Source organism: Arvicola amphibius, chromosome 5, assembly GCF_903992535.2.
Source record: "Arvicola amphibius chromosome 5, mArvAmp1.2, whole genome shotgun sequence".
In the NCBI taxonomy this organism is placed as follows: domain Eukaryota; kingdom Metazoa; phylum Chordata; class Mammalia; order Rodentia; family Cricetidae; genus Arvicola; species Arvicola amphibius.
The window spans coordinates 24215961-24276908 of NC_052051.1; the positions used below are offsets into that span (position 1 = coordinate 24215961).

At 44.8% G+C, this 60948-nt stretch overlaps 1 protein-coding gene across 2 annotated transcripts; it reads left to right on the top strand.

The window, feature by feature from the left end:
* The first annotated feature begins 26828 nt into the window (after nt 1-26828).
* Nucleotides 26829-45082, top strand: Nsfl1c (NSFL1 cofactor). 2 transcript variants are annotated; one of them, XM_038330517.2, is made up of 10 exons: nt 26829-26990; nt 29119-29216; nt 35302-35376; nt 37281-37286; nt 37841-38006; nt 39271-39363; nt 40578-40687; nt 41538-41675; nt 43414-43578; nt 44685-45082. In XM_038330517.2, the coding sequence occupies exons 1-10, from the start codon at nt 26886-26888 to the stop codon at nt 44845-44847; spliced, it is 1119 nt and encodes a 372-aa protein (XP_038186445.1). In that variant the 5' UTR covers nt 26829-26885; the 3' UTR covers nt 44848-45082. The 2 variants fall into 2 exon arrangements, with proteins under 2 accessions (XP_038186445.1, XP_038186446.1); XM_038330518.2 differs by lacking the exon at nt 37281-37286 and having other exon boundaries at nt 26832-26990.
* Nucleotides 45083-60948: the final 15866 nt, after the last annotated feature.

Below are 60948 nucleotides of genomic sequence, written 5' to 3' on the forward strand. Positions count from 1 at the left end.
TGGTCATTTCCTTATCTTTATTTTTAAATTAAAAACTTTAAAATTATATTTTCCTTATCCAATGAGTCTATCCCAAATATCTGAGTTCTAGGTATTGTGGGAAACCATATCTCAAAAATTAATGTGGCAAAAGATTGAGACAGAGTCCTGATGTTTACCTCTGACCTCCACCTTCACATGTGAGTAGATATGTGAGTCTGTATCCACATGAATACACACATGCAACACACACACACACACAAGTGTATTGCATAGGACAATCTTTTGAAACAGATGGCCTGTTTTCACTAGAATACTTTAAAGACTGGGATTTTAGCCTCAATGAGTCTCTGCTTTTACAATTAGAAAACTGAGGGCAGAGGTCATGAAGTACCTGGGAATTAAGTGCTACTCGAAATGGCCATGTCACCACACCCTCAAATTCCAAGTGACATATACTCACATGTGCAAAGAGGAACACATCAGAAGACAATTCAGTTTGCAAGTCCATGATTCTCATGTCGTCAATTTGCAACATGCCCCAAACACACCAGTGCCCTCTGGTCATCCCTCCCTGCAGCCCTGCAACTCTGCCCATCGCCCTCCTGTCCTACCACATCCTGGTCACAAGTGTGAGCCCCTGCACTCTCAGGTGCCGTGGACTGAGCCAGGGAAACAACAGGCAGCAGAGACAGAACTTCAGCCCAGGACTGTGTGACTCTAAATTCCCATAAAGTCACTGCTTGGGACTAACGGGTTGTGGATTCCGGCTTCCTGTCCCTTGAAGGAACTTGGACTTTTACTTCTGGCTGAATGTGAAGAGGGAAAATGTTATTCTTAGAGAAAGGCTTTAGATTCCAAGATGCAGGTAGGTATGGGAACCTTGTCCGTAAAATTACAGACTTGTGAAAGCGGACACGTGAATTGTCCAAACTGGCCCTGTAGCCCTACCTCAGACTAACTCAAGCTCTAATGAGCTGTGCTTTAGAACTCCCTAGCTCTGTGGGCAAAGACAAGGTTTATCCATCCATCTTTGACTTTGAACTCACCTCCACAGAAGGGCAGTCCGATTTCTGAGAGCAAAGAAGCACCAACTTACTCCATAACAATTGGAGGTAAAAAGTGGTTTAATCTTCTGTAGTCCAGTGAGTTCATAGCTCCTAAAACAATATTCTTGGAAACATGTAAGTTTCCTCAAGTGAGTCCACATCCATTTCCAGGTTCTGAGGGACTTCTGTTAAACAGTCATCAATTACAGCCTGCACCACTAGGGAATGAACTCCCATCCTCCTGGTTTCAGAGAAGTCAATTCCTTGGACTGCTTCACTCAGTCTCGGTAACTGCTTACTAAGGGCAGGATTGCTGCCATCACCATTATAGAGAAGAGGAACCCATGACTCCTCACTTTAGGAGGTGAGTCTACACATCTGGGTCCATACACTGTTTCCAGGAAGAATTCCTACTAGTATTGATCACTTATCAACTAAACAATTGATCAATGGGCCGAGCTACTGAAGCCAATTGTGCATGCCTGTTTTCAGGGGTGACTTGAGGATTTGTCGCTCTTAATGAAATCCTTCTGCGAGTCTGAGAAACTTAGTCAAGCAATTGGGAGAATAAACTAATTGGAAAAAAATCTAGAACCAATTAAAAAACATAGTGGGAAATTGCTCTAACCGGGAAAGTGACAGCTTGGCATGAGGCCTAGAGTACAATAATCAACACTGGAGCAGGAGCACAGTGTGTCCTACCAGGAAAGCTCAGAGAGCACTGGGGAACGCACAGAATAAATGCCATGTGCCAGGCAGCAAGTGTGCAGTGTTAGGGAGGTTTATGTAGAAAACATCTCCACTGAGGAAAAAAGGAATTAGCTCAGAGATAGGCCCGACTTTGCCTTTGTTTGTAGGAATGCGGATTTGGGGATTTTTGGCTTAGAAAAGCAGTAGAGTGCGATAAGTGGCGCCCAATGGCCTATATTAGTAGGAACACGTAAGACAGTAATGCCGAGCCGGGCGGTGGTGGCACACGCCTTTAATCCCAGCACTCGGGAGGCAGAGGCAGGCGGATCTCTGTGAGTTCGAGACCAGCCTGGTCTACAAGAGCTAGTTCCAGGACAGGCTCCAAAGCCGCAGAGAAACCCTGTCTCGAAAAACCAAAAAAAAAAAAAAAAAAAAAAAAAAAAAAAAAAAAAAAGACAGTAATGCCGAGGGTGATTTAAATGTGGTGCCCTGGCTCAAGAAGTTTCAGAGGAGAAGAATTTTAGTATGTGTCCTAGAGACTATTATTGCGATATTTGGGCAAAGAATGTATCTGCTTTTTGTCCTTGTCCCGAAAATCTTCCTGGGGCTAAAGTGAAGAATTTTGGATTAATTCTGTTGGCAGAAGAAATCTCATAACAGCCTAGTATTGACTCTGTCTTGTGGTTATTGGGGTTCACTCTTTTGAAGATCTATAATGAAAAAGAGCAAACTCCGACAGAAAAAAATAAAATGTACACTTTGAGAAGGGAGGGCGCACCAGGAAGTGGGATGGAGCTAAGTCTGCTGTTCAAGGAGAAAAACAGATTAAAGATAAGCCTGATATTAAAAGGGAGTGGTGACCTCAGGGTCAGACCCCACCCAGCTAAGCTTCCACCTTGTGAAAATGAATTGAAGAATAAAAGTGAAAAGGGATTAATGAAAAGTTCAGGGCCAGCTGTGGTGGTGCACACGTTCCAGTCCCCACGTTCAGAAGGCAGATGTCTAACTTTGAGGAGAGCCTGGTCTCCAGAGCGAGTTCCAGGACATCCAAGCTTAGGCTGAAAGCTGCTGAAGATGGAATTGAATGAGTGGGGCATGTGCCAGCCCCAGCAAGCGGCAGACCTCGGCAGCTTTGACCACGTGGTTGTAGCTTTAGGGTCAAGGATAGAAGAAGAAAGTTGCGGAATCTCCCTCCATGACTAAGGAAAGTTGCTGAGATCAGGTGTTTGGCAGGGGTGTCACCCTTGTCCGCCTGTCAGATCCTGCCACCTCAGTAAAGCTTCCTGAAGACCCTGTGATGGCTGCGGGGCTCACTCGTCTGTGTCCATAGAACTTGGCACACTAGCGCTTACTACAACAAATGTTTCAATTGGTTTTTTTCCCTTACCAGGTTATGACTCTGAAAGTCATCCTGGCACTTGATGTAAATCAGCAGATAGCATATATCTTCTGTCTGGACATGTCCACATTCTGGTGGGCGAGTCTCAGTGAGCACTGAGACTGCAGTAAGTCACACAGGAATGGGGTTTATGAAGAAAACCACAGAAGACAATGGATGGTGTGCATGTGTTCATGTGTGTGCAGGTGCATTATGTGTGTGTGTTAATGTGTGTATAGGTGTGCACACGGAGACTGGATATCTGTGTTGGATGGTGGTATTTGGGTCCCATCCACCTTAATTTTGAGATAGATTCTCATTTGACCCAAGACTCACTAACTGGGCATGATTGGCTGGTCAGTTAGCCCCAGAGATCCTCTTTAATTTCACTCCCCAGCCCTGGATCCACAAGCGTATAGCACCATGCCTGACTTTTTGATGGAAGTTCTAGGACTCAGACTCAGGTCTTCACGCTTGCATGCCTAGAAATTTTCCGGCTAAGTCACGTCCCAAGCTCTGGTGCATCATTCCGAGGAGTTTCGAGTTGCAACATCTGAGAAGAGTCTAAGCTGCACAGAGAAGTCACAAATGAGTACATGACCCGTGAGATGAACAGAGCCAGCTCCTCCTAGAGAACCTCCCCTAACATCATGCTTGTAAAATGTCCCCTCTCTGTGAGGTCCCTCTATATGCCAGCCACCGCGTCTCCTTTCTTTGCTTAAACAAGGAAATCCATTCGTTCCTGCCTCACCCCCTTCTCATATTCTCACTCTCCACCTGTGCCCTAGCACAGCTCCGACTGTGCTGCCCTTTACGCCTCACCTGGAAGTTCTCATCCTCGAACTGCTTCTGTCTCTGTCAGCTTCTCAATTCCAATCCTCTTATTCTCATAGCCTCCTGCTCCGTCTTCCTAAAATATCAAACACTCTCTACAATGCCGTAGGCTTTGAATTTTTCTATTCATGATTAGTTAGATAGAACAGAACAAAATCCCTGGGACAGAGAGAGCCTTGTAGGTGCTCTTCCTTGTGGTGGGTGGTCTCAGAATCTCGAACAGTGGCTGGCCCCTTGCAGATGCTTAACTACAGCATCACAGAAGAGTGAAGGACGGAAGGACACACATAGCGATGCTAAAGAGGTCAGCGCTCTCTGTGTTCCCATGCCCAAGTTTATAACCACATTGACACATGAACCGCTCCTTCACTTTGACCCTTTTGTTTTGGTGGCTCGGCTCTTGCTCCTCTGCAGGGTTGTGTCTAGTATGCAAAAGGGACTTCTGTGATGGTGAAAGTTGAGAATAGTTTGAATGGATTAAACAGGGTTTCCACGGACCAACGGGAGGCTAGCAGTGATGAATATTGAGCCAAAGACTTAGAGCTGGAGCCCTGGGCCACGAAGTGCGAACTGGCCACTGGCTATCTCCAACCACTTCACTGACAGCTTTTCTTTACTTTTTCTGCTCTGCTGGGAGTTCAGAGCAGTCACATTCCTTAGAGCAGACCTGCTCACCAATCCCCAATGACATTTAGTGACCTGGCAGTGCATGGTTACAGTCTGCATCTGTGGTAGACAGATGTCGATTTTTTTTTTTTTGGCTCTGCCATCTTCTTTCTATACATGATAAATTTTTTCAATCCCCCTTCATCTGACCTTTATATACAGAATATGGAGTGTGTGATATCTCTTCTTGGTTGTCAAATTGACTACATCTGGAATTAGCTAGAGCCAAATTTGGTATAGGGCACACCTGTTAGTGATTTTTGTTGTTGTTGTTGTTGTTTAATTGGATCCTTTCAAGTGGGAAGATCCACTTCTAATCCAGATCATTGAGGTGGGATAACACACCTCTAATCTGAAGCACATACTCTTTTGAAAGCTTTATATAGGGCACAGAAGCTCTCTCTCTTCTTCCTTGCTCTCACCTAACCGTCAGGCCCATTCCTTCACTAGTGTTAAAGACTACTTGTTTAGGATTCTGCTGAATACTAAGACATCTTTGTGTTGAGAACTTGGCCTTGGTGTATCTTGTTCAGACGCTGGTGCTTTCAAGTAAAAAGTAAATTTTGTTAGTTAAAACAGCATGGTAGCATGAGTTTGTTTTTACATTTAAACCTGTTTTGTGAAGTTTTCTTTCTCAGCCTGAAACCTGTCAGGAAGGTAAACATGTCTAACTTTGCCTTTCTCAGCGGAAGAAGACTTAAGGGAAACCAGGTCTGATTTTTACATATGAAATAGACAGAGTAGGCGGCTGCTACCTTGAGGAGTGGAGCTGGCCATGGCTGTCCTGCTGTTTCTGAGTCTTATAAAGCTTAGCTTCTCCATCAAGCAATCACTGAGATCTGAGAAAGCTAAATTTAGGCGGGAAGTATAAGCCAAAAAGCCTCTGTATCAACTGAAATAATTAGAGACCTACCCACCACATAGACAGCCAGCCTGGGTTGCTTCATGGTGTTTTAGTGGTTTTGTTGGGGGAAGAGGCCATCAGCCTTTGGCTGTCATGCAGGATAACATGAAGCCTTTCATGGCTACACAGGGCAGCATCATTCCTTGAATGCCAGACCCAGAAGGTCTGAAGGATTTTCCTGTGGGGTAAGAACTTGGGAAAGTTCTTGACCTACCTTAGCAAGGGAAAGTTGAGTGGTCAAACAGTGTTCAAAGTTTGTGAGACATGGAGCAATTCTTTGCCCAGTGGTCAGCACTACCACACTTGAAGCAAGCTCCAGGCAGAGTCCGTTGCTGAACAATTCTTTGGAGACAGCCTCGGCTGCTGCAATGAGAAGCTGGTATTTCTGTCTATCATGGGAAACCTTTTTCATTAAACACATTAAATGCTGTATTCAGCATATCTCTCTGAGGGTTTGAGGGCTATCACCTAATCTACTAAGTATACCTGATTTGAAATAAACTTTACTTGTTTTTATTTACTTGCTTCAGGCTTAACCTGGACAACATATTCAGACGGCTTATTGTTTGAAGCTTATCTTTTGAAGATAATTACACACCGCATGACTACACATGCACTTCTGAGAACATTAAGGAATCTGATCATTTATAAGGTGATTGACTGTGTCTTAATTATCTTCACCAGTTTACAAGAGGTCAGTAGCTTTTATAGCACTTATAGTTTACAGTTGTGTTACTCTGTAAATTTCCATCTATCTCTAAATTAGATTTGAAGACTCCTTAGTATCAAAACAAAACATTAATCCCTAAATACAGTCCACAGAGAGACTGGGAGCCTTCTTTTCCTGATCCATCAATCTTGTACCTTTGCAGAATTTTAGAGATTTTGTGTGATCCAGTTTATCCAAATAGCTAAAGATTAACAATAACAGCAAAGACAAAGAGACTAGCCATACATTGTGAAGTCGGGTTTTTCTAGCCTTAATGAACCTTAGAAGTTCATAAGCCTTATTAACCAAACATGTTCCTTATCTAGAACTTGTACTTTTTTTTTGGAAGCCTGGTATTAAACACAGGAAAGACGTGCGTGGTTATACATATATTCCTATGTCAGTTTCTTTTAACCCTGAGTAGAGCTTTATATCTTTAGGAATTTATTAATATCAAGCATATGTTGTTTTAATGTCCTATTTTCTGTAAGCCTTGGTCATGATCTGTCCTCATCTGGTTTTTTCTCCCAGGGAACAATCATTATATACTTGTCCATCCTGTTCCAAAATGGATTGGAGGGCTGCTGCTAAAGCTTTAGACTAAAGAAATAGATACACGGTTGAGCAGAGTGCTCAGTAGGACCTAGAAGTTTTAATATTGTTGTTCTAGTTTGCTTGTACCATGTGGTCACCTTAACCGTGATGGCAGTGAAGTCACAGGCCATGTCCTCACTTTAACCTTAATAAAGATGGCTGCCAGCCACATAGCTGCTTCCATCCTGATGAAGTCCTCAGCCAAGATGGCAGCAAAATCACATGATGGTTGTTTACTCTGAGGTGAGCCCATCAGGTGCACCCTATTTTTCTTTTTAAAAACTTCTGTTTTCTTAACCAGGTCAAATCCAAGTTACCTACAAGTATGCTGTAGATTTTTAAATATCAACCCTTTCTGTTTCAAGTTTTAAGTTAATTTCCTTACAGATATTAAGGATATTTTTAAAACCATACCCAATGAACTTACAAATTCTGAGATACAGAAACTTTATTCACTGTTCTTACAAATATTGAGTTAAAGTTTATACTTTAACAAATGTTTTAGAGATAGAAGAGAGGAAAGTATATCGAGCCCATTAAAACCTTGAAAGGGAGTATAAGGTAAATTGCTATAATCCCTATTGGGAAATAGTTTACTTTTTAGCTCTTTTGAAACACATGATGTCTTTCCCTGTGCTGTTCTGGTTTGCACTTCTTCTCCTTGTCATGCAGCCAGGTCACCTCCCGTACCAAGGACAGACATTCGGAGGAAATTATAAACATGCATGCTTGAGTAAGAAGAAGGAGGACCATAACCGAACACTACTGCCAGATTTTTAAAATAAAGCAGTATAGCATGTGATGGTTTTTAATATTATATCTACCCAAAAGGCATTTGAGTCTTTATAGAAACTGAATTTAGTGATCAGAGGGAGAGACTAGAGCAAGGAGAGCGAAGGAGGTTAGAGATATTGAGAGTGGAGATCAGAGAAACTGGAGAGATAATACATTTTGGGATTGTTTGCTTTTGCCACAGCAGATATTGTTACAATCTATGAGAATTTGGAAATTAAGTGTGATATTTTTGGCAATCAAACTATAAGGCCAAGCAGTTTGTAGTAAGACAGTGAAGCGTTAATAAAATCTGAGCTCCAGGAGGGGAAGGGATTGAGAACCCGTGGAGCTAAGACTCCAGCAGGAAAGAAAGAAGGGTAGGAAAAGCTTCAGAGCGAGAGACAGGTGGGGAGGGAGCCAGGAGCAGAACAAGGAAGTGTGGGAATTTAGGAATGGGGCAGCAGGTGGAAAGGCAGAGGAGGACAGCAGAGAGAGGTTCAGGGCCCTGGTGACTTTCAGTCTGGGTCATCACCAAGTGAACCGAGAGACTTGTCAGATGTGCTTCAAATCACAAATGAGGGGCATCTCTGTCCACATCATGGACAGAGCAAGCAGTTCTGAGGTGGCACTCACAGCAGGTGAGGGCAGAAGCCACTCGAGAGGCGGGCGATAAACTTTGGAGTAGAATATGATTGGTATCAGAAGCCAGCAGAAACAATTGATCCAAACCCCAAGGATCCAAATCAGTGCCTTGGTTCGACTGGAAGAGTCTGAGCACCTTGGAAAGGCATCCACCTGGGCTCCTCCTGGGTCTCCCTCCGCACTGGATTTATGTGAGAGGGTGCAGTATCGCAACTGTCAACATGATTGCTCCATTAGGGGGAAGGTTTGTATTGTGCGCATCAAAGAGAGAACATCCAGAGGAGTCTGGAGGAGTCCAGAGTGGAGAGAAAAGCAGACAGGACAAGCCTAGGGCCAGGGAAGCAGGAGAGTAGTGGGAATAACGAGAGAAAGAACTGTGTGAGAGACGACGGATGTGAGCGAGCACAGGGCGGAACGCAGTGAGGATGCTAAGACGGTGAGCGAGTGCGAGGTATCTAGAAAGGGAGGAGTGGACAGATCGTGAGGCTCCTAAGGAGGAGCTGGCATTTGGGGGGCTTTGTACCCTACGCCAAGTTACAAGGAAGAGCCAATGTCTTAGCAGCTGATCCATTTGAATGGCACAGTGAACGTCTGCATGGTAGTCGATAGTCCTCATTGGCACAGCCACCTCTCTAAAATGGTAGCCCACTTTAAAAGTGAGGATGCTGACTGAGCTTTGTGGGGTAGCTTGAGTCCTCAGAGATTTTTCTTTACATTCTTTTTTATCTTCTCTGTTACGTGATTTTGTTTCTTCAAAGAAAATACGAATCTGAATCACATATTAGGTGCTGCATGGAGACAAGCCTTTCTGAACTGCCAGAAAAATCAGAGCTACTCTCTAGCGGGAGGTTTCTGCTAAAGAACAAAGGCACACATTGTCCCAGCTTTCAGAGTTCATTCAAAGGGGCCTGCCAATCTCTTCAACAGGAAACATTCTTCTGGAGAGTTGTTCTGTTCTAGAGACTTTAGGGAGCTAGGACAAAGTCTACTTCACCATGTAGGTCAGCACAATGGTCTCTCTGACCGTTGTCCACTCTCAGCCCTCAAGAGTATCTTCCTCCACAATGGTCCCTTCAGCCATTGCATTCTCTCTCACACCCTTGAGAGAGCCTCATCCTATTCTGAAAAAAATTCTGCCTGTCTTGACATTGTGCTCTGCATGCTTCATTATTTGACGCAGATGGTAGACCAGGGAGCCAAGACGACACCAGACGAGATCCTTCTTGCCTCATAGTGCAGACCATTTCCCAGGCGCTTACTTGGAAACTGTCTCCCAGTCATGATGGGGATAGCAAGAAACTTGGACTAGAGAAATTCCCAGGAACCCACAGGGATGACTGCAGCTGAGACCCTAAGCAGTTGTGGAGAGGGTGCCTGAACTGGTGCTGCCCTGTAGTCAGACTGACGACTCTCTTAAATGTCATCTCAGAACCTTCATCCAGCAACTGATGGAAGCAGACGCAGAGATCCACATTAGAGCAGTGGGCTGAGCTCCCAATCGAAGAGAGGGAGGAACAATAATATAAGCAAAGGGGTCAAGATCATGATGGGGATACCCACTGAAGCAGCTTACCTGAGCTAAATGGAGCTCACTAAATCTGGCCTGGACAACTGGGGAACCAGCATAGGACCAAACTAGGTCCTCTGAATGTGGATGACAGTTATATGGCTGGGGCAGATTGTGGGGCCACTGGCAGTGAGACCAGGATTTATACCTACTGCTTGTACTGGCTTTTTGAAACCCATTCTTATTGGAGGGATACCTTGCCAGCCTAGATATAGTGGGGAGAACCTTGGTCCTGCCTCAAAGCGATGTGCTAGATTTTGATGACTTTCCATGGGAAGCCTTACCCTCTCTGAGGAGTGGATTGGGATTGGGGGATGGGGAAGGATAGAGGTAGTGGGAGGAGGGGAGGGAATGGGAACTGGGATAGGTATGTAAAATGATAAAAGATTTTATAAAGTTAATTAATTAATTTAAAAAAGAAAAATTAATCTGTCTCCCGGTAAACTCATATGCTGCACCCTAGGACAGTCCCTTTACCCAGTAGGCTACCTGAATGTCAATATCAGTTCAGGCATAGTACCCAGGGCATCACAAAAATGCTACTCCAAAGGCAGACTCAGTAACGAAGGGGCTGCCAAATCAATACCCACAGGGAAGACTGTTGAACTAAGGGAACAAACCACACACTGATTTCAAGGAAAGCCCAGTACTCAGGAGACAATCCACAAGCTGCCCACAAGAGCAGGCCCTGTTCCTAAAGGGCAGACACAGTGCTGAGGGGACCACCCACATAGTTTCCACAAGGTCAACCCAGTATCCTTTGAGCTCACAGCCTTCTATTCTCCAACACTGGGTTGGCACTCAGGAAGTCAACTGCATGGCGGCCTCATGGCAAGAGCAGCATCCCAGATCCAACTTCAACCCTGATACCCATGCAGCACTGGAAAGAAATGAAACCCACAGTGTCCCAGGGTAGGCTTAGTGGCATCTACACACTCCACTCAGTACAGACCCAGTACTAGGAGGCTGTCCCTATGCTGACCTCAGAGAAGAAGCAATATCTCTTAGCCTCGTCACATTGAGCCCTGAGAGACTCAGTACCCATGGGAATGCTTACAGGCTAAATTCACTGCAGGCTCAGTGCTCAGGATTCCTAATGCAGGCTGACCCTGGGTAAGAACCTAGGGGACCAATGCATGCTGACATCAGCGAACACCCAGTACCCGTGTGACAACACTCAGGCTGCTCAGAGTGAAGGGCCAGTACCAGGCAATCTTCCACACGATGCCCCAGGTATCCAGTACACAGGATGCTGCCAGGAACTGTTTTCAAGGGCATTCCAGTGCCCACAACGCCACTCCTGTACTTCCACCAGAAGAAAATCTCCACGGGGCTGCCCGGATGCTGCCCTCCAGTGCAGGCCCAGTACCCAGAGGGTCTTCCCTGATGCCAGCATGTGGTTGACTCCTTTTGGCACACTCTTGCCCAGTGTCCCACAGTAGCCAGGAGGACACCGCATGCTGATCTGGATGCAGGAGCTGCCTCTTGGTAGGCGATAGGGGAAAATGGCTTCTGGGGAAACCAACAAGATGCTCACATCCAGTGCAGTGGGGCTGATGTTAAGAGAGAGATTACAGGGTAAAGCAGCAAAGCCTGGAACACTGGGGAAGGCGGAAATGGAGGCTAGTACATGTATGAGACAACCAGACTGGCCAGATAAGAGGAGGGACAGGGCTGTGGACCATAAAGGTAGGCCGGCTGTCCCCTCCCAAACCCCGGAGAAGCATACATAAGGCACTGCTGTCTTTTCCTTGCTTTTAACACTGCTAATCCTAACAGACTACGTAAGACAGATTCTACAAAAACCTCCACCCATTTTAAGACAGAGCGCCAGTCAGTGCCATAGATAGTAACTGAAACAGTCACCACTACCTTTTGGTGGACATGAAGCAAAGAGTGCTTACTATAAGGTTGGCCCAAGAGACATGACTAGAGCATGTGCGCCCTCTGCTGGCTTGGCTCACAATAGCATGGAAAACTAAACAATAAAGTAATTAGCACACTCAGTCTTGGTCCAGTTTCTGCTGTGCAGCATCTGCACATGCATGTGCGAACAGGCACGAACACACGTGTGCGCATGAACACACACACAAGAACACCCTAGAGAAGAAAGTTCAATAGCTTTTCCTCTCTCAGAAATCCCTCCCACTCTCTTGAGTTTCTCATTTTTCTGTAATTCCCCTTTAATAAAGCGTGCACCTTGCTTACTTCCTCCCACAAAGTAGCTGTCTTTATTCTTGACTAGCATGAGACATGATCCTGAAGCGCCTGTCACAGGACTTAACTTAAGGGTTCTTGGACCAAGCACAACTGGACTAAGAAAAGCCCCCTCACATTCAAACCGTCTGTCAGACTCAGAGATGGATCTGTCCACCACAGACCATGTGCAACTCTTGAGGCACGGGACTCAGAAGACCACCTGCACGTTGACCTAAGTGCAGCACTTGACCCAGAGAGGCCCGTTCTCAAAGCCTTCATAGCTGTTCCAGGACCTAGAAGACAACACACCCTATAAACCAGGGCAAGCCCAGTGTCCCAAGTGTCATGTCTATACCGCCATCATAGTAGGCTTAGCACTGAGGCCACACGCCATTCTGACCACATGTAGTCCTAGTATTCAAGGGCTAACTGAACTCTGCCCTCAGTGAATTCCTACTATCCAGGATGCAGCTGTAACATGGTCCCCATGACAAACCCAGTACTGAAGGAGACAGCCTCTTCCTGCCTAGAGGACAGACTCGGCTCTAATAGGGCAGTGTGCTGAAAACAAGGTAGGTCTAGGACTCATGGGGAAACCCACATATTGACTCAGTGTAGACCTGGAACCCAGGAGGTTGACTTCCAACTAATCTCAGGGAAGACCTAGCACCAAGGCGACTGTCTAAACCCCAGAGAGCATCCAGAAGATAACCCCACAGTTAGCCTGGGATGAGACCATAACTCAGAGGACCACTTGCACTCTGTAACTAATACAAACCCTGTAACTAAGGAGTCAAAATCATACTGCCCCTAAATCAGGCCCAGTACCCAGGGGCACCTTTATACTGACCAGAGAGTAAAATCAGATCCGAACAGGTGACCACATACAGGAAGCAGGCTGTATGCAGTGCTATAGGGATGCTCAAACACCAACTTCAGTGTAGACCCAGGACACAGATGATCCATCATGCTGTCCCTAATGTAGTTCTGGTTCACAGGCTCTTAAGTGTTCGGTGGCAGCATGGTTGCTGACCCCTACCCCAAGGCTCACCAATGAGACAGCCTGTCATATGTCCTCATTAACGTGAAACACCTAGGGTCTGCTGGAATGCTGACACTAGGGTGGACCCAGTTCCTGGGGAGCCAGCTGTACACTACTCTTTGTCCATGCCCTACACCCAAGGGAGTATCTCCATGCTGACACCATCGGTAGTACTAGTACCCTGTGGTCCAACCACTTGCTGATCTCAAAGCAGGTCCAGTATTGGGAGTACCTCCCACACTACAGGGAAAGCCCAGTTCCTAACACCAGACTACATGCAGTAGATGCCATAGGCCAAGTATTTAAAAGACCATCCCCCACAATGCCCTTAGGGCATCCCCAGGTCCTAGGGATACACAGAAAGTCTCCATTGCGCCCTCTGCACCTCTGCCGAGCTGGACCAGCAGATCATTCTTCAGTGACAAGTTTTGAGGGAGAGATTTGCTCAGGGTGGCTTTTTATGCTCTCATTCTTTCATACTGGCCATATCTGGGGCCAGCAAATCTTGCACAGGCCAGCCTTGATCAGGGGAACTGATCAGATGGATGATTTCTAAGCCACAACTACAGTGACAAGAAATGCAGCCCACCTCAGGTTATAGGATAACAGTGAAAGTCTAGTTACTGACAACAAGCATAGTGGCAGGGTCAGTAAGAGCTTCACTCAGGGTCCCGTGACCTCAGAGTCAGTGACCTCGACTACATCTGCCTGTACCCCTTTCCAGAGGCTTCACCTTCAAATTCCTTCTTTCATAGTCTAGACTCTCTGGGGTGCTCACTCCAGGTGTTTTATTCCATCCATGAAGCAGTGCTGTGTGATCTGGCGGGGTCTGGATTGATTGATAACCATGCCTGCTGTCAACTTCTGGGATTAAAGGCAGAATTACTCTTTCTCTCCCCTTAGAGGGACCTTCAGGTGAAACCCCATGTTAATCTTTTCATGCAACTCTGAAGCGCCATCTATGATTAAGGACAGTAGCAGTAGTCCCTCGGCCTGCTCAGGACCCTCTGCCTTCATTAACAAGGGAAAGAACAGTCAAGGACCTGGGCGCTGTTGTAATCAGCTCCTTAATAGGCAGTCTCTTCATGCAAAAGTAAAAGATGACTTGTGTCTCAGCTCCGGTACATGTTCATGAGCGCACAAAGAGCTTCTTACTTGGGGTTGAACAATAATATGAGACAATAAAATCCAGAGTTCTTCAGAACTCTGGGGACAATCATGACAATGATTTTTTTTCCTTTTTAAAAATAATTTTCCATTCATTTTACATACCAACCACTGTTCACCCTGTTTCTCCTCCTCTCTCTCACTCCTCTTCCCTTCCATTCACTCCTCAGAAAAGGTAAGGCCTTCCATGGAGAGTCAACAAAGCCTGGCATATTTAGTTGAGGCAAGACCAAGCCCCTCCTCCTGCATCAAGGCTGAGCAATATCAGGGTTATTTGGGGGTTAAGCCCCATTATACCCCTCAGGGTCCAGCTAAGATGCCTGATAACAGGCAAAAACCTGGCCAATTGGATCTGAGAGCAAATGAAATAAATCAACTCAGTACATTACCTATGTATGTTCTTTATTTCTTAGGTGAAGAAGCAGAGAGAAGGGGTGATCTCCACCAGGTTTTTAGTTTTTACAGACATAGTTAAAAATTCCACAGACAAAAGCAATGATATCAATATGCATGCTGTGGGAACTCCTTCAGCCAATAGCCTTTAAGATATTGGCACACTCTGGGCATGGCCACATATACTATATAAAAGCTGTAGAAATGTTTGCACCCTCTTGGTTGCTGGATTTGGTTCCTGATCCCCGCTTGAACAGAGGACTGTCTATCTGTGAGTCTACCCTAATAAAGAATCCTTTATTATACTCCATTCTTAGCTAGTGTGGGACTACTTTATTGTATTCTCCTACACTTGGAACCCACATGGATTCTGACTCCATGCATACTGAGACGGGCCCAAAAGGTGCTGTGGGCCCAGAAGTTCTCCCATCCCCATTTGTCTAGTTTGATTTCACCTACTAAGCTTTTTGTTGTTGTTGTTTTGGTTTGGTTTTGTTCAAAACCCACCACAGTGGAACTACTCCTTTGGTGGGCCCACCAGTGGCAACTTGGCTATTTCCCAGGCCTGTGCATGCATGGCAGGCCCACAAGGTGATGCGTGTACCTGCCTACTCTCCAGGAGCAGAGACTTCTCTGGCTTGTGTTCACGGCTCGTGACTGCCTGTATGCTTCAGGTTCCTTGATATTCTGGCCAACACAATCCTTCTCTATATATGAATGTGCTGCTCTTAATTAATTAACTAAATTTCTTAGTAAGTAAGTCCCAGGTAATTCAGGTACTTGCTGCTGCCGGTTGCCTGCGTCCGCAACCATGACACCTGCTGGCCAATAAATATTACTACAACAATTTACTGAAGTCTCATAACTAAAATAAGTTCATTTGATTAGTAAATAAATCATAAATTTGAAAGTCATATAATGTCAGACAATTTCACTACCCAGGAATTTAATAACCTTTTTGCTTATACTATGGATGGTATTCTGCAATGCTTATGTGGTTTTTCTGATACATCCATTTTTGTAATATTGGGACTTAGCTTTTATTATTCATTTTATATCCTTAAAAATTGGTTTGAAAGCAGAGTCAAGAATGAGGCCCTTTTAGAAATGAAACAGTCTTTACAGACTAATAATGAACAGTTAGCTGACAGGATTTATACCACTGAATATCAAAAGTTAGCTGAAAAAACTAATACCATTGAAAAGGATAACAACAGTTTGACAGCCAAAATCAATCCATGTCATTTGGTTATAAAACCTTACAAAAGCATGCTGAGAAATTATCTGAAAGAATTAATACTGTTGAAATTGACAATCAAAATCTGTTAAAAAGTTATAAGTTAGCAGATAGAGTATCTCTTGAGGAATTTGCACATCATCCAAATAATATCCAAGGATGAGAAGTTATCATAGATGAAAAAATTTCATACCTTGGAATCATATGTTTAGAATGAGGGCCAGAAGTTATCTGAGTTGATGAACTCATTAGAAATATCCACAGGTCAAGAGATTCGGGCTTTACAAGACAGAGGTAAAAAGATTTGAATCGATTGAGGAAGTTATAGAACTGAAAGCAAGGAGAGAAGGTACAAAGAAAGGATTTAGCTTTGCCAGTAGTTGTCAGAGTCAGAGATGACTTACCAAGAGTTTTAGCTACTTGCCTCATAATCACCTCTGACAAATGATCAAGTACTAAATACCCAAAAGGATTCAAAGAATGTAAATGGCAACCTACAGGTATGAATGATCTGAAGGAAATTAAGCAACCGGTAGCAGTAGTATCTTATGGCGTGCATTCACCATTTCTTAGGGAGATGGTAAAGACATGGGCTTTAAGCAATAAGGCCACCCCACATGATTGGCTTCAATTAGTGTCAGTGGTCCTTGAAGACAGACCACAATTACAATGGAAGTGCTACTACTGAGAATAGGCAAAAATGTTAGAACAACAGGGAAGAGCAAAAGGACATGAGGCTTCCCAAGATAAAATTCTTGGCGAGGGCATTTATGCTGATCCACAGGATCAAGCTCTTTATGATAAACTCACCTTGTCCCTATGCCATACAGCAGCCTTAAATGCTTAAAACAGGATTCAGAAACTAGCAAAAAGAATTGAATCATATATTAGGGCTAAACAAGGCCAAAGAGAACTCTTTAGTGACTTTTCACAAAGATTAACTAAGGCTGCACAAATAGGAGTAACAGACCCAGAATCTAGACAAGCACTTACTGAATCTCTGGCTTTTGAAAATGCCAACTTAGAATGCAAAAAGATACTTTGGCCTTTAAAGGTTAGATCAGCACCAATGGATGAATGGATCCTGCATCCAATAAATGTTGAGACAGTTGACTATAATACTGAGGCTTGGGTAGGAGAAGCAATTTCCAAAGGTATGAGGAGACATCAAAGTGCCACATGTTTTAATTGTGGTAGAATGGGACATCTGAGAAGGGATTGTAGACAAGGCATTCTTAGAAAATATGTTTCTTCTGGGAATGACAAAAATAGAAGGTCTCAATCTTCTGGATTATGTAGAAGATGTGACAAAGGCCAACATTGGACCAATGAGTGTAGATCAACAAAAGATAAACAAGACAACCCATTACCATCAGGAAACTCCTTGACGGGCCTCTCACAGGACAAACATGGTTCAGTCTTCCCAGTCACTGTGGAAGACATGTCTCACCAGGAACATTAAAACATCCATTGCCTGCTGTAAAAAACCATGCCATTCTGGATAAGGGAATAAACATAAATTTAAAAATTCAAACAGAAAATAGGAAACATATATTTTAGCAGACTTCAATAAACGATCAAAGACCAAAGCTGACAGTGTGCATAAATAACACTATGATTGAAGGATTATTGGATATGAGTATGGATGTAACTATCATTACTCCAGAATCTTGGCATCTACATTGGCCTCTTCAAGAGGCAGATATTCAATTCCTAGGAATTAATAAATTCCTCAAAGATACCCAAGAAAAAGCAATCAAACAGGTAAAGGAAACAATTCAAGACTTGAAGACCGAAATGGAGGTAATAAAGAAAACACAAACCAAGGGATGGCTGGATATGGAAAATCTGGGTAAACAAACAGGTACTACAGAGACAAGTATAACCAACAGAATACAAGAGATAGAAGAAAGAATCTCAGGTGCTGAAGATACTATAGAGGAAATAGACTCATTGATTAAAAAAGAAAAAAAACCACAGCAAATCCAACAAATTCTTAACACAAAACATCCAGGAAATCTGGGACACTATGAAAAGACCAAACCTAAGAATAATAAGGGTAGAAGAGGGAGAAGAATTCCAGCTCAAAGGCCCAGAAAATATATTCAACAAAATTATAAAAAACCCATGGAATGGGTTTCTGTCTGCCAGGAAGACCTATCAATTCCCTTATCTCCCCCTGCCTCAGCTAATGGGGCATCTAGGACCCCATGAGTAGCACATACCTGTAGCATCCCAAAGCACCATGCTGGATCCTGGTCTCTTCTGGCCCACAAACTCCCCCACCACTACTTTAACCCTCCAGGATCTTCTGGCCTGCACACCTCCCTCCCTGAAGCTACCCGTACCTCTTAAAGATACGCAAGGCTTTCCCCATCATTCTGCTATCCTCCCTGCCTCCCCAGGATTAGTCATGGCAGCTTTGGACCCCTCCAAATGCTTTTTGCTTCTCTCTGCTCCCAAGAGGTAGTCATGGCAGCTTTGACCTTCCCAAATAAACCTTCTTACACCCATGGAGTGGCCAGGTCCAGCGATTTTACTGCGCCTTCCCTTACACTTATACGTGTGTCTCAGTGGGTGTGTGTATGTGTATGAAGGAAACTATGGTGGACATATAGTAGAGCACAACACCTAGACTCCAGATGTCAATTGCAAGGCCATTGTAGCCTTGACCTTCAAACAGTTCTGGGGCACAATAAGGGAGGGTCCCACAGAAAGGGCCTAGCCCCTGTCTCATTGTAAGCTTGATGTATAAACCGAAATCAGTAAGTTTTATATTTCCTTGGTGATTGATCAGGATATTTTTGGTTGTTAAAGCTTTATGGGCAATCCCTTTAGTGTGACAGTATTTGAGGGCAGATACCATCTGTTTAAATAGCCTCCGGGACTCCTCCTCCAGTAGGTAGCCGAATTCCTCAATCCTGTCCTTTAGTTCTCCACCCGTGACGTGTTCCATAGCCAAGTAAATGTTATTTCTGGTGTCAATTTTTTGAAAAAGTTTAATAATGTTCAGGTGGTCAATTTGTTCCATAATTTCAATTTTCGATTTGATGAAGGTGTTCATTTTGTCTTTTGGAAGAATTATTACCTCTACCTTTGTCTGGGTGAGTCGATGCCTAGCGAATTTTATTGTCCCGAATCCTCCTTGGCCAAGTGTTGCTAGGGTTTCATAGTGCTCTGTTAGAGCCTTTTCTTCAAAGGGGCTGGACCTTAGGTCTCGAGTTGTTTGCAACCTGCTCATCTTTGTTGATGGCAGTATCAACACCAACTAGTGATGCAAGATAAAACTCAATTGAAAGTGGGTCTAGGAGAAACATTTATAGCTATAAATTCCTGCAGTAAAAGAAGATAGCTGTCCCAAATAACCTAATGATACATGTTAAGGTCATAGGAAAACAGGAGTAAGCCAAACTCAGAAGAAAAAGAAGAAACACTCAAGTTCAGAGTAGAAATTGATGAAATGGGACCAAAATAATACAAAGACCAATGCAACAAGGACTTGATTTTTGTAGGGATAAATATAACAGATACAATCTTAGCCAAAATCACTAATAGAAAAATTTAAGATACAAGTTAATAATATTCGAGACAAAATAAGGTGGTATTACCAGAGATACAACTGAAATCCAAATACTCACTAGGGAATGTCTTTCAAGTGTTCCAATGAGCCGGGTGGTGGTGGCGCACGCCTTTAATCCCAGCACTTGGGAGACAGAGGCATGCAGATCTCTGTGAGTTCGAGGTCAGCCTGGTCTACAGAGCAAGTTCCAGAATAGGCTCCAAAGCTACAAAGAAACTCTTGTCTCAAAAATCAACAACAACAACACTTTCCAGTGAACTAGGAAAACCTAGAATAGACAAACTTCTAGACACACATTAGCTACTAAAACTCAACTAAGAAGATACAAAACACCGAAACTGAAAGACAGTCAGAGCCAGATGCAGTGGATGACAACACAGAAACTTTTCCTGGGCCAAGCAGGGCCTTTCCCATCTGCCCTACAGCATTGTGACCTGCGTGAGCTCACTCCAGACAAAACTCTCAGCATGAGGAAGGAAGGTGGGGGAAGAAGTCACACTCCTGATGAGCTATTGATAAGTGATAGTTTCCTGGGGAGGGAGAACATCTCTTATTGGTGTGGCCACTGGTAAGGTGGACAGACCACTCTCCAGCAGAAGGCCATATATCCAAGAGTATACGGACAACAGAAACTGTACTTATGGCCCAAACCAAAAAGACACAAATATGGGTGGTAGGAAGGGGAGCATGGAGGATCTGGGAGGAGTTGCAGGAAGGGATAAATATGACCAAAATATATTGTATTAAATTCTCAAAGAACTATTTTAAAGTAGAAAAAAGAAACAAAATTGAAATAGTAATATAAAAAATAAAAGCCCAGGACCAGAGAAACCCTTTGGTGAGTTCTATCAGATCTTTAAATAACTGACAATGATGCTTCAAGACTATACCATAGGGCTGGAGACTTGGCTCAGAGGTTAAGAGCATTGCCTGCTCTACCAAAGGTCCTGAGTTCAATTCCCAGCAACCACATGGTGGCTCACAACCATCTGTAATGGGGTCTGGTGCCCTCTTCTGGCCTGCAGGCACACACACAGACAGAATATTGTATACATAATAAATAAATAAATATTTAAAAAAGACTATACCACAAAATAAAAAGGGGAAGAATACTTTCAGAATCATCCTATGAGCCTGCATTACCAGGTACCAAGACCAGGGGGTACAGGAACGAGAGAAAGGTATAACCCACATCCTTAGTGAACAAAGGTGCCACAGTCCTTAGTAAGAGCACTATTGCTTCACACAAAATTCATCACGCGAGGGCTGCAACCTACGCCAGCTGATTAACAGCCCTGTGCAGAGACAGAAGGGCCACAGTGACACGCTCAGCTGGAAAGAGTGAAACTGTCATTTCTCAGGGGAAAATGAATGGAACCGAAAATCATCGCGTATACAAGCCAGTCACACAAAGACATTTGCTTTCAAAGCTGGAATCACAGGTCAGGGAGGGGACCTGATAGTAAAATGATAATAGATCTGAGGGGGAAAGAGGAGGGGGAGAAGCATATTAGAGTAGGGAAATATTATCAAAGTACATCGTGTGCATATATAGAAATGTCACTGCAAACTTCTTTACTTTTTATAACTAATACTTATTAACAGAAACTTTGAAAAGTAAAAAACAAATAAAAGAACAAAAAAATGAGTGATTAGAGAAATGGAAGATACTTAACAAAGTCAATTTTAAATGTATAAAAATTAAAATCTAAAGCCAGAAACATAAATTACAAAAATAAACTGAAGAAACTAAAACCAAAACTCTGAGCGCACAAGCAGCAAAGTGAGAGGAGACTCACAGCGTCAGGCACAACAGGTCACCAGCATCCACGTCCCAAACTTCACCAATAGCCGAGTCCAAATCGTTCACCAGCGTCCAGGTCCCACAGATCACCACCAAACAGCTCTCTGCATAAGGACAAAAGTCAGCCCTAGGCAGTGCATTATATGCATGGGTGTCAGTCATTCCTCACACTGGCTCCTTGCGACATCAGAGCAAGACATGGACCAAGGAGGCATGGGCACACTCCTGTCCGAAAGGACTGTGTTAGCCACTCTGCAGTCACTGCTACCGAGTGCCCAACAGGGGGCAGCATAAGGAAGGGTTTATTTTGGCTCACACATTGAGGGAACAAGGAAAGCATAGAACAGGAGGGGTGGGTGTTAGCATGTGGCTGCTTACACTGGACTGGCGGTCACCCCACCTCTAACACCAGGCCAACAAACTGCTTCCTGGAGTTAGACCCCCACCTCCTAAAGCTAGACCCCAACTTCCCAAGACAGTGTCACCTACTGGGGACCACAAGTTCAAACCCAAGAGTCTACAGGGGACATTTCACATGCAAACCAAAGCAAGGACCAGCTCCGCTTTAAGAGTAACGACAACAGAAATGGTAACGACGACAACATAGGCCCCCAAAGCTCTATGCTTTCCTGGGTATAGACTCTGACATCCACCATAAGAAAGCAAACTCGGAGGATGTTCCAAAAGTGTGTGAAAGCAGGAACAAAAACACTTTGACAACATCCGGCTCTTACAGACCTCGATCACAGAGCCTGCTCTAACCAAGTCAGTCAGGCTGTCTGGAAGGGGGCGCTGAAGCTAAAGAAATGTGAGATTGAGAGAAGTTGAGGCAGAAAACACAGGATAGATTCGGGGGACTGCCAACTTACTCTGGACGGCAGCAAGTTTATTTCAGAGCCGGCTGATACACAAAAGTAGAGCAAAGCACAGCACAGCACAGCCGACATCTAACCACAAGACCATTCCTGTCCTTGAGCAAGCAGTTTCTTCTGTCTGGATGTGCCCTAAGGTTTGGCATCAGCAGCGTTCTTCCTAGTAGATAGTGTGTTCTTTTCTCATGGGCAAAATGCTCTTTCCCATGGGCTTAATGAGAACTTTCTCACAGCCCTCAGAGATACTGGAGCAGGCAAGGCAGGCAAGCTCGAACTCAAACGACTCAGAGCCAGAGTGAACTCCAGATGAAAACGGAGTCACTGTGAGCTGCCACATTTCAGCACATCTACATTCAGTGTTTTCTTTCCTCTCTTCAAAGCTGGATTGGTGTCAAAAGTATGGTAGCCCCTCGCTGGCACTGTGCTCCTATACCAAAATGTTCTGTTTCCCAAGACACCCCGGGACAAGTTACCAGTGTCTGTGGGACTGAGAGGAAGAGTTTGAGCACAGCTTCCCCCAAACAGAGAACAGAGCAGCACCAAGCCTGGAGCAGAGCTTTACTTTGATGGTTAAATAGTGTCAATCAAGCAGAGATTTAAGCTGGGAGGCAGAATGGTTGTCACACTTTTAAGTTGGCTCTGGTGGCTCAAGCCTTTCAGTACCTGCTGCCTGAGAAGCTGGCAAAGAAACATGGGATGTCCAAGGCTTTCCTAGTATCGCGTGAGTTTAATACAGCTTGGGTGTTGAGTGACTTTTCCTGGGGAACCATGAGGAGCAACAACAAAAGCCTTTTCACCCAATGTAGAACCCCAACTGCTAATGCTCTCGAATTGGTGGGACCTGGAAGAACGGAGCCGGTAGGAGGACGAGCGTCTTGTACAATAGCCAACTTTACTCAGAGCATCAGACAGTTCACACTCTGAGGGCTAAGAAGAGTCACCCAAGTAAAGCGTACGCCACAAGAACAAGCCGCCTGTGGAAGAAGCATGCTTTTCATACAGGCATATAAACAAATAACACAAGCTGGCCGCAGTGTGTCATCTAAAATGAACCCACTCCTGCCAACTACACGAAACACGAAAACACATTCCAAGAACAAGTCTGTGTTTTTTGAAGAAACTGAGGTCACACGAATCTTGTCTTGTTTCTTGGAGCTTTCTCACCAGCACTCAGAATTCTCACGTGACATCCAACCACTGAGCAAAGAAACGTCTCCACCCTGTGTATGGACACAGGAGCCCAAGCACATACAATAACAACAAATACTTTCAAATGTGTAGCCCAGGCTGGCCTTGAACTCGTGACCTTCCTGCCCCTGCCTCCTTCAGCAAATCCTACTGACATGCACCACCACAACTGGCCTCAATTTTTTTTTTTAATTTAAAAGCACAGCTCTTATTTCAAATGGCATAGGAGGCAATATATTCTGAGCTAGAGATGAGCGACCATGTCCCAGGAACAAGGTTTCAGATTGCCCACAATGACATGTTCCCCTATGGAAGAGGTCCATGTGAACTTCTGGGGTCATTTGACAGAAGAAAGTCAGACATAAATGCATTTAGCAAATATATTAGTGGGGATCCAGAAAAGTGGGTTACAGCACAGCAGGGAGGCATCTGCCTATGGAGTTCAGATGCTATCTGTGAACAGTCTTAAAGTTCATGCAGGCTAGTGGTCTGCTAAGTTAATACATCCCACAGTTTTGACATCTCAATCTTCATAAAGAGATGAGGGTTAGCTTTCCGTAGGCAGCAAGGCAGAGATCATAATGTGTCACGAGCTGGTAAAACCACATAAGCCTGTCACCCGCATCAGCTCACCCAGTGAGGCTGTTATGCCCATGTCACAGAACCCCCAAACAAGACCTCCGCACAGCCAGCATCCGATGAAAACAAGCTAGCTTGAACCTAACCCTACGGGCCCCTGCAGTGGGTGGGGGACAACAGCCCTGAGGCTTCAGGGGAAAAGGGTTTTAAAGGGGAAAACCCGCAAAGTGGGGCCGGGGTGGGGAGTGGGTGGCACAAGTCTTGGCGTTTTGGAATTGGGTAAAAGTATACAACTTTTGAGTTCCTTGGTTGGGGTATAGAAGAATTTCAAAATAGCAGTTAATCAGGTACCTACAAGAACGTTTGAAGCAAGCAGAAGCAAACAGATGTTGTTTGGACACCCTGGTGGAGTCACTTTGACCAGGGCTGGCACAGTTTCTTGGGAATGTTTATGACTTTGCTGAGCTGCGTTCGCTCCCTTAGTTAGGTCCTGTCTAAAATGGAGTTCTTTCTCAAAATGGAGTTTATTCTGCTCCTTCCAGGCATCCAAAACTGGCCAATCCCAATAAAGATGACCTCAGTCTCCATTCAGTTCCCACCCCAGATCCACAAAATATCACCTGGCAGGCAGCCCTGCAGGATTCCTCCCCTGAGACCCCGCCCCATTTGGGGAGTTCTCTCTTCTAGTTATCTGTGCTTTCTTGTTCATCTTGAGTGTGAAACAACGAACTGGAAAGCCACTGGCATTGGTGGCTTTGGTGACCATTGTCCGTCAAGCACCCGACCTCCCCAAGTCAAGACTTCCAAGAAACAAGGAAGGCTCCATGGCTCTCAAAAGAACCAAACCAAACCAAACAAACAAGAACAAAACAACAACAACAAACACATCAACAAGGATCTTAGGTCATATGCAGAAGTAGGTGGTGAGAGATATTAAGGAAAATAGAAATGGCCCGTGATCATTTTGGCTATCGATCTGCAGCCTTCCATCTCTATCCTCAGCCTGTAGACACTTCAGCACAGAAGTGGCTTTTTCAGGAAACTCCAGTCTATACCCCAATGAAACCACCAGGCAAGAAGCAACAACAGATGGAGCGTGGAAGGAAGCCTGGCTGGGACTGGATGGGGGAAGGGCTGGAGGTGGAGCTAGAGAGGGAAGGAGCTTAGAATGAGCAGGGGATAGGGGAGAAACAGGGGATAAAGTATACTGAATGGCAGAGTGAGGTATACCTCCCAATTTTCAAGAAAGATACCTACAGTGCTAATACAGTGCTAATAGAAAACTGGACTTTGTTTATTAATAATTTTAGTAAGAGGGTTGGAAGCCAGGCATGGTGGCACACACTTTAAATTCTAGAATTCAAAATGTGAGTTGGGAGACTAGGTGGAGTGGTACACACCTTTGCTTGTTTATTTATCTGTCTGTCTGTCTGCCTGTCTGCCTGTCTGTTTTGGTTCTTCAAGACTGGGCTCCAGAGACTAGGTGTGATGGTGCACATCATCTGTCAGTCTGTCTGTCTGTCTCTCTGTCTACTATCTATTATTCATTTTGGTCCTTTTTTTTTAAGTTTTTTTAAGACAGGGTTTTTCTGTAGCTTTGGAGCCTGTCCTGGAACTAGCTGTTGTAGACCAGGCTGACCTCGAACTCACAGAGATCCGCCTGCCTCTGCCTCCTGAGTGCTGGGATTAAAGGTGTGCGCCACCACCTCCTGGCTTCATTTTGGTCCTTTGAGACAGGCTTCCCCTGTGTAGCTGGGATTGAAGGACTGTGCCACCACTGCCCGGGTTGGAGTACACCTTTAATCACAGCAGCTTGGGAGGCAGAGGCAGGTAGATCTTTGAGTTCAAGGCCAGCCTGGGCTACACACTGAATTCTAGGGGACAGTCAGGACTACAAAGAGAGACCCTGTCTCAAAAACAGAAAAGCAAACACAAAAGGTAGGGTCAGGCCAGGTGGTGGTGGTGCACACCTTTGATCCCAGCATTTGGGAGGCAGAAACAGAAGGATCTCAGTGAGTTAGAGGCCAGCCTGGTCTACAAAGCAAGAAAGACCCTATCTCAAAAGGGAGCAGAATTTGAGCTGAGGAATTCCTCAAGGCCCCTTAGCAAATAAAACCTGAAAATGAGCAAGAGGTAACAAAGTAAAGCAGAAAGGAAAAACATCCCAGGCAGAGTAGAGATTAGAAATTAAGGACCTAAAAGGCAGAATGTGTTTGCGACAAAACCCTTGGAGCAGAAGTAAAGAGGAAGTGAGGAAGCACCAATGTCTACCTAGTCAATTTCAGGACCATCAAGGGTAAGGGGTCTGAAGCAGGAGAAGCTATGGTGGCGCACACCTTTAATCCCAGCACTCGGGAGGGCAGCGGCAGCTGGAGAGATGGCTCAGAGGTTAAGAGCACTGACTGTTCTTCCAGAGCTCCTGGGTTCAATTCCAAGCAAGCACATGATGGCTCACATACCAGATCTATAATGAGATCTGGTGCCCTCTTCTGGCCTGCAGCACAAATGCAGATGGAGTTCTGTATGTATGAATAATAAATAAATCTTTAAAAAAAAAAAAACTTAAAAAAAAAAACCTAGTTCCAGGACAGGCCTTGAAAGAACATCAAGCTATAGATAGCACTCAGGTAATGCTTCAGGAAGGAAATGAATGAACAAGTAAATAAGTTAACGAAGTAAAAGGATGAGACCATGAATAATTGCAGGATCTGACTTCTTCAAGTCAGATGTAGGTCTCTGACTTCTTCAAGAGACCTACATCCCTCAGGCCTGTGGGAAAACCAGCCCCTCCTTACACCCACCAACCTCCTACCTTCGCCCCTAGGGTCCCTAGGGTGCGGTTCGCATAGCCGCCACCAGAGGGCGGAAAGTGGTTGTGTTTCCCACACGGAGGGCTTTGCGTGAGGCGCCGCGAGGGGCGGAGCCTACGGGCAGGCGCGCAGCGGCCGGGCGGAGTAGAACGGAGGCCGGAACGCAGCAGTGGGGTTGGGTCTGTTGCAGTGTCGGCCGGAGCGCTTTGGGAAGTGCACCGGGCGAAGATGGCGGCGGAGCGGCAGGACGCGCTGAGAGAGTTCGTGGCGGTGACGGGCGCTGAGGAGGACCGGGCCCGTTTCTTCCTGGAGTCAGCCGGCTGGGACCTGCAGGTAGCGCCGCGAAGCGGGCCGCAACGGGCGGGCTGGGGAATGCGGAACGCGAAGTCCGCGCTCCGATGCCTACGCGGCCGAAGCGCACAGTCATCCCTGCGGGCCAGGGCCCTAGTCCAGGCCTCATGGTAACCTGGGCTCGCTCGCCACGCGTCGCCGGCTCAGCTTGGGAGTTGGGGAGCGCTGGTGAGCCCCGGCCTGCTTTGCAGGGCCTCGGTTATTACGCAGACTCGCAGTGTCGGCGAGACTTCGGGCGCTGCCGCAGTCCGCGTGGAGGAGTCGCCTGGGGGCGTGGCTGTCGCGGGCAGTGCCTGCGGGTGGCCGGGTGGGTTCGAGAGACCAGAGACCTGCGACCAGATGGAGCCCCATTTAGGTGCGGTGGTCGTCCAGTTCCGCGTCGGCAGCCGTGAGGGAGGAACCCTACCCCATAGTCGGCCCACGCCCCCCTCCTGCCTAATTGCTGGGAGAAACTACCTGTGGGATAGTGGCGCAAGTTGGGGATCTCTTGGGATTTAGGGCTTGTTCACTGACTTGGTAAATGGCCACTAAGTACTTGATTAATTTAGAAGAAAGGATAAGCCTCACCAGGCAGCTAGTGTTGTACTTCTGCTCCCTAGAGCAATGCCCATCTCTCGTGCTCAGAAACACTCAGTATCTAGTGTTAGAAAGAACAGGTTGCATAAAAATCCGCGGCCAGCTACGTCTTCGGTAGATGATGATGACTAATATTTCTTGACTCCCTGCTCCAAGCCAGATGTTGTTCAGCATTACACAGTGTCTCATTTACGTGTCTCACATTTTGCAGCTGAGACTTTGGAGGATAAGTAACTTGTTGAAGACCTCACTAACCACTAATTAAACAGGTAAAGACCAACCCTATTTTACGGATAAGGAATTGGACCCTCAAAGGGACAAAGAATGTGCTCAGTGTGTGAGCTGTGTGACTTGACCGTGTCTGCCGACTTCAGCATTGAAACTGCTTCCCAAGCAATAAAGATAAAGTCTCTCTTTGATGGCTGTGGCAGAACAATCCTTCGAGGCAGAAGGTCTCGAGTTCTAGGCCAGCCTGGTCTACATAGTGAGTTTCAGAATAGTCCCTGTTTCAAAAAACAAAACAAAACGAGAGAGCTCTCATGCTCTTACAGACATTCCTAAAACCTCTGTGCTGAACAGAAACACAAAGTGGACTAGCTTCTGCCCCCAATAGACCATCTAAACTGAGGCTCTTCCCTGTGGGGAACTTGGCTCCCAGTGGCAGGACTTAAATGCAGGTTCTCTGAATATCAGTTCAGGTCAAGTCCTAAGATGGCACACTCCTTCCCTGCAGACTGGTTCTATTACACGAAGACATCTTCAGACTGGCTGTCCCATGACAGCTTGTTTCCTCCTATATAACAGTTTGTCACCTTATGGGTTGTATCTGCCTCCTTCATCTATGTGGAACCTCATTGCTCTGTCTTGCCTCTTTATGTAGAGAATATGTCGTAAATGAATGCCTACTCATGAGCTGGTGGCAGTCACAAATGGCCAAAGGACTCGTGTAAAGCTAAGATGATGGTGCATTAATCTTAATGATTATCTCATGTAGTGTTACAGGGTTGGTGGGATGATATCCCCGTTTTACAAAATAGGAAATTGGGCTTCACAAAGAAAGGAAATACAGCATCTGTCCCTCCACTGCATCACGTCTATGAAAACATAAGAGTGAGCCTGAGCATATGCCTGGGGTTGAACTTGACCTCACTTCTTACCTCCAAAATTCTCTCATTTCTCAGTTCTTCTATACCAGCTATAAAATGAGATGATAATAATAATACTAACTATGGAGTTTTAAATGGATTAACACATATATAGTATACAGACAAACTGACACACAAATAATTAATAAATAGATGGTGGTCTTACTTTGTTTTCCATGCTAATCTTATTTGTTATCTTCTTCCCCTTTAGTGGGTAGATTTTTTTTCAGGCAATATGGATTGTCTATTGCTTTTCTGTCTAATTTTCTTTGGTTCCAGGTCTAGGACATCTTTTCTAAGAGTAAACTATGTCTACGTGTTTTTGTTCCATTGTCAGATATGTGTCAGGTGAAAGACTAGAGGGTCCCAAGGTACTCTCTCTGTTTCAGATTGCACTAGCAAGCTTTTATGAGGATGGAGGGGATGAAGACATTGTGACCATTTCACAGGCAACCCCAAGTTCAGTGTCCAGAGGCACAGCTCCCAGGTAAGGACCAACTTCAGTTGCTACCTGAGTGTTTACAGAAGAGGGACTTTCTGACTTGACAGAGGGTTCAGGGCTGGATGTGTGAAGGGGTTTGAGGATCTACTTAAGAGAACAGAGGGGTTCAAGGGTCTACGTAAATATTTTTTTGTTTTTAATGTTTGTGAGTATTCTGCCTACATGCATACATGTGCACTGTGGAGGCCAGAAGAGGCCATTGGGTTCCCTGGAGCTGGAGTTAATGGATGGTTGTGGGCTACTATGTGGTTGCTGGAACTTGAACTGGTGTCATCTAGTGTTGGAGAAGGAAGGCTGCTGTTCGTTCCCTGCTGCTCAGCACCAAAATAATCATACAGAAACTGTATTAATTAAATAACTGCTTGGCCTATTAGCTTCTTATTGGCTAACTCTTACATATTAATTTAACCCATTTCTGTTAATCTGTGAATTGCCATGTAGCAGTGGCTTACCAACAAATTTCCAGCATCTGTCTCCTGCAGGGCTACATGGCTTCTCTCTGACTCCACCTCCTTTCTCCCAGCATTCAGCTTAGTTTTCCCCACCTAGCTCTGTTCTCCTATAGGTCTGCTATAGGCCCAAAGCAGTTTCTTTATCAGTGGTAATCACAGCCTGCAGAGGGAAATCCCACATCAATCTAGGAGAACATTCAGTACTCCTAACCACCAGGCCTTTTCTATAGCTTCTGCTTAAGTCTTTAAGGACTTTGTGTTTATAACTGTCTCATCTCTGGAAGTTTTCATTCCTTTGTGCCTGCTGCGATATTGACGAGGTTAGATAACACCCTATTAAGATGATTGTGGAGAAAAACCTGTGTGGCCCACCTTTGCTGAAGTTGACTAGGGAAGATAAACTTAGCATTTTGTGTTGCGTCGCCTGCCCTAGACCTCTCACTCCAGTGGCCAATCACAGTTGTGATTTACACAGGAGGAAAACATTGATCTTCTCAGACGCAGTCGGGGATTCTCCCTGCAGAAGTGTCTGAACTCCCAGAACTCCAGGCTTTTAGTCTAATTTTAACTTTCTCTAACTGCAGAATGCAGAAAGAATGTCTGTCATGAAGTGGTGAATTCTGTCTTAGTGGGCCTCTGAGCTTTAAAGTACATTTCTTCCCTTTGAGAAACACTAACACCAAATCTCAGTGGTCCTTCAGACCGTTCCTGCCTTTGGTTTCCACAGAAGAGAGGTCATAGGAAAGTGCTAGGCTGTGGGGTGCTGATAACACATCATAATGTTAATGCGGCATGAGTATTGAAAGGGTCTGGGCTACAGGCAAAGGTAGCCAGTTTCTGGGGATCTAACTCTTTGATCCAACCCCACTGTTGGGTTCTTGATGTGTCAGAAGTACTGTGAAGGAGAAGTTGAAATGGAGCCTCTAATGCCAGTCATTTCCTCCTCCTTTCTTCTCCTGCAGTCCAAAAGTCTTAGTGTAGCAAGGGTTTATTAGAGTAGGGCCCAAAGAGACTCACTGCCAGGTTCAGAGCCCCAGCGCGGAGACTTGTGACTTTGAACTGGATATTTATCCCAGCCCTAAGTTTTCATCACTGCCAAATGGAAATGCTAATATTGTCTGCCTCTTGGCAGAGTCAGTGAATTACTGCTTACATAACAAGCCAGGCATGGTGGCACACACCTTCAGTCTTAGCATTTGGGAGGCAGATCTCTGTGAGTTCAAGACTAGCTTGGTCTATGTAGTGAGTTCCAGGACAGCCACAACTATGTAAAGAGACTTTAACACAAAAACAAAACGAAAACCCCTAAAAGCCAGACATGGTGGCATACTCCTTTAATTCCAGCACTTGAGGCAGAAACCCTTTTGCAAAATAAAAACAAACCCAGCAACTTTATGTAGCACATAATATGTAGAGCAATTATATTGAGCATAATATATTGCCTGCTATTACTGACACTGTGCCCTACTTCATTCCACAACAGGCAGACAGACACATGCATGTGGAAAAGTATATATGTGTGTGCTTTAAAAGTAAAACAACCAAGGAACTACAGCATAACTTAGCATTAAGCCTGAGAATGTAAGACTGGACAGGCCTATTGACTTTACCTTACTGTTTTGCTTAAGGCCTAAACTTGATAGTGGGCTTCAGTGACGCAGTGAAAAGGAAGGAAATGGGATGTGGTTATGTTATGTCATTGACTTTGTTTAGGAGGAAAATGCTGATGGAATTTTCTCAGGAGAAACTAAACTGTGATAGCACCCCAAAGGAATTTGATGTACAGGTCTGGGGGATGGGGGAGGTTCTGCTCTCCAGCCTTTGACCTAGCTGTTACAGGACACTTAGCCTGCTGCTGACTTACCCTGTTCACCTGTGAGATACCTTTTATGTTGTATCTGATGCCAAGGAAGAACAATCAGTCACTATGCTCCTCCTTTGACTCTAGAATGGGGCATTTAGTGTGGAACCCCGGTGGACTCTCGGAGTCTGTAGAAAGGGGCAGGAGAATGTCTTTAGATCGAAATCACTGTTTGTACAGGGCTAACCTGGCAAGGCAGTCGATTAGATTCTCAAGGCATAAGGTGTTTTGCATAACTGTTACTATGTGAGGAAATCTAAGCTTACTATAAATTGCTGTCGTTACTGAGCACTTAGTAAGTGCCAGCCCCTGAGTTAAGCCTTTATACATTATTTTTTAGTTGTCAACCACCTTGTGAGTGAGATTACTGCTGTCTCCCTTGTAGAGATGAGGGCACACAAGAGCTGAGCATCTCCCCCAGATCACACAAGCCAATCAAACGAAGATGAAAGATCAAAGTTTTTCTGCTTCCTGAACCTCAGCTCTCAGCCACAGCGTGCTACTTCTCATGGATGCTCAGAAGTCCTCCAGAGTTTTCCCTAATTCTGCCTTCCTTATTTTAACCTTTTTCCTTTCAGAAAAAGGTTCCAACCAAACTAAGTTTTTTGATGACCCATTCCTGTCATGGTTCTGTCTTTGTTGATGTCTCTAAATAGGCATGCTGGCTCCCTTGTGTCAATCTCGGTGCACTGCCAACCCCATGCTTGCCTCCATCCTTGTTCCTCTGCTGAGCAGCATACACAGCCCTGTTCCTCAGAGCTCTCATTGCAACTCTGACCCGCTCACTCTGGCCACACCCATATATTAAGTCGCATCTGTCCATGTTATCTGGAACCCTTGTTCTGACAACTGAAGTTTTACACCTGAAAAATTTATTTCTGAAAATTTTCTAATAAAATTAGGAGTAAGAGAGGGAGTATTTCGCTCACCATCTGTCTGGTGGTGCCAGATGGCCTCACCTGTGTTCTCGCCCACCTTTCTCCGGTCAGGATGGAGAGTTACAGCTGCTGCCCAGTGTACTCGGGCCAGATCCATCTAAATCCAAAGCTGTCACTTGCTGCCTTCCTGCCCAACACGTCCCACCCCTGTCACTGAATCTAACAGAAAACAACAGGCAGTTTATTTTTTAATCCCTCTTTGATCTAACAGAATCTGTACTTGTTAAAGTTTCAGGGCCTGCATTATCCCCTGTCCTAAGACTGCACTGTTTAATAGGCTACTGCTAGCCTCTTGTAGCTATTTAACTTAGTTAATTAGAGGTAAGTGAAGCAAATGTTCAGTTATTTGCACTCACTGCATTTTATCTTTCCAGACATGTAGCCCATGCTGGCTACATATAAAGTAGTTTGCTGTCCTCCTGCCTCAGCCTCCTAAATACTGAGATAGGTGTATACTACCATGCTTGGGCCTAACCACATTTCAGGTGCTGAATGGCCATAATCCTGTGTCTTCCTAGTTGGACATATAGATAGAGCATTTCCATATTCACAGAAAGAAGCTACCACAGAACTAAGATGCCCAGCTTTAAAACAGAGAGTATACTAAGGGCCTTGGACTTTGTACTACTTGAGAGTACCAGGGACCCTGGAAGGTAATTTAGTGCCTCCAAATAAAGATCACTGAATAGAGGATTCTGACGTTGATAATGTCCCCAGCACATTTGTGCCATAAGGTAATTCTCCAGAGCTTTACCCCAGAGCAATTGTTCTCAAACCTGAGGTCCCTTCCCATCCTCGGCAGGGACTGTGCAGGGCACCACTTGCAGAGTTCTGAGTCTGGAGAAGATTTAAGGTGGGATTGAGGATTCATAGATTCACTTCAGGAGCCCTTGGCACTTCTCATCTAAGTACTACATTTGAGAATTGCTTCAGAAAAGTAGTTCCTAAGTACAGCATAACATGCAGAGGTCTCTACCTGCATCAGCACCCCAGCAGTACCCAGAAAGCCCAAGAGGGTGGTGCTGGCATTATGTCCATTGACATGAGAAAGTGAAGGCTTAGAGAATTTAAGTAACATGTCCAAAATTCCAAAGTGGGAGAATTAGGATGAGAACCGTCTGTACTGATACCAAAATATGTCAGATGCTGGATTTGGGTATATAGGTTTAGGAGAAAGGGGAAAATCCATATGGAGAGTATGATATTTGCTCAAACAGGTATATCTGTGTATATGAATGTGTTTAACAACAAAGGAGTGGCATGTATTTTGGTGGATTCTCAGTCCTAACCCATCATTCATTTAAAGAGACTTGGGAAAGCGGCTGGAATTGCCTCTCCAGGTATTAATGTAGTCATCATCACTGGGATCCTTTGTGCTGTGTCATATGCCCCTTAAGGAATGCCTGGAAGGCTAACTCAAGCAGGAACTGTATTTGCTCTGGGTTTTATGTTCTTGTTTCTAGCTGGTGAAACTTCAGCGTTTCTCTTGTCCACTGATTGCTTCCTTGAAACAAATCGTAGACGTAGCAGTAACTTCCTTTCAAGTAAACAGCTATTCCTCTCTGTCTGGCCTCATGAACCTGAATTACCTCTTTCCCTTTCTACATTCTAGGAAAGTTGCTTTTCCCAAGGAATAATGGAATTTTTTTTCATCTTTACAAATTAAATGTATGTCTTAGGATTCTTAAACCTTTGTTCACTGAAGATAGATTCAAACAAGGAAGAAATTAGCAATTGAAAACAGTGTTAGCAGAGCTAACCCCTCGCAGCCTTCGAACTCTGTTTTATCCCCCCGAATATTAATAATAATACTGTTCTTGCCCAGGTGAGGTGCCTGGGAGACTGAGGCATGATGATCTAAACAACAGAACCTTTCTTTTTTACTTATCCTGCAGCGGAAACAGGCAGGGAGCTTCTCCTCTCCAGTGCTGCCTGCTACCCACGCATTCATTCTCCACGACTCCTTGACCTTTCTGTAGTATGTTACTCTCTGCTTCTACGTTCACATATGTGTTTCCATAATGCTGGTCTAGTTCTTCTTTCCCACTGTTTCCTCCATCCTTTTTCCACTCAGTCCTTGGTAATGGTCCAGATGTGTCTTTTTTCTGGAAAGCCTTCTCCTCAACACTGGACAAGAGGCTTTGTGTTTATAAGGTCGTGTGTACTGTCACAGCTGCTGTTGTGCTGTGTGACAGTGGATAGTTGCTTGATTTATCTGTGCCAATAGCCTGTAAGAACTGTCTAGTTATCTTTATAAATTCAACATTTAGTTGGTGCCTGGCATGTTAAAAATTAAATGATAAAACTATTCAATAGTAAAATTATTTTTTTCAATTTTATGTGTATGAGTGTGTTGTGTATGTGTGTGTATGTGCATCGTGTACATACCTGGTGCCTGCAGAGGTCAGAAGAGGGTGTTGGGAGTCCTGAGAACTGGACTTACAGATGGTGATGTGAGCCACCGTCTGTGTGCTGGGAACTAAACCTGGGTCCTCTACAAGAGCATCAAGTGCTCTTAATCACTGAGCTATCTCTCCAGCCCTCAATAGTAAGTTTTAAAATACCTCACCCCCCATTCCCAGAACAGCTTAAATTGGATTCCACGGTACCTCACAGTAGTACTTGCTAAGTTATTCTCAGTCCTGTGTGACCTTAACAGACAAATGCCACATCTTTTGTTATTTGAATTTAGGTCAGTCTTCCATCTGTGTTGTCCTTACACCACAGCATCTAATTCTACTGTCCAACTCCCAAACTGACTCTAGGTGTTGCTTTTCTTTAACTATTCCTGAAGTAATTTTGTTCCTTTCTGTCTCTAGTGATAATAGGGTGACATCCTTCAGAGACCTTATTCATGACCAAGATGAGGAAGAGGAGGAAGAGGAGGGACAGAGGTAAGGTTTTGAAAGGGAGCACAGTTTATAGGAAGTATACAGTGGTTTATAAATCTCCTAGGATAAGGTGTAGGACACATGTTCACTATTGCCAACCATCACTACTGTGTGTAGGGGGTGTAATATCCTAAAAACACTCTGCTCTGTGTAGTTTAGAAGTAACCTATATCTCATTGCTGCACCTCCTTAGTCATGTGCTGGGCTTTGGTTTATTTCTTTCTTTCTAATTGTTACAATCAGGTGTTTGTCAAGGAATATTTGTGGAAAGGGAAACAGAAGCTCAAAGAATGGAAAAGTTACTCCATAGTATCACAATGCAGAAAATACCAAGTATCTACTTGTGATATATTTCTATCCTTATAAATAAATCACTACATATAATATGTAGAAAAAGAGGGTTATAAGTATGTATCGTCCCAGTCATGTTTTCACTTTTAGAATGTTATAATGGAATTATTGTTTCATTAGGAAAAAATTCTATATTTTCCCTACAGAATGAAAAGTATAGCATTTATAGTTTGATAATTATCTTTAATATTTTGATATGTTCCCATGCAGTCCTTGTTCTGAGTATAAGTAGACTTTGTGTTTTACATGGTAAAGATGATTTTGTTTTCTTGGGTTGTATTGCTCAAGGTCTAATAGACACTTCTCTGCTGACACTGAAATTCCTGTGTTTTCCAGAACTTTGCTAACGCGTGTGTTCAGTGGTTATAGTTTTCTGTATCACTGTAAATATCAGTGCTTTGAGCCTTTTTGTATAGTCATCTTTAACCACTTTTGAGGGTTTTTTTGTTTGTTTGTTTTAACAGTAATTCCTCCAACAGAAATACCAGGGCAAGAACATAAGTACTTTTAAGGCTGTTGATCATAGGCTCCAAGACTTAAAGATTCCTTAACTGAGACCTTTCAGTTCAGGTAGAACTGTGTTTACCTGGATTGAACAAGAATAAACTGGCTGTAGCCTCATTTTTCAAGTGTTTATTCTCCATGAGTCAGCTTTGGTCTGCCAAGCCTTCCTCAGGGAGTAGAGGATAACCATTGTGGAGTAGTGCTTCACTCTACCTCAGAACTTTGCTTTTCGATACACTGGAGACTCCGGGATGTTGTTGATTTCAAGATTTTATACCCCTTGAGTAGAAGGCACTGACTGTCGTCACCTGTCTGACTGCCTAGTTCCCAGATACCACCTCCACCTTTTCCAGCCTAGTCACATCTGTCATTTTGACCTTCCGTTAATTCACATCCCTATAGCTTCTCTGGCCCCTGGACACTTCAGACATGAAACATTCCCTGCCAGAGCCTAAGCTGTTTCCCATTCTAGAGTAATTGTGAGGAATTAGAAGACCAAGATTAATTTTTACAAATTCCACTGGCCCCTTTTAGAGACATACAGCTGAATTAGTTTAAGAATGATAAGGACAGGCAGTGGTGGCGCACGCCTTTAATCCCAGCACTTGGGAGGCAGAGGCAGGCGGATCTCTGTGAGTTTGATCGAGGCCAGCCTGGTCTACAAAGCAAGTTCCAGAACAGGGAGAGCTACACAGAAAAAAACCAAAAAAACAAAAACAAAAAACAAAAAAAAAAACTGATGATGAAGAATCAGCTACATGACAACTCATGCTTAGATCCAGATTAGTCGAAAAGTACTAACTTAATCTCAAGCTGGTCTTGAACCACTAGAATTCTTGATGTAGGTATCTTGAAGCTTATTTTTGAGATTGGAGCTCCCCCTGGGTTTTTGTTTGTCTCCTGAGGCTCCCAGTAGACATCATAAACTTGGCAGGTGAATCGAGTCTTGGGGGAGTTGTTGGTGTTATGTCAGTCTGCCTCACATGTGTGCATTGCTCTGCTTGTTCTTTTGCATACATCTGCTGATTTGAACCTCACGACCCTGACTTAAGGAGCAGGTAGGTAGGGCATGGAATCCTTATCTCATTTCAAAGCAAGAAAATGTGCAAGCAATGCACTGGCTTATTACTTAGGTCACGCAGTTGTCAAGCCAGGACTGCATCTTAGCTGCGTGTACTAACTACATCACTACCATTAATCCAGAGCTCCTAGAGTTAGATGCTTCTGACTTGGACCATAGCTGTAGCCTTCTGGAAAGGGGCCTCCAGAGGAATGATCCCTGCTGAAACTCTCCTGTACTGACATGTTGTTGTGCATGCCTGGAATGTCCTTTCCCCATCTCTTCACCTGATAATGTCATCCTCAAAGGGGTCCAGGATATAACTAGGCTGCCTTGGCTGTCATCCCCATTTCCCCCTCCCCCATTGTTAGAGACCCTTACCCACTTCATCGCTGCTCGCATTGCATCATACCTGCCTGCATCCTTACATAATGTTCCTTGCTAGCCAATAAGGCCCTTAAAGACAAGAGGCATTGTACCCTTTGCTTTAGTGGGCTCATAATCTGGTGCGTCTTCTGTTCATTTTCTGATATGTTTGCATTTTCTACATAGGTTTTATGCTGGGGGCTCAGAGAGAAGTGGACAGCAGATTGTTGGCCCTCCCCGGAAGAAAAGTCCCAACGAGCTGGTGGATGATCTATTTAAGGGTGCCAAAGAGCATGGGGCTGTAGCTGTGGAGCGAGTGACCAAGAGCCCTGGAGAGACCAGTAAACCAAGAGTGAGCATAAGCATTCTTGTGCCTGAAGGAAATGAGTTCCACAGTGGTGAATGAGACCTGCTTCCCTCCAGCAGTGACTAGTTTTTTGTTTTTCTCACTTAGCTACTTATATTCCCTCTCTCTCTCTCTCTCAAAATAAGAAATAGATATTTATTTAGGGGTAAACTCACAAATCAGAATCCTCTGCTTGACCAGTTGAATCCCGCAATCCAAATGAGCAGCCAGTGGAAAGGAGGAAGGAAAAAAGGGACAGATGCAGGTTCTGCGGCAGCATATATAGTATAAGAGGCCATGCCCTAGTAGGCGGGTAATCACAAACTGCAGGTCCTCCTACAGCATCACAGTCTCTTCTTCATTGTTATTTTCTGCTCACACCAGGCCAGCAGGCTCGCAAGTGTGTGGAGATTCTCCCTTCTCTGCCTCCCATCTCTCAATGGGATTACAGAGAACACTATGGCACCTTGCTTCATGTGGTTCTGGGGGTTCAAACTCAGGTCTTGCACAGGAAGTGCACTGAGCCATTTCTCCCACCTCTTTCCAGATTTCAGTAGGAATTAGGATTTGGAGTTGTGGGATTCTCTGCTGGAGAGCTGTCCTGTGCTTTGTGAGTTGTTTAGAACACCCTGGGTTGTACCCGCTAGATGGCAATAACACTGCCCTCCGCCACTCAGAGTTGTGACAACTGAAAAAATGATTCTACATACCTGAAAAAGGCCTCGAGCTTGTAGGAATCACCAATTTAGATAAAAGTCCAGAAAATCTTGCCTGCAATTGCAGACTTAACACTTTAGCTTGCACTTGTTTGCCAATATATCTGCTCCTTTGTTGTTGTGATGGCTTTTTTTTCTTTTCTTTTTTCTTCTTAGCTACTTATTCTCTTATGTCAAAGACTAATGTTACCTGTGTTCTATGTCAGATCTTAGAAACACACCTATCCAATTTGACCAACAATGTTTTCCTTTATTTCACTGTAATTAAATTCACTGCCAGTTTTTATGTTAAAAATTTTTGTGCTTAGGAAAATCAAAAAGTCATTGGTGCTATGCTATACCAAAATTCCTGCATAGCCATTGTTACTGAGAGGTTAGTGGTGGCTGTTCTCTTTAGCTGGAAATTCCAGCTTTCACCTCTTATCTATGACCAGTGAGTTTGATGGCCAGAAGTTAACAAGCTTGATCAGAGTCTTACTCCTCTGCCTCATCCCAGTGTGTCTTTGTACTTGAGTAAGTCCACCTCCAAGTGTTTATGAACTTGTCCTTTACAGCCATTTGCAGGAGGGGGCTACCGCCTTGGAGCAGCACCAGAGGAAGAGTCTGCATACGTGGCAGGAGAAAGGAGGCGACATTCGGGCCAAGATGTAAGTTTCTGTTTTCCTTAGTAGCTACGTGTGAGCTGTTCATTGGGCCCGTTTTTAGTAGAGATTGGTCACAAGTGTATGAACAGGCAGCCTCTGAAAGAGGTGCCTGCAGAAACTGTTCTTGCTGTGGTCTAGACAGGGACTTAACGTAAAAATGAGTTTTCCCAAGGGTAGGGAAGAGGATGGACATAGGAAGGTTTATGAACACTCTGTGGATCGCAGGCAGAGGGGCAGTGTGTGGGTGCCTCTGGTCACTGGGGCATGTTTGAAAAGAATGCCAGAAAAGGCCTGAAATACGGATAGGCTTTGTTCTGTTTCATTTTGTTTGAGTACATTTTCCACGTACATTTACACAGATACTCCATGTAATGATACGATATAATTTTGAGTTTTTTAAATTTTCTTAACATTAGGCTACAAAATACTTTGGTGTAGCTTTGTGTTTTAATTGAAGTAATTTAAGTATTATTCCAAAATAAAGTCGAGCAGGAAGAGAATAAAACTTTTATAGACTGGTGACCATAGTCACCAGTACACTGGTTGTCAGCCTTCCAGACCTTTTCTGTAAGTGTGGTTGATAGGGCATTGTTGACAAATGTACATTTCTTTTTTCTTGATAGTTATTTTTATTTTTTACTTATGTGGAGGGGGCTGGGGAGATAGGTACATTGAGTACAGAGGCCAGAAGAGGATGTTTGGTCTTCAGAAACTGAAGTTACAAGCATTTGTGAGTCACCTGGCATGGGACTGGGAACCAAACTTGTGTCCTCTGCAAGAGCACTGCATGCTCTTGACCACTGAGCCATCTCTCCAACCCCAGGTATCATATTTTTTAATAACTGCAAAATAGGTCAGGAGTAGATGTGGCATTGGAGCTGAATGTATAGCACAAGCTATACATGAAGCGCATTGGCAGCCCTGCAGTTAGGGAGCCCAGGTGTGGTTGAGTCATCTACTGCACAGTCCCCATGCGAGCCAAGTCTCCTTAAAATGGTGCCCATTTCTAATCTGTGTCATTCATTACACGTTCCTGGCTTAGGTTGGTTCTTACACACTTGGTTGTTGGTGCTCCTTTTCATTCATTCAGTCTGTCTGACTATTGCGTTTTTTTATAGTAATGTGGTGAAATAGGAAAGCCCAGTCATTTGCAGGTTCAAAGTGCATTTTCTAGGTTCATGTCAATGAAACTAACTTCTTATCTCTTCTTGTCCCAGGTTCATGTAGTGCTAAAGCTCTGGAAAACTGGATTCAGCCTTGACAATGGTGACCTCAGAAGTTACCAAGACCCATCCAATGCCCAGTTTCTAGAGTCTATCCGTAGAGGGTAAGGAGAAAAGTCCACTTTAGTCTCACTTTAGTGAATGAGATGTCAGGTGGGAAAGAAGAAACAGCATTTATTTGAAAAGTAAAATTATCGAAGCAGATTTTTCACAGTTGATGTAAAGGTTACTTTAAAAACTTGTTCATATTTTTGCCTTTGCTCTGAGGTAGAGCTAAGTGGACTGTGCTGTGATTGAGCAGGTGGGGAAAGTCAAGGCAGGCAGGTAGCCACTTACATAGCCAGACCCTGGTGACTACCATGATGTCTCCCTCTCCTCAGGCTGTTGGGTGTGAGGTGCTATGGCAGCTGTTGGGGTGGGGTCCCAGTTCCTCTCCTCATGAAAGCCCTGAGGGATGTAGAAGGTAGACAGAGCTGGAGAGACAAAGAGGAGAGAGAAGGTCTTGAGAAAGCAAAGGGACTGAAAGTTTGTTCTTACTTTGTGCACTGTTCTATTTTGCTTTCTGTTTGCTATGGGTAAACATATAACTAAAGGCAACTCAAGGGAGAAAGGGATTTGTTTCAGCTTACACCCTCAGGTAATAAGCTACTTATGGCCCTAGTCTGCTCGCTGACTCCTGCTTGGCTATTTTTCTTATATAGCCAGATTCACCTGCCTAGAGATGGTGTGGTCCTCACTGGGCTGGGCCTTTCCCATATCACTTGCCAGTGAAGACCATCTCTCAGAGAGAGACGTGGCCATGGGCCAAGCTGGGCAAAGCAGTTCTTAATTTGATGTTTCCTCTTCCCACATGACTCTATGTGGTATCAAGTTGACAAAAACTTAACCAGACATCCCCGTTGCTAGTATGTCCATCCTGCTCACAGTGAACTCCAACATTGCCTTTTCCCTCAGGGAGGTGCCTGCAGAGCTTCGGAGGTTAGCTCACGGTGGGCAGGTGAACTTGGATATGGAGGACCATCGGGACGAGGACTTTGTGAAGCCCAAGGGAGCTTTCAAAGCCTTCACTGGCGAGGGCCAGAAACTGGGCAGGTGAGAAGCGGTGTCTCGGGAACTAGACTGTCAGTTCCACCAGCCAATCCTGTGTGCTCACTGTGAAGACTACTCGTTGCTTACAGAGTAGTTGAGTTTGTTTCAGAAAGGAAGAGCAAGGAGAGTGTGGGTTATGGAGTCTACAGACCCAAGTTAAGTCTCTGCTCTTTCACTTTATAGATGTGTGGTCCTTAGATTGCATAGCCTCAGTTTCCTCAGCTATAAATTAGGATTGATAAGAGTCCTTATCCCACAGGATTATTGTTGAGAGGAATAAAGGAGCCGATGTATGTAGAACTGCCTGGCATGAGCAGTAAGTGTAGCATATAACTGCTGCTTTGACTCAGAATCGGAGTGTTGGGGAAACTGATCTCCTGGTTGCTAAGCCTAGAATGAGCATGCTGGGGTTAAGGAACTTCTAACTTAGTTATCCAGCATGGCCTCCCAGGAATATTTCTCAGGATGCACAGAAGCACTTGGACATTATTTCCCTTGGAAAGGCTGCTACTCCATTGTCCTGGCAGCTCTTAGGAGTTTTTTTGGTACTGCCTAACACTAACAGCCGGAAATACCCAATTAGTATCAGAAAAATATGCCATTCTACTCTTAGATACTTGTATAATGTGTTTGCACACACTCATGGATGCTCCTTAGTTCATTGGAGACATGCCCTCAGAAAGGATTCTGAGACCTTTCCACTTCCTCTTTTACTTCTTGACCATGAGATGCAAGCTTTGCTCTTGCCATTTGCCATTCCTGCTCTGGAAACAGACCCTCTAAAACTGATGTGCATAAAGTCTTTGTGAGTTCATTACTCCAAGTACTGACTAGTACATAAGCTCTTTATCCCTACTTTTCTTCTCTACCCCGAACCCTCCCACTCACTCACCCATAGTCACCTTGCCATTTTCATGTCATTTGTGTCCTGTTGCCCTCCCTACTCTTCCTCAACACCTTTACCCCCTCTCTCATGTTCTCCTTCCAAGTTCCATGACCTGTACTTAACACTCACCCTGACCGAAAATTGTGTTTGAAATAAAAATACAGAAATATATCTACTGATACATAATGATAGCCGTACTTCACTGGTTAGGCCAAAGTAGGGGATATACATTAAGGCAATGTCCATACATACTGTTTTCCCCCTACTTCTGGCCTAATACTTTTGGCCTAATCAGTGGAGTGTGGTTGCATGTTTTTTTACTCTTTAATTTCTACTGCTTGTATGATTTGCTATCCTATAATTTAACATTTAGGAGATTTGCTAATACTAAGAACAACATTGCAGTGCAAGTCTCTGTAAGGACATCTTCGTGTTTAACTTGCATATGAAGACTAAACTTCAAAAAAAGACAAAAAGTTTTATGTAGTCAAGTTACGTGGGAGTTCATTTTCTGAGATTGAGTCAGGTGCAAGTGGACAGCTTTAGTTGTTTCTCCCATAGGTGCTACTCAATTTCCCACTGTCTCCCTTTGGAAATAAGGTTTTTAATGTGTTGCCCAGATAAGACTGAAACTCTTTTCTCCCATGATGGTTGAGCACCTGACCTGAGTAGTTGTTGCCTGGAGTCTGAGGTAAATATATTAGGTCCATGGTGGCAGGATTCTGCCTTTCTTAGCCACTGTTAACAGCATCAGGAACAGGCTCTGGGCATAACAGTTGCTCAGTGAGAATGCAGAGATTGCTGCCTGTGAAGGCTTTGTTTCTGCACCGCCCTAATGTGCTCCATTCTCCTCAGCACGGCCCCCCAGGTATTGAACACCAGCTCTCCAGCCCAGCAAGCAGAAAATGAAGCCAAAGCCAGCTCATCCATCTTAATCAATGAGGCAGAACCTACCACGAACATCCAAATCCGGCTTGCAGATGGTGGGAGGCTGGTGCAGAAATTTAACCACAGCCACAGGTACTTGCACTGTGTGGACTACCTTTTGCAAGCATGTCCTTGAGTCCAGCATAGACTTATGGGAAGCAGGCAGTGGGGTCTGTCTGTTCATGTCCCATCTGTAGGTCTCATTCCTCATCATCAGGTTTAAGCCACCAGGCTCCGTATTCAAAGGAAGTAAGTACCTCTGTGGTTTTAAAGATAGGGAAACTGAGGCACCATAGAATGAAGAGACTATCAGGAGAGGTGCCGGGGGCTGTTAATAGTGAAGATACTTGGCAGCTCCCTTCTCTAAGATTCATCCGTGGTGGGTCAGCTAAGCCAGGTGTGGGCCAGTCTAATCCTTGAGTCTAACCAGATGTGCCTATAGGATAAAGGTATAAAGCAAGCCCAAAGATCTTCCTGGATTCTTCCAAGATGTGCCTAATGTTGGTGTTTTCCTCTGAGAGAGTTGGAATCTGTTTCACCAACCAGTTACTACTTTAGTGTTACCTCACTGATTAGCCCCACCCAGGTGACAACCTGTGGAGAGTGGATGAGGGGTCTCGGCTCATCTCGTGATGCACTCTCATGGGTCACCAATGCGTAGTGGCAGAAAGAAGCTTCTGTTGATGGCATCTAGATTAAAAAAAAAAAAATGCTGGTTCCATTGACTCTATCCTGTGGCTCCAAGGCGCAGGATGGTACCTGGAGGAGAAATTCCTAGGACTAAGGAGTTGCTGACATATGGTTGAGAAGTGACTTCTGTGACATGTCTGCCCTGCTGGGATTCACAGTCTATGGGCAGTAGTCAGATAGTCCCAGAAGCGTGTGCTTGCAGCCAGTGCTATGCAAGATTGGGGCCAATAGGAGGCAGTCTTACAAAGAGTTCTGAACTGGAATAGGATAATGAAAAAAGGCAGAGTGGGAGGGAGAGGAGGAGAGAAGAAAAGAGAAATAGGCCTTAGGACTTCAGGAATAGAGAGCTTTAGGCAGAAAGGGGAAGGACTGAATGGATGTGCTTCCAAGTGATAGCTTTGGTCTATAGAGAAAGGAGGTGAGAAGGAGCCTCCAGATCCTCTTCCCAAGAGTCAGGGGCAGCAGCCGAGAGCCCTGCTCATCACCTCCCATTTACCCTACTCCTCCAGGATCAGCGACATCCGGCTCTTCATCGTGGATGCCCGGCCAGCCATGGCTGCCACCAGCTTTGTCCTTATGACTACCTTCCCTAACAAAGAGTTGGCTGATGAGAACCAGACCCTGAAGGAAGCCAACCTTCTCAATGCTGTCATCGTGCAGCGGTTAACATAACCGCCCAGCTGCTACCACATCCCTTTGTGTCTCCCATGACTGCAGCCATGCCCATGGGGATCACCCTCGTGCCCCTGTATACACCCACCCCTTCCCTTCCAGTGCCACGTCTCATCCGTAGCTCTGGGCTCTTAGACTTCAGTTGGACATTTGTTTTCTCTTTAGTTGTATTTCCTGGGTTTTTGTGGTGATCAATGGACTTTAAAGAAAAAAAATAAAAGCAACCAAAAAAGTTGATGGAATACCACCAATCCTATTGTCCAGAAACTACCATTGAGCTGTATTTGATTGTTAGAAAATCATCTTGGGGCATAGTAAGGGGACCTCGCTTTAATCCTCTGCGTAAAGTCACTGTGACACACTAGTCATCTAATGTGTTCCTCCTGCTGCAGATGGTTTGTGGAGGATTTCTTCTTCATAGAGAAGGAAGGGAACATACAGGAAGAGACTGCAGCCACTCCCTTCCATGAGGAATCTCACTTGCCCCAGGGAAACTAGGTAGGAGTCAGCATCTGGAGCTAGAGCTGGATACACGAAACTACTTCCACTGGAGATGAGTACTTTCTCAGCACCCTCATCACCCACACTGGTCTCCTTGGAGAGGCCTGCTTGTTATCATTGCCTTATTTACAGCGGTCTTGTGTGGTCCATTTTTTTTTCCATTGGGATATGGTACATGCCAGTCTAAGTGATTTAGTTAGGATGTCTTTGTCTAAGAAAGAAACAAAATTAAAGTGTTATTAATGTTAATGGCAGATCCAGGTATGGGGATAAGTGCCTCGTGTCTGGAGTGCCTCTAACTGTGGTGGTAACTGCAAGAGTCTTAAGCAAATTTTCTTTGGTCATATGTAATTAATGTCAGCATATGGCTTTGGATCATAAGTTCTGTTTCACACTTATTTGCTGCCCTGTTGACCACTGACAGCAGCCTGAGCCACATCCCAGCCTTGACAAAGGTCTCTACCCTTGAAGGTGTAAGGAGGATAGTAGGGACCTTGGCTAGAACTCTTCTGCCTCCCTGACTGTACTACGCTCTTTCCTGCTGTGCCTTGCCCTGAGCCAGGGGCCAACTTGACACTGGGAACTACTACGAAACATCCTGAGACAGGGCCTTAGCAAACAATGCCCTTCTGCGGCTGCCACATCTACCATGGTATGATCTCTAGCATGTGAAGGTAACCACAAACAAAGGTCTGGAAAACAAAATTGGCCATTTAAAACCAGAATGAGGACAATAGAGTTTGTTCTTTCTATTGAGGCACTTGGAAGGAAGTTAGCAGTACCCCTATTCAGCGCCTCATGAGAACCAGCTCTTGGTGGAGTGCCATGGGCAAGATTCCAAAGATCATGCTCTAATGCCCAGGCCTTTCTGCTTCATTCAGGCCCCTTCCAACACCTGGTTACAGCCTGCATCCTCAAGTGGTTTGCAGGGGGGGTCCTGGGTTGCCATCTCCCCCCCCCCCCCGTGAAGTGAGTATGGGTGGCAGCTGCTTGAACTTACCCCAGTCCTGTGTCAGTCCAAGGCCAGAGGGATCGCATAAAATGGGCTCCATGCCCAGGAAGGCTGCTTCCAGCTTCAGACTTCTGTTCTGGAGGCTCAGATGGAAACATCTGTCCACCCAGATGGGCTTTTATAGGACACTCCAGCCACGAATCCTGGGCTGTTGAACTCAGGGCAGTTGTTCTCAACTAGAGCATTTTCAGTCATCACCAGCATTGCAGGGAAAGTAGGGGAATCACTTGAAATTAAATGGGCTGTGCAAAGCATTTGTTACAATGCCTGGACGTGTCTTGATCTATTGAAGGATACCTCTTATTCACCAGAGTAAAGGTAAGTTAATTATGATGCCTGTTTTTGTTTTCTTTTTTTGAGGCAGGGCCCCAATGTCACATCTGGCTGTTCTAGAAGTTACTGTGCAAACTAGGCTACCCTTGAACTTAGATTTCACCTAGGGATAACAGGCTCCATGGTGCCTTTTCTAACTAGTGCAGTTCAGGCTTGTCCACTGGAACACGCTTGGTCTCCCTGACTGCGTCAAACAACTTAGAGATGGGTTGTGTACATCTGATGGCTTCCTTAGAGATGATGGAAGGACGGAAGCATGTGGGCAGGAATCAGGCACATTCTTGGCTTTAGATGATACTGCCACAGTCCTTCCAGAGTGTCATTAGCTATTTCCTGCCACCAACACTATAGAGATGTCCTTCCCCTGCCAGACCTTTCACGGTGACTTAGAATTCATGAGAAGCAGCTGGTGCAGACTTTCAGGCTCCCTGCTGCCCTCTCCTACCACCAGATCCAAGACAGCTGCTGTCTTGGGGCCCAAATAAAAGGTCTTCTTGCAGATGGATGTGGCTCTGTCTTAGGGTCTGACTCTGACCTCCCATTTCCTTCTAGCCACACTCCTCAGAGGGTCAAGCCTGAGAAACAGGGTAGAAAGCATATGGTTAAAGCATCTAACCTGCTGCCTGGGTCTGGGCCAGCTCCTGTATACAATGAGTGTCAGCAGCTTTATCCCTCCCCCTTAGCTGCCTGGCCAGCCTCCATCCCTCACATGCAGTCTGCAGTAATTCCACGGCTCCCTGACTTTGCCCCTTGACCAGCAATTTTGTCACAGCCAGCAGAGAACTCATTTCGCCACGTAAACTGTATGTTGCAGACTCGCTCCCTAACACCCTCGGGTGCTTTTGATTCTGCCTGGAAACTAAAGGACCTTGCAAGATTGGCCCCTGCCCACTGTCTTCTGTCAGTTTTGGCCTTGTTTTTTACTTCCTGTCTGATACAGCATATGCTCTTCATATTTGTGTGTGTGTGTGTGTGTGTGTGTGTGTGTGTGTTTACTTTGGCCCTCACTAGATCCTAAGTTCCACCAGGGCAGGGTGTTGTGTGTTCTTCACCCACTGTTCAGCAATAGTAGGGCAGATGAAACTGAAGTGGAGTTGAGATTCTTACCTGAAGTAGCAAGTACATGGTAGCTACAATTCCTACCCCTACCCCAATCTCCCCAGTAGGCTCTTGGCCAGAAAGGTAGCTTTTTGCAGGACATTGGTCTCTTTTGCTTCTTCCTGTGCAGACTAGAACCAAATGTACTCAGGAGATGGGACATGCTGTAAAGAGAATACTCTAGTGTGTGGCCTGCCAGTCACTGCCTACTGAGAACCTGGAGTTGGTGCCAGGACCACGACTTTAGCCACCACCAATAATGCCAGCTCTTGCCACTATTTGAGCACTAACTTTGTACTTTACCTCGTTTAGTTTGTCAGCACTCAGAGGAAAATGATGCCAATGGAAAAAATGGGCACAACTACATTTGAGCCACTCACTGGTGAACTGCAAAACCATGGCCCTTGACCTCAAGGCTCTTCTGCTGTGAAAAAGATCCAAGGACAGAGGTGGTAGGGATGGCAAGGATGTGTAGGGAGCGGAGAAGTCAGCAGAACAGCACACCTGTGAGTTGGGTGATGAAGGATGACTGGGGATTGGTTCTTTGAAAGAGGTGAAACCACCAGGCTTGGTGGGTGTTCGCCTTTAATCCAGCACTCTGAGGCACAGACAGAGTCTCTTCTAAGTTTGAGGCCAGTCTGTGAGTTCCAAGTCAGCCAGGGCTATGTAAAGAGACCCTGTCTCAAAAAAGAAGGATGGCAGGGGACTGTTTCCTCAAGAGCCAGATCTAGCAGACAGGTAGTGGACAGGCAGATCTGCCTTTGAGCTTGGGTTCCATTTTCTGCTAGGTGTGACCTTAAAGCAGTCACATAAGCTTCTCTGAGTCTTTGTTTCTCATCCATTAGAGAAGTAGTAGTCCCTCATTGCATGCTGTGGGGACCAGTGGTATCTGAAGCCTTTGATTCTAGGAAGAACTTTCTGAAGAGTACAGCTGCCATCTGTTACGCCTTTACCAGAGCCAGGCCCTGAGAGCGCTGGGCAGGCGAGTCAGAAAAGTGAAAGCTTTTCAAGGACCCATCTGTAATAGCAAAGCTAAGACTCAAACCAAGGATCAGACACATCCATCCCTGTGTCCTTTCTGCGCTGACCAGACTGCAGGAGCCGCTCAGTGTGATGCCCCATGATGGTAAACTGATGAAACTGGGTCCCTGAGACAATAGGGCCCAGCCTCCCTACAGCCCAAGGTAAGTTACTGTTTACACATGGAACATGCAGAGAGATCAAAAGAGTTATGTGGTTTTCTTATCCTGCAATAACAAAGGTTAAATTGTTGAAGGATCTTCTTTAAACAAAGTTGTGGAAAGGCATTAAGTCTCCAAATAAGGGGAACAAGCTTTCTTCCCCTCTGCCAGGAAGTAGGATCTCCAAGAGACAGCTGGAGAACTTGGAGGTGAAGTTAGTGCTAGTTGTCTGTAGGCACATGTTCCCAGTACTGGACCAAGACCCAAAGAGCCCTGTGTCTCTGAAGAGGGGTTCAGAGCACTGGCCTATTTCTGGGAGCCAGTAGGCCCTTCCTGCCCCTCACCTTCCCCGTAACCAGGGCACTGACAGAGCAAACCTATGCGTTCTTGACTGTGACCTGGAATTTTTCTCTTTTCATTGATGAATGTTTTCATTCTATTTTTTAGATTTATTTTTTTATTTACTGTGTGTAGGTGTTTTGCCTGTATGTATGTGTGTGCTCCACATGTGTGCAATGCCCACAGAGGCCAGGAGATGGTGTTGGATCATCTGGAAATGGAGGTAACAGTTGTGAGCCTTTGGCTGCTGGGAATAGAAGAGACTAACTGAGCCAATCTCCAGACTCTGTTTTGTTGTGTTCTGTTTTGTTGGTTGGTTTCATTTTATCTTATTTGTTTGTTTGTTTGTTTATTTGAGACAGGATTTCTTTATGTGTCCCTGGCTGTCCTAGAACTCTGTATGCCAGGCTGGCCCAGAACTTAAGAGATCTGCCTGCCTCTGTCCCAGGCATTAAAGGTATATGCCACCACTGTCCAGCTGTTTTGTTTCTTTAATCAGGCATATATTCATAAACTTTTTTAAAAAAATTACACACACACACACATCCCTCCTTTCTACCTGATATTCTATTTGAGATAATCTTTCCCTCTTCACCACAAGGCTTTTTATTTATCTTTCTAGACTTGCTAAGTACAAACCAATACCCACTGTCCACCCTAAGATAGAAAACTTTGTACATCTTAACAAACCTATGAAATTAGAATGCATTATGCAATCAGGAAGTCATGGTGTCACCAAAAACCTTACCCTACTTATTCCATTTATATTTTTCCTTTTTTGTCTATCCCCAAAATTGATAGACAAATTCTTGCCAGAATAAGCAAGCTCTCAAGTATAAAATTCTAATCGTAATGGTCTGTCTTTTGTAATGTTACATAAGTTGATGATGTCGTCAGTGAATCTGCAATGGTTCTAGTTTACAAATGACAGCCTGCCCATTGTGTCTCTTTCCATTGAACACTAGATTTGGTAGAGCACTCCTTGTGACGGACTTGTTGGTGTCCCTGGTGTTTTTGCTATTGCAAACAGTGCTGCAGTGGGCAGCGTGTATTTGCCAGTGCAGACAAAAGAGCTAAGGCCAGAGGCAGTGGGTGGAGAACGTTTCCCACAAATGTACCAGCAGGGTGCGCTGTGGTTTGGGACAGTCTAGTAGGTGAAAGTGCACTCCTCCGGTAGTTTTGCTTGTGCAGATAAACACAATAAAGAAGCCATTTGTTGCAGTCTTCTGTGCATTCCATAAGCCCATTCCTCCCCTATGTGATCTTATCCCATCCTCAGACCAATCCTATGACAAAGAACTTTTTCTTTTAGAATCACTAAATATTTCTGGAACAAATACAGATAAATGAAGTAAGGATATTTTCAACCTCACGATACAGTAACTAACTGCAAATATCCAGAGGGATGCAGCTACATACAGGAAAACGAGACTTATCTGGTATTTACACATGTAACGGGGAACAGCTCACTGTTACCCCCTTCAGAAAGGACGATATAACATCCTCTCTCTATATATGTGCGTGTATGGTGTGGGTGGGTGTGTATATACATATAGACACATAAAACTCTTGTCATTAGTGTCTTAGCTATATTTGTGGCAAGCTGTCTGCTGCTTGATGTACTCATACTGGTGGTGAAGTTAACATGCTGATTCACTAAGGAAATGGTCCATTGTCCCTCAACTGTTGTGGATTCTATGCTAGTGAATCCCAGGAAATGGGGAGAAAAAGAATATATTTCCCCAATAGGATAAGTCACAATCCCAGCAATTGGAATTGACTGCAAAACAATCTGTAGGACACAAATGTAGCAAATCTACATACATTCTATGATTGATAGGGGTGACTCAGATCAGTGGTGAGCTCTGTTGGTCATGTTGCTCCCAGGAAATCTCTCTGTCAGGTTCTTTTTCTTGTTGAATTAATCCTCCCAACTACAAAATTTGCAGCTTTTTTTTTTAAATATTTATTTATTATGCAAACATTATTCTGTGTGTATGCCTGCAGGCCAGAAGAGGGCATCAGACCTCATTACAGATGGTTGTGAGCCACCATGTGGTTGCTGGGAATTGAACTCAGGACCTTTGGAAGAGCAGGCAATGCTCTTAACCTCTGAGCCATCTCTCCAGCCCAATTTGCAGCTTTTATAGCATGTGGTATCCGTTTTTTCAAAAAGATCTCTTAGATTATTCATATCATCATGGAGAAACTGAAAAGCTTCTGTAAAGCAAAGGACATGGTCAGCAAGACAAAACGACAGCCTGCAGAATGGGAAAAGATCTTTACTAACCCCACATCAGAGGTCTGATCTCCAAAATATACAAAGAACTCAAGAAATTGGACACCAAAAGATCACATAATCCAATAAAAAAAAAATGGAGTACAGACCTAAACAGAGAACTCTCAACAGAGGAATCTAAAATGGCTGAAAGGCATTTAAGGAAATGTTCAACATCATTAACATCAGAGACATGCAAATCAAAACAACTCTGAGATTCCATCTTATACCTGTAAGAATGGCCATGGCCAAAATCAAAAACACTGATGACAACTTATGCTGGAGAGGTTGTAGGGAAAAGGGAACATTTCTGCATTGCTGGTGGGAATGCAAGCTGGTAGAGCCCCTTTGGATGTCAGTGTGGCGATTTCTCAGAAAATTAGGAAACAACCTTCCTCGAGACCCAGTAATACCACTTTTGGGTATATATCCAAAGGATGTTCAATCGTGCCACAAGGACATGTGCTCAGCTATGTTCATAGCAGCTTTGTTTGTCATAGCCAGAACCTGGAAACAACCTAAATGCCCCTCGACCAAAGAATGGATAAGGAAAATGTGGTACATTGACACAATGGAGTACTACACAGCAGAAAAAAATGTTGACATCTTGAATTTTGCAGGAAAAAGGATGGAGCTAGAAAACATTTTGAGTGAGGTAACCCAGACACAGAAAGACAATTATCACATGTACTCATAGGTGGTTTTTAAACATAAAGCAAAGAAAGCCAGCCTACAAACCACAACCCCAGAGAACTTAGACAACAATGCGAACACTAAGAGAAACTTACATAGATCTAATCTACATGGGAAGTAGAAAAAGACAAGATCTCCTGAGTAAATTGGGAGCATGGAGACCTTGGGGGAGAATTGAAGTCGGGAGGGGAGAGGCAGAGAGGGGATCAGAGAAAAATGTAGAGCTCGATTAATATCAATAAAAATGTATTTAGAAACTATTAGCCATTCATTTTTAAATATATAAATGGATGAGTGGTCAGCAGCTTGCATCAGTGGGTACAAGCAGGCTATCTACTGGGCTCTGGCTTGACGTTGGCCTGATAATGGCTCTCAGCGTGCATCCTACCTTTTAGAAGAAACAGGTCACACCCAGGGCCAAACAGCCAGGTTGTGGCAGAGATGGAATTTATCTAAATCATTCTGTAGCCTTTTACACCATCATGCCTGTCCACTCCTTCCCTGGTAACATCCAGCCCGTCCCTAAGAAGCACTTCATGGGGCAGCAGTCAACAGACTGGAATCAGTCAGCCTGGATCCCAGCTCCACTGCTTTGCAAGTTGTGAGTAAACTGTTTCCTGGTTCAAATTGAATGGGAGTGGGGTAGCAGCATCTAACATTCCAGACTCTTTGAAGTCCTGAGGGGTTATTTTAAATGCTGAACACAGCACCTGGCCCCCAGCTGTGGCTCAGAGACAACAATCTAGGTCATGTTAGAAACACCTGGAAACAGAGCCTAGACGAGGAACCAATACTACAGAACAAGACATACGAGCTGGAGGCCAGCCCTGGAAGAACTAGGGCAGCAGTGAGGAAGCAATGGCCACCAACCAGGGCAGGCACAAAGGGCTTCAGCAAATTGAGATAGAGTTCTGCTCCTCCATTTCCTCCCATGAACCCTGTCAGGACCAGAACCCTCCAGGCCAGACTTTTCTCTCTGATCTCGTGAACTGGTTAGGCCCAGTGAGTTGCCTTCTAGCGTGACCTCACCCTCACCAAGCCTCATCCTTCCACCCAACGTGTCATTGTTGGCTGGCAGCCAGGCACTGCTATGGTACCATAGTACACCCGAGATGCAGGAGGTGTGTGGGTGAATGTGTGATGGCCCCACAAGTATTCACTTATGGCTAGGCAGTCATGTTGGTGAATCACTGAACTAGGTCTGAGAGGAGGCTGAATGGTCTAAGGTCCCAGGGAACCTGAAGTCAACTGCCCACAAAGCTTTGAACTGTTAAGTCTGGAGCATAGCTCCAGCCCCTGGCATCCATCCCAGCCCCCTGGCCTGGGAGTTGCATTGGTCTGGACTCCAAATCCCAGCATGCCAGGTCCTGACTCTCCCCCTTGGGGGTGGGGTCCTGACCATTCCCACAGGGTGATTTAAGTGGGCTCCCAGAGGAGAAACACATGGTTCCAGATTTGCATATGCTCCCTGTTTTCCTGTCCCCCCAACATGCACTCGGCCACCCGAGAGCATCATATTTGATAAAATGATGGGCATTTCAATTTGGTTTGATCTGACCTAATTGGATTTCTTTGCACCAGCTGAGCCTCTTAGGATTTTTTCCTAACATTGACCCCAAATTGTGGGAATCAGTGTTTGCACAGGGATGAGTGGATGATAGCCCTAAATTTAAAAAAGCAACAAATTCACCAGCCCCACTGCTTGAGCCTCCAGCTAGGCATGCTTCCATATGGTTAGGGGACTTGGAGCACCCAGGAATGTCCTTTAGGCTGCCAGGAATACAGTCCCTGGGAGAGATACAGGGAGGTTGTGGATTCTGGCCCTCACTGAGTCCTTGGCTGTGACCACACACTCTATAGACAGTTGGGGATGATCAGGGAGAGGTGGGCAGGCTGCAAAGCTGGTAAGCCGGTTCCAAGTGAGGCTCCTATTGACCTTGAAGCCCTTTCCTGACTGCAGTTACTCACCACAGGTACCCACATTACAAAGCAGTTCAAAAGTCCTGTGAACAGGTTTGAATTCTAACACTGATACATTGTATGACCTTGGGTAAGTGACCTTCCTTCTCTGAACCTCAACTTCTCATCTGCCAAATAGAGTTGATGTTGTGTGGCTTTTCCTAGGGAGACAAGAACAAATGGTGTAGGAGGTTCTGTTCATGTCTTGCTTTCATTGGCTAATGAATAAAGAAACTGCTTTGGGCCTGATATGATAGGTCAGAACTTAGGCAGAGAAGACAGAACTGAATGCTGGGAAGAAGGGCAGTGGGGCAGAAGCCATGATTCTCCCGCCTGAGATGGATGCTGGTTAGACTCTTCCCCAGTAATCCACGGCCTCGTGGTGATACACAGATTAAAAGAAATGGGCTAAATCAAGATGTAAGAGTTAGCCAATAAGAAGTTAGAGCTAATGGGCCAGGCAGCATTTAAATGAATACAGTTTCTGTGTGATTATTTCAAGGGTTAAGATAGCTGGGCAGCCAGAATAAACAAGCAACCTGCTCCTCTTACTACAAACAAATGTCTAGGAGCCCCAGATAAGGAACTGTCTTTACCCGAGTCTAGGTTAGTGAATGAATGAGCTTATTGGACTTACAGGAGCATGGGGAACTTAAAGGTAGCTGCATGGCTGATAGCCCACCCAGCATGGGTAATGACTCATGAAAACTGTATTCCTGCTGCTCTCACATGACTTACAGGAAGCAGGGCTGGTGAGAAAGTCTTCAGGGAAGGAGCTGGGCAACCTTAGGCCTCAATCCCTCACATCCTCTGCCCATTTGTAAAATGAGCTCTGAGTGGAATTAAAGGGATCAACACACTTAACCCCCAGCACCCTGCCTTAACACCCAGTAACAGTTTTCTGTATCTGTCAGCTCCTGTATGCCAAGGTCAGCCAGGCCTGGAAGCTTTGGCAATTACATTCCAGCTCCAGGGAGGCCTTGAGTACCCCATAGGTTGCAGGGGTTGGGGTGGGGGTGTGTTCAGGGACATACTAAAGTTTGAGTCAGCTCAGGGAGCTCATAGTAGCACCCTGTACCTGCTGCGGTCTGTAATAGAAAATCCCAGCCAAATTGAAAGGTCTGTCATCCGAGGTGCTTACGCAACATAGGATACATATCTGCAGTAGAATACAGTGCGTCCATTCATAAAGGACAGAAGTTTGGTGTGTGAATATGGAGGCTGTCCCACAGTAGTGAGGAGATACTAGGAGTCCAGCCGACCTGTGTTACGGACTATTCAAGTGCCTTAGGGATAGTACCTCAGAATCCTCAGGAAACAAAAGCAGGGCTGTTTGCCTGCCCTGCAATATGCCAATCACAAAGACAAGCTTGGCCAAAGAAAGGTTTATTCATGAGGTGTGAGAATATGTGAGACCCGAGCTCCCACCTGCCTCCCAAGAGGGTGTGGGGGAGGGTCTTGGAGTTTGTTCAGCTTTTCCTTGGTTTCCATCACACTAAAACCCACTAAAGAAATTAGACATGGGTTGTGGATGTGAAGTTGAGGACCTGTGTTCTCAAGCGCTGGGTATTCTTCCCTCTCGTGGGGGAGGGGGTTCGGGGGATGTTGTTGTTTTCTTCAATTTATTTAACTTACTTTAAGTGCATTGGTGTAAAGGTGTCAGATTCTCTGGACTGGAGTTACAGACACTTGTGAGCTTCCACATGGGTGCTGGGAATTGAACCCAGGTCCTCTGAAAAAGCAACAGTGCTTTTAACCACTGAGACATCATCTCTCTAGCCCCAACAGCTTTTTGTTGTTGTTGTTGTTGTTGTTTTGTTGTTTGTTTTTGTTTGTCTGTTTGTTTTTATTCTTTTACTCTTTGGGTCTTTGGGGGCAGCCACCAGCTCCCAAATAAATACACATGGAAACTTATTATTACTTATAAATCCCTGCTTTGGCTTGTTTCTAGCCAGCTTTTCTTAAATTATCCTGTCTGCCTTTTGCCTCTGGGGCTTTTACCTTTCTCTATTTCTGTGTATCTTTTCTTCTTACTGTGTGTGGCTTTGTAGCTGGGCGGTTGACCCCTGGAGTCCTTCTCTTGATCCTTCATCTTCCTCCTCCCATATTTCTCCTATTCTGCCTGCCAGCCCCACCTGCTTCTCTCTCCTGCCTTGCTATTGGCCATTCAAGCTCTTTATTAGACCAATCAAGTGTTTTATACAGGCAAAGTAACACAACTTCACAGAGTTAAATGTAACCGGAGAATGCAACACATCTTTGCATCATTAAAACAAATGTTCCACAGCATAAACAAATGTAACACATCTTAAATTAATATTCCACAGCAGGGATGAGGGGGCAGAAAAAATTTGTGTGGTCACTTCTGTTTATACAAAGCAAAATGTTTATGAAGCTATATCTGCTTCTATCTATGCAAGTGACATTCTGAAAAGACACATTAAAGAATAATTGTGGTTTCGAGAGGGAACACCTAGATAGCTGAGGGTGAGATATGAGGGGACTTATTTTACACTGCCGACTTTTTTGGTTTTTGAACTTTTTTTTTCTTTTGGAGTCTGTCCTGAAACTCACTCTGTAGATCAGACTGTCTCACTCAGAGATCCATCTGTCTCTGCCTCCCGAGTGCTGGGATTAAAGACATCTGTCTCTGCCACCACCACCCAGTGAGCAATTTTTTTTAGAAGGGGGTTCTTGCTATGTTGCTGAGGTTGGTCTTGAATTACTGAACTCAAGTGATTCTTTTGCCTCAACTTCCTGAGTAGCAGAGACCACGGGTACACTTCATGTGATGAACTTGTAATGCATGTAAAACTCAGGCTGCAGGAAAAGCCTGGACAGGCAGGCACTGTAAAGGACTGCCAGATTGTCCAGGATTTCCCAGGAGGAACGAGCATGTTCAAGTTCAGGCTTTTGAGGTTTTTGTTTTGTTTTTGTTTTCGTTTTATCGGTTTTTCGGCAAGGCCACTGTGCACTCAGTGGACAGTTCCATTTTGTCTGTTTCTGTTTCACGTAGCAACACTGGCAATCATGTAGAATTAGCAACATTTCTTGGTTACATAAGGTCTGAATCAATGCAGCATGGTGGCTTTAATCTTATCATTTCTTCGTCATTGGTGACCTGGAGTAATTGATTAGCTGGTCAGATATTAAACACACGAGAATTTTCAATCCCTTATTCCCTAATTTCCTAGTTTCCCAATGAGTTAGGTCTTTAGCGGCCGCTAAGCAACCAAGGAAGGCCTATGTAGATCATTTTCCCTGTTGCTTTGGGGAGTGCCTTCAGTTCCCTGACTTATATACACGGGATGAGATGTGCTGCAATCCACCATCGTTACTGTCCTTTCAGGAAGTGCCATTTGTGTACTTTGGAAAGACCTTGAACTGGGAATCTTTCCAGTAGGTCAGAGTCCTCATTTCTACTCAGGGCTCTGAGAAATATAGTCTGTTTTTAGAATGTTCCTGTCTCTGGGTGACAGTTACTTTGCTTGGTCCATAAGGATGCCTGAAAATTTTATGTAATTGCATGTAAGCAATGGGCCCCACTGTGCTGCTGCCATATGGATCTTTGGCACAACAAAGGGAATTTTAGTTAAGGGACAACTTACAAAATAAGAAAAATATTTGTAAATTAATCCTCTGCAAATGGACTTATATTCGGAATATATAAGGATCTCAAACAGCCCAGCAGAAAAAGCATAAAAACAAATCATACAATTTAAAAATGGCAAACTATCTAAGTAGACATTTCTCAAAAGAAGATATACAAGTGGCCAACAAGTATTCGGCAGACCTGTTCAGTGTCACAGTCAAGAGAGAAGGAGATCAGGGCTGGAGAGATGGCTCAGAGGTTAAGAGCATTGCCTGCTCTTCCAAAGGTCCTGAGTTCAATTCCCAGCAACCACATGGTGGCTCACAACCATCTGTAATGAGGTCTGGTGCCCTCTTCTGGCCTGCAGGCAGACACACAGACAGAATATTGTATACATAATAAATAAATAAATATTTTTTTTTTAAAAAAAGAGAGAAACAGATCAAACGACAGCGACCATCTCAGTTAAAATGAATATTCTCTGGTTTAGATCTAGTCCCACCAAGGCAAATGTGTTAGAAGCCTAGTGCCAGGCTATAGCCTGCTGGGAGCTTATGAGGACGAGAAGGTAGGCCCAGAGGACAAAAAAGGCCACTGGAAACTTGTCCTGGAATTGGTATTGGGACCCCAGCCTCTTCCTTTCTCTGCTTTCTGGCCACCCTAAACTACACAGACCCTGTCCTCGTGGGCTCCCCACCATGCTGTCCTGTTTTGTCACAGGCCCAAAGCAACTTCTGAAACAATGAACCAAAATAGATATCTCTTCCTCTTACACTGATTATCATGAGTGGTGGCATGGAAAGTTGATTAGCACAGCTATTATTTAAAAAGATGAGAAATAATGTTGGTGAATCTGGGAGAGAGAAGGACTCACAAGTTCTGTTAGAGGGAAGGCAAATTAAAACAGCCACTGTGGGAAAGAGTGTGGATTCATTTAAGAAAACCCAAACTAGGGGGCTGGAGAGATGGCTCAGAGGTTAAGAGCATTGCCTGCTCTTCCAAAGGTCCTGAGTTCAATTCCCAGCAACCACATGGTGGCTCACAACCATCTGTAATGAAGTCTGGTGCCCTCTTCTGGCCACCAGGCATACACACAGACAGAATATTGTATACATAATAAATTAAAAAAAAAAAAAGAAAACCCAAACTAGAGTGCCCTGTGTGCCAGCAATCCCACCACCAGGCCTACCAGCAACAAATCAAAGACAGGTGTGCGTCCCAGGGGTAATGTGAACTGATCACAACAGCAGAAGTACGGATTCCATCTGAATGGCCATTGGTGGGTGGTTAGAGGAGTAGAGAAAACATAGTGTGCGTGTGTGTTTAAATCTATGCATGTATGGGAATATTATTCATCTATAGAAAATGATGCAATCCTGTTATCTATGGCAGCACACACAAGCCTGGAGGGCACTATGGTAAGTCAAATAACCCAAGCACAGAGATACAAATACCATGTGTTCTCATGTCAATATGAGAAGCAGAAAGTCTAAGAGCTACCAGAGGAAAGGAAGGATTTAGGGAGGGGAGGTGACATGAAGATGGGGGTGGGCACAGGGGAACAAATGGGTCAGAGGAACAACTTCCGATGTTCTGTTTCGCAGCTTGGTAAGTAACTGGACATTTCTAAGTGGCTGGCAGAAGATGAGAGAGGACAATGCTTGGAGCAGGATATGCCATGGCCTTGATCGTATCGGTATGCGTGTGCCCACCTGCTGAAACATCACACTGGGCCCCGTACTATGTACAATTATGATGACTGGATTAAAATTTTAACTAATTTTGAGACAAGGTCTCAGGTATCCTCTACCCTCAAATCTTGATACAGATAGGAAAACAAAATTTTTAAAAATTCAACTGTTCAACAGGAATAGGAACCATCTCTGGAGACAGATCCATCCAAATTCAATGTAGCAGAGACTAACATATAAGCCAAGGCAGTGCTGTTTAATTTTCAGGAAGAACCTGCACCTGTTAGAAGTCTATTTAGCAGACAGGTGGTATTGGCCCATGGCTTTGGGAAGCAGGGCAGGTGGATCTCTGTGAGTTCCAGGTCAGCCTGATCTCGGAGGGAGTTCCTTGTCAGCCAGGGCTATAAAGCAAAACCCTTCAGCTGCTTGAGGTTTGAGCAAGGGACATTGGAATAGCCTGATAAGGAATTTATTTTCTCACACACATCTGGAAGGAGGCCATCCAGTTTAGGGTAGTGACAGTAACACTGTTAAGGAGCTAGGCCTTCTACAGTCCCAAGTCCCTGGCATGTGATACTAGTCTCCACGGATCCTTGGTGGCTGCTGCATTCCACAGGGACTATGTCCTCTGTAAGAAAAAGGCACCAGGTGAATGCTGAGCAGACTACCGAATTCCCACCCTTTCTTCCTAGTGTGTTCTTTCCTTTCTCCCCTCTTCCACCATCTCTCTTGGGACAAGGTCACACTCTGTAGCCATACTGGCCTGAATTTGAGGCAACCTTCCTGCCTCTGATTACCAAGTTCTGAGCACACGTGTGAGCCCCTGCCTGGATTTCTCTTTTCCCTTACACAGGGATACAATGGCTTTCTTCAGAGCCCCAGTCAGATGACATCTGCTTGCCTCAGCTGGAGCTGTTCACATGGCAACCTCTAGCAGCAAAGGAGCCCACACACAGGAGGAGGGGGAGAAGCCCTGGATGAGGAGTTTGCAAGCCCTGCAGTGCTTTGAGCAAAGTCTGGTTCTGGGGGCTGGAGCTAGGGCTCAGCAGGGAAGAGAGAGTACTGCTTTTGATTTCTAGCATGCACACTGAGTGGATCACAGTTGCCTGTAGCTCCAGCTCCAGGGTGTCTGGCCTCTGGCCTCCAGAGGCCCCTGCACTCTCCTGTACACACACCCACACATACAAACACACATCTACACAATTTAAAAACTAGTCGTGAGGAAGAAGCAGGATGCTCCGGAGCAGAGGGCATGTAGCCCTGACTAGCCAATCAAACAGCCCTGCTCACTGCCTAAAATTCTCTCCCACAAGACTCTGGATGGAATGCCAACTGTGAGGTTTCTTTGTAAATATTGAGTCAGAACCAAGCAGTCAAGAGTAGTAGCCAACTGTCATTGTATGCTACTGCCTCTGACTCAGGAA

Coding starts and splice junctions, on each gene's coding strand:
- Nsfl1c (XM_038330517.2), top strand. CDS start 26,886: ATGGCGGCGGAGCGGCAGGACGCGCTGAGAGAGTTCGTGGCGGTGACG. Junction 39,364..40,577: donor GGCGACATTCGGGCCAAGAT/GTAAGTTTCTGT, acceptor TTCTTGTCCCAG/GTTCATGTAGTGCTAAAGCT. Junction 40,688..41,537: donor CTAGAGTCTATCCGTAGAGG/GTAAGGAGAAAA, acceptor CTTTTCCCTCAG/GGAGGTGCCTGCAGAGCTTC.